This window comes from Apis laboriosa, unplaced genomic scaffold (assembly GCF_014066325.1).
Source record: "Apis laboriosa isolate Shangri-la unplaced genomic scaffold, ASM1406632v1 scaffold262_cov140, whole genome shotgun sequence".
NCBI lineage: Eukaryota > Metazoa > Arthropoda > Insecta > Hymenoptera > Apidae > Apis > Apis laboriosa.
Genome location: NW_025222562.1, coordinates 304,503 through 376,591, shown reverse-complemented (window position 1 = coordinate 376,591; position 72,089 = coordinate 304,503). Strand labels below are relative to the sequence as shown.

At 20.5% G+C, this 72,089-nt stretch overlaps 2 protein-coding genes across 4 annotated transcripts; one reads left to right on the top strand and one right to left on the bottom strand.

The window, feature by feature from the left end:
* Window positions 1–32,047: 32,047 nt before the first annotated feature.
* LOC122713663 (outer dense fiber protein 3B-like) lies at window positions 32,048–55,746 on the bottom strand. The gene is made up of 4 exons (XM_043934334.1): window positions 55,698–55,746; window positions 53,337–53,549; window positions 35,630–35,834; window positions 32,048–32,306 (listed from the first exon to the last, which is right to left on the bottom strand). The coding sequence occupies exons 1-4, from the start codon at window positions 55,744–55,746 to the stop codon at window positions 32,048–32,050; spliced, it is 726 nt and encodes a 241-aa protein (XP_043790269.1).
* On the top strand, window positions 44,671–47,864 carry LOC122713661 (nibrin). 3 transcript variants are annotated; one of them, XM_043934332.1, is made up of 9 exons: window positions 44,671–44,896; window positions 44,983–45,116; window positions 45,210–45,367; window positions 45,436–45,595; window positions 45,672–45,927; window positions 46,036–46,173; window positions 46,248–47,437; window positions 47,522–47,605; window positions 47,679–47,864. In XM_043934332.1, the coding sequence occupies exons 1-9, from the start codon at window positions 44,872–44,874 to the stop codon at window positions 47,757–47,759; spliced, it is 2,226 nt and encodes a 741-aa protein (XP_043790267.1). In that variant the 5' UTR covers window positions 44,671–44,871; the 3' UTR covers window positions 47,760–47,864. The 3 variants fall into 3 exon arrangements, with proteins under 3 accessions (XP_043790267.1, XP_043790266.1, XP_043790268.1); XM_043934331.1 differs by having other exon boundaries at window positions 45,660–45,927; XM_043934333.1 differs by lacking the exons at window positions 44,671–44,896; window positions 44,983–45,116 and having other exon boundaries at window positions 45,221–45,345; window positions 45,660–45,927.
* Window positions 55,747–72,089: the final 16,343 nt, after the last annotated feature.

Here is a 72,089-nt window from a genome sequence, read left to right as displayed (position 1 = left end):
AATATATATAATGATATAATGATATAAATATACAATATCTTGATAGAACATGGATATACGACTATAATAATCATATCTAGTATAAAACCAAAATAAATTATATACAATTTACAATAATGATTACTATCATAAATGTAATAGTATAAGATCGGCATAATTCTATTATCACTATTATCATCAATATATTGTTTTTATGCATACAATTTCTAAATAAATACTGATACTTTCTTTAGAAATCTCTACATTTCTACCAAATAATGATTTCAATGCAAAAAATGATTCTGATTAATATTTATTATTAATAATTTTAATTATTTTCTATTTTTGATATTATAGAAAAAATGAATTCAAATTTATTTTTATTTTTTAATAGAATTTATTGTACTTTACAAAAATGAACATATTTATTCAATTTGATATAATAAAATAATATTAAAAATTAAATCAGAAAAATAAAATCAAAAATATTTTTTGTGCTATAAAAATATTCGAATATACTTTAAAAACTTATAATAAAATAATTTAAATAACAATTTTTTTAGAAAAAATAAATATTAGTTTAAATATTTTCTTGATTCTATAATATTTTAAGTAATATAAAATATTAAAAATTATATTTTGTTTATAATATACTCTATATTTTATTCGAATTTATTTTAAACGAATTTACTTTTTTTTAAATACTTTTTTTAGATATTGTTAATATTTTAGATATTTTTATTCGATGATTTAATTAGTTGCATAAAGATGTTCATTCATTGCATAAGTTTTATTAATTTAATTTGATAATTTAAATTTGATATTTGATTAAACTTGTAATTAAAAAATGCACTATTTTCACATTCATTTTATGATTCAAATAGTCCATGTGTAAATCAGCATTTTTTATTTTTGACATATAATAATAAATTTTTTATTTTATTGTCCATGTATTCTAGTGTAAAAATTAGTAATAAATTACCGATAAATTAAAATAAATTATTAGTAATATACTCTTATAATATTATATGTAGATGCCTAAAAAATAAAAAATGTGCTGATTTTTTTGTTTTTCTTTTTTTTTTGAGCATTACAAAATATATTGAAAGAAAACGCATTTTTACAAATATTTTCATTTATTTATGAAATGCATTTTACAAATATATTAATACGATATATATAAAGTGTACTTTCGTTATGATTTTATTAACAAAATATACTGATCAATCGCAGAGCGCGTAATCGAGCTACGACAATAATATTGGCTATGTCGCTAATCGAGCACGAACAAATCCAAAGAATATATTTTGAAGAAAATGTGTTGAATATAACAAATATATTTTTATCGATAAAAAATTATATTGAATTATATCATGAACAATGAATAAACTAATTAATTATTATTATGATAAAAATGTCATATAAAAAAATCAATATAAAATTTTTCTAACAAATGAATCAATATTACATATTTGAAATAAAAAAAAATCATACATTATAATTTATATTAAATTAAAAAATTCAGTAAATAGATAAAATCAGTCACTTACTAAAAATTCAATTCAATAAGCTTTGAAATATACTACTGGGTCATATTTTTTCTTAACATTAGACGAACTAATTTTTAACAAATTTTTAACAAATTTATACATATTACTAAATAGACTATAAATAATAAATAAACAATATAAAACAGCACTGAAAAAAAACAAAATAACACTATATCATTAATTAATATCTATTATATAGATTAATATAGATAATATATATATTAATTATATATAAATATATAATATATTATATAAATTAATATAATATATTAATAGATTAATATGTCTATTATTCACTTCATCATCAGTGGTCAACTGATTCAATAATTCCAGAACAGAATTTTGAATTATCTCTATATTAAAAATTAGGGTTCTTAAACGATTGATTTTTTTTATAATAAATAAAATTCTATGTATCCATTTTTTTGATGTAATTTTGCTGCTTTTGCATTGAAAAATGTAATGTATTGTTATATAACACTAAAACAAAATGACATTTATTATTATAAATAAATATTTTTTTAAATCAATTGATAATTAATCATATTATTTTATAATGAAATTCACTTCAGATGTGACTAATTGTGAATGTTATGTATGTGTTATGTTAATGTTAACAATATAAGATCTTCTACCATCGACATTATTAATGGACAATCAATCTCTGTTGAAGTATCCGTGTTATATGCAAAAAACCATGATCTCCAAAAAATTAATAAATATATTTTTTGAACAATGAAACTTTCATTGTCAATGATCGATATAATGGCCTTTGCAATTTTTCTCCAGAATTCAAAAAGTTTGCAGCTCTTTCTTTCAACAAGAATAAAAAATGAAGATCCTAAACGATAAAAATTGAAATCTCAGTTATATAGCAAAAAATTTCGGACATTGGCTACTATTGTTGAATATATTTTTATAATAAATATTTTTGTTTGTGCAAATTTTCTATGATAATTCTTTATAATATGTAAATCAAAAGAATATATGAGAATAATATATTTTCCTATTTAAAATTTACATTATTCATTCATGATATAGATAGTCCATTAACTAAATCAAAATTTCTAATGTTCGCATTTTTATTTTTTCAAAATTTATTTATGTTTATATTTTTATGCTTCTTTATCTTTATGTTTTTTACATTTTTAAATTTTTTGATTTTAAATAACCACGAAATTCTGATTTTTTAAGCAACAATGATCTTATGAAGCCTTTTCTTTTACTTTTTTCTTTCTTTTTTTTACTATTTTAAAATTTTTTAATTATAATTTTTTAATTTTTAATTTTTATAATTATAAATTTTTAAATTTTAGAATTAACATTAAATATAGTGAATATGAATTAAGAATTCATCTGTTAATTTTTTTAACATATATTATCTATCATAATCACTGAATAAGACCCATAGAATTTCTCGCGTATATCACTTAAGGATTTAGACGTTTGGTTAAGATAGAATCAAAGCCTTGACGTATTTAAAAATCATCACCTTGAAATACTTTCTCTAGATATATATGTCTTATCAATATATGTATGATTGATATATGTATATTGATATGTATATATGATATATGTATTATCAATGTGAAATCAATCATTATTCTTGCATCCTTTTAAAAATGTTAAGTAACTAATCTATTTCATATTTCTGTTAATTCTTTCGAAAATTCTGTATATCTTTTTTCTTTTGAAAAAACGAATTAATATTCAACATTTATCATCTTCTTTCAAAAAAAATCTCAGAGAATTTAATTCTTATCTACTAAGTAAAATTCTAAAAATTCTAAGTACTAATACTAAGTAGATAAAAGTCCCATATTGATCTGCCTCAATACGTTAACTACGTTACTCTAAAACATCGAAAACAAAGTATATACTCGGGTAAATAAGATGTTTAATTGAGAGACTATATTCATATATAAAAAATTTAAAACGATACAATAAATAAATAAATTTTCTCATATTTTTCTTTTTGTACTGTTCAGATTTCATTTATTCATACTACTATTTTTACACTTATTTCTATTTCTATTCTATACTTATATTATTATATATTATTGTTATGTATATATAATATTCATCAGAACCAATCAAATGTGTAACGTGATATTCGAAGCAACAATTATTTTTTCAACTTATAGTTTAACAATTCATAATATAATAATGTAATGTTTCTTAATTTTATTTTTTTTATTTTATTTTTTTTTCTGAAATATTTTTAACATATGAAATTCTTTTAATTAAAATGGAATTAAATATAATATAATTTGGTTGACATTTACTTATTTAATAGATATTTTAAATTATATACAATTTATAATATAATATAATTTTTCTAATACTAAATTTGTAAGCTTGTTCGTCGAATATAGGCTCGTTTATCCATATTGATCAATGAAAATAAATTATTCATATTGCATATTGTTTATCGAATATAGATTTATTTATTCACATTCTATCGAATAGTATATTTTTCCTCAAATAAAATATATATTGTGCGATATTATTTTAGAATATGGCTAAATAATTAAGAATTTATTTTTCTAATATAATTTTTCTAAATTTATCTTCTTAATTCTAAAGTTTTAATGAAATAATTTATATTTTGTAATGAAATAAAATTTTTCAATATATAGTACATAATAAATATTAATATACATATATATATTAATATCATATAATAAATATGATGCAAAATTAAAAATGATACTATGTTTGGTCTTATTTTAATTGAAAAAATTTCATCATATATTATTAAAAAAATTTTTATATATGTATATAAAAAAATAAATAGAATTATCATTTTTCTTTTAATACAATTATAAATTATTATATTATTATATTAATACTAATTTTTAATTTTATGGATTATTTCTAATGTTTTTTATCTTTTTTTCTTATTATTTATCCATAAATAGAAATAAAAAAGAATCGTTTGGCTTAAGTAATTATATTATATTTTCTTTATTCATTATTTCATCATTCTTTATTCAATTTATCTAAATTCATTCTTTCGAGGTAAAAAAATCAATGTGAGAAACATTATATTATGGATACATAATATATTCATTTTATTTGGGAACACAAATATTTTGAAAATTGAATAATGTAAAAAAAAGTTTGAAGACAATTTCGAAGAAAATATTATACCGATGTTTATTTTAAAATATTTATATAATATTTATTCTAATTTATATAATATTTATTCTAAAAATACAATTATATTTTAGAAATTATATTTTCTTATTGCTTATTTTTTTTTATAACAAATATCAAAACATTTTTAAATCATTACTTATTATGCATTATTTATATTTATGTATTTTTTGCATTATTATGATATTAATCTTAAACTTGATAAATTGCATTAGCGTTATACAATGTATCACGGAAAGATTGTAAAAATGTATGTATATATATATATATACATACTTAGTACTTATATACCAGGATTATTATATAACTAGCTCTTTTTGATCAAATAATCTTTTCGTAGTGTATAATGCTAGTGTTAACAATATATCAAATTTGAAATTTAATATTTCGATATAATTATACAAAAATATAAATAATTATATTTGCAACAGTAATATTATAATGATGATAGTAGATGTAAGATGGTTGCTTGTAGAATGGCCTTCGATAGATGTCATAACAAGTATATATTTTTTAAAAATGAATGAACTGTATAAATAGTTACATGTACGTAAATAGATATACGTATAAAAGAGCAGGATCTCTCACAATGTCACAGCAGGTAATCGCGTCCGACGGTCAGAGTACGATATATTTATAAACTATCCAATTATCATATCCGATAATTAAACTATTCACCTTGAATCTTTACTTACAAGTGAAATTATGTTCTCAGAAAAAAATCTTTTCCCAATTAAATTAGGACAAAATAAGTTTCCTAATGGGGCACGCCAATAACCAATAATCAATGCTCGGCTCCCAGCATTCAAATTAAAAGAAAATTCCTTGCTTGGTGATCTATATACAAAGATTTCAAGATAAGCAGGAACAGATACAGCGTATCTTTCTTATAGATCTCTTCGAACTAGAATAGTGCTAATTGTCACCAAATCAATTATATCTGGAATATGTTACGCCTAGGATCGATTCAGCCAGACTGGATTATGTCAAAATACAAGAGTCGACTAAACTTTCATGAACGATAATCTTTTCAGATAACATTATCTTTTGTTTAGGCTTAATAGAGGTCTCCAAGCGATAATAACAGAAAAGGATTTATTATGAATTTCTAGGAATTTTAAGAATATATAATATGTAATATATATATTATTAATTATAAGAATATGGAATAAAAAAATAATTCCCATTTAAAAATATAATTGTAATCTTTACAGAACTTTTTAAGATTATTTTTAAATAAAATAAATATAGACATAATATTTTATATCATTTGTTTTTGAAATATTCATGTATTACAAATAAAATGAATATATTCTATGTATTAAAGATTATTATGAGCCATGAAAATCATTCCAGAGATTATTAATTCGATGAAATATTTTAATCTAGTAAGCATTATTAATGTCGATATCAACAGAATTTTATATTTGTAAAAAAGTGTTATATGTTATTATATACTGAACATATTTTTGATGAAAAAAATATTGATCTATTTTTCCACTACATTTTCGTTTAATTATACAGCTTTATATTATATTATTATATTATATTATTATATTATATATATATATATTATTTATATAATATTTATCTATTTATTACCATTTAATAATTTTTTCAATTTCAAAATAAATTTTAATGCTGTTAATAATTAATGGAATTTCTGCAAAAACGCAAGATATGGAATTTGTCACTAATATACTAAATGTTTTGTCCGTTCTATATTTTTTTATTAATTTATTTAAATTTTGTGATATATTTTAATATAAGTGAGAAAAATATGTTTTTATTTTTGTGAAAAGACGGATAGAAAGATGGATTTAATTGCATTCATAATTGTAATATTTTTAAAATTATTTTTGAAAAATAAATCGTGGTTTTAATAATATGTCTAATTTAGAAATTAAATGACTAATATTTTCAAACAATAATTTATAAATATATTTTTATGAAGACAATAATATATATAATAAAAGAATAATATCAATTTGCTTATGAATATTTTATTTTGCTTATTCAATATGAATTATATAGTAATACGATATATTTTGTTATCTGAAGTTGCCATTAGAGTTAGTAAATGTATCTTATAAATGATCCGCAATTCTTGCTAATCCGTCTATTCTAACAGATGGAGAAGAGGAAACAGACAATTAAATATCGGAGACAGGTATCGGCAAATAGTCAGTAAATCTTTTCTATCCTCCTAGATCAAGTGGAATAAATGCTAGAAACTGCGGAGGCAAATTAATTGGAGATGAAATTTTCAGATTATATAGCAAGAGAGACTTACGTTAATATTATAGCCTTTCAAGAATACTTCTAATAAAATGATTTTGATGATCATTCGGATTGTAGGTAATAATCAGAGATTTTAATACTATTGATAGTATTTCGTGATCTATGATAATCGTGATATTATAATAATTATAACATTCGTGATATTCCTCACAGATGAACTTCATAGATTATCATAGAATATCAAGCATATACACATTTTTTAAATATATGTAAAATATATTTAAATATATTTATTTAAATTTATTTAAATATATATAAAATAATAATTTTAATTTTTTATTCCCAGTTTTGGGAAATGTTCTGTTTAAATTTTTATTTTAGGAAAATGATACTTCTATTGATGTTTTTTATTAATTGGAGATAATATTCCTTGTAAAATAGATTATTAGTCTGTTGCCAGCGCCTTCTGACGGAATTTTTTAAGATTTTCAATCTTTCAGCTCTTTATCGGATAGTACAAATCGGTTTAGTATCATAACAAATTTAGTGAATCTATAGAAGGCATTTCTCAATGTTAGTTGGAGATGTACAATAGCCGAATTTATTTCATTAAACGAATTAAAAATTAATTTGGTTTAATTTAAAAATTTCCTGTGATTTTCCTGTACTCATTCCAATCAATATAAGGTAGGAAGTGGTTAAATGCTAAGAATAATATGCTAGGAAAAAGCAAAACGGACCTGTGATCTGAATTTAAATTCTGGGAGAAATTACATTCGAAGTTTTAATAGATATTGGTCAGGAAAAAATCAATAGTTGAAAGACGCTTGTTGGGTATAAAGTGAGTGTGAGATGAAAGAAAAACGATTAGTTGAAGTTTGTTGAAGTCATTCAAGATTTTACCATTTCTATTAGAATAGAAGTTGTTCAGAATGTTTAGCATTCAAATCAGTTCCAATAAGATAAGGATCGGAAAAATTATTGATAATTTCAAGATCAGACTGAAATCTCTGATTGCTGCAAAAACAATACGCAGAAATTACGTTAATATTAAATTGTAAGATTTTTATTACAGTATTTCCAAAGAATTATTTACAGTTCGGGAAAGAAACAAATATCGATGATTATTATATATAAATATGGCAAACTTCATATTTATCATCTGGTCTATTACAATACCTCACAATATTATAATCTTTAATAATAATAATGATATTTGACGATAGCTAAGTTTCTTGGATGGTTGCCATTGCAACATTATTGCTTTTTATGAATCTCCAATTCGAGCAATTTATTGTAGTTCCAGTTAACTTAGGATTGAAAATGATGTCTATAAGAATAAAAGCTGCTTCCATCCTATTACTTCTATTTTGTCAAAGATATTAGTACGAGAAATCAATTTCGGACAAAGTGACTTTGCAAAAAAAATTGCCTTTTTTGCAAAATTTATAATCTGAAAAAATCATTGGTTTCATTAAAGATATTATTATGACCAAAAATATGCAGGTTTAGTAAGAGCAATTGCTCTTAAAAGCTGGAATAGGATTAAAAAAATTAACTCTAGTCCTCGAAGTATATTATTATATGATTTACCATCTATAAGCTAAATCTATTTAATGGTATAGGAGTATTATTAACACAAGTCATCATTACATTAGTAGGTCGGCCTCTTAGATTTCTGTTATTCCTCTGATCCAGGTAAATCTGAAGTTTAGAACAACTTGAATAATAGGCCGTATGCTCGCTGTCACAATTAACACATTTACAGATTTTATGCAATCATTAGACATGTAGTTTTCACATTTGACATATCTAAATAACTTGAAACAGTTTCCAGATACATGATTGTATGCTTAGCAGTGAAAACATTGCATGTAATTTTTATTCTTATAGTATTTTTCTCAGTAGATCAAAATATAGCAAGAAACTAATTTTTCTCATTTGCATAAAAGTTGTATTAACAAAAAAATTAATATAGTAGATGGAATTATTTCTGCTAGAAGCTTCTGAGCATTAAACAATTTACTGAATTAAGTTTATGAGATTTTAATTCTTCAACAATTACGTTAAGTTTTATCAAGGCAATTCCTTCAACATCAAGAAAAGTTGCTTTTCACTTATAAAAATATGAAATTGAACTCCAGTTTGGCTGAATGTCTTTTTAGTTTCTGAACATCACACTAAAATATACAACATCACTAAAATATATTTTTATTTGTTCCTAAATGTTTAGGATTAGGAAATTTTTTCCAATGGTTTTTTTAATTTTTTTGTAAAATTAAAAATATCCTTAGGTCTGATCCTGATGATAAGAAGTAGTTTGAATTGTTTATTAGGATTAGAGTTATTTTCAATTATCCTTATTACCATTATTGATATTATTATTAGAATCACTAACTTCTTTCACCTGAGTGGTTTTGATTAAAATTTAATTTTAATAATAGTAAGTTTAGTAAATTTAACAAAATCTTAAATCTTAATTAAAGTTAAAAATGTAAAAAAGTAAAACGATTTTTGATTGGGACATTTGGTATAAAATCAGTATTTTGCGATACTCGAAGTCTCAAAATAATTAGTTTTTGATTTTTATTTTTTATTCATTATGTTAGTATTATCTTTTATACTACAGTTGCTATCTTGATCCATAGGGAACAATAACTCAGATAGATAATCGTACATTCTCAAAATTCGATTCCTCCCATTCGGTTCAGTAAATATTTGTTAGTTTCTCACATACAATAGCACTAGCTAATAAAACAAAAACTTTCATAAAACAAAAACATTCCGATTCAAAACCAAACGTAATCTCTATGGAACACAAACAATCTGTGATGAGAGATTTTCAATGAGAATGAGATCACCTACTATAACATTGTGAGAGATTTACTTTTATATAGACACGCGTACCGTATTTATAACACTAAACAATCTACTCATCGTGAAGAAAATATATCAACAATCACAAAAAGTAGCTTCTTCACATACACATATACATCTCAGTCGAAAAAGCATTCGACATATGCATACATGTATTTGATAATCTACATCCATCATTATAATACAATTACTGCGGATGCGAATATCAATGATTTGAATCCATAAAAAATAATAGGATGTATTAGTTCGTACTATTCATTTCATTTTTATATTTATTATAATATATGATTACTTTCAATTGTTTTATTTTTTTTTACAGTATCAGAATTTATATAATAAATATTAATATCAAAGTTATATATCAATTTTGTGACATTGCATGATGCAAATCTCAATTTTGTATTAAGTATAGTTATTTGGTATCTTTTCATGCTAATATAAAAGTTTTATTTTTTCTTCAATTAATACTATTTAATTTAGGAAAATACTTTTTCCTCTAATTACTAACTTTGATTTTTTTATTTATAATAATATGATAATTTTATAATAGTATATAATTTTATAATATATATAGTTATAATATATAAAATTTATAATAATATGATAATTTTTTTTCTGGAATTATCATCTCAGTGAGAAAGTATTTTTTTGTACAATTCCATTGATAATATAAAATATATAAACTTGCCAATATAAATATTCTTTAGCCTTGAATAAATATATAAATATATATAAATAAATTTTGATATAATAAAATTATTGAATTGAAACTTTAGATGAATCAATTATCATCGGATATATATTTTTTATAATATCGAATAAAGGACACTGCTTTTAGACACAAACCCAACTATTTTTAGAATTCGAAAGAACATACATATATAAATTTTATTTTCTGATTTTTTCGATAAAAAAGAATAACAGATAAGAATAAAAAAAAATAAAAGAATAAAGAAAAATTTCTTCAATTCATTAACATATAAGAGTGTGCAAAATTCACGTAAGATTTGAATTTTGCACCATTTGTGCAATAAAGTGTTACTAACGAAAAAAAATCCAGTTTTTTGTGCCTAAATTGCAAGATATGGATATGGACGACATGTGGTTTCAATAAGACATGCCAAGAAACAATTTAATTACTACATGAAACATTTCCTGCAATTGCTTTCGTGTAATTTTCCATTTTGGTGATCAGAATTGGCCGCTCTGATCGTACGATTTAACGCCGTTGAACTTTTTTTTTTTGGTTTTTTGAAGTCTAATTTATGCCGACAAGTTCACGATCACCTACGCCTTGAAGGAGGAAATTAAATGCTCTATCAACGAAATTCAGTCTCATTTATACAAAATGGTTATGGAAAATTTCAACAAAAGAGTGCATATATGCCAGCAAAACCGTGGAGGCCATTTATTCCATACGTAATCATAGTATAAGTTTATATTATATATGAATCAATAAAAAATATACAATTTTTAATTATAAATTTGTGTTTTCTATTAAAATTATTTCTTGTGTGAATTTTGAGATACCTTTATATTTTCATTAAAAATAAAATATTCCGTTATTTAAATTCTAAATTTTAAATTTAAATAATTCAAATTATTATTTATTTTTCTTGTTTTTATATTTCAATGTTGAAATTGTTTCCAAATAAATAAATCAAAAAATTTTTTCAAATTTTTTCTTTTTAAAAATTTTGGCAGAAAATAAAATTTTCCTTGAGAAAATAGTTCGTGACCAAATAATTATAAATTTGATAATTTCCATATTTATTATTTTCGTCCAAAATGATCTTATTTTATTGTCTTGTAATATCTTTTCAATAATTCCAAAATGTAATCTTCAAATCAATTCAAAATCTATTATTCTTTTCGAAATTTTTGCAGCATATGTATTTGTCTTATCAATAATTTTTTCAGTTGGCCAATGAATAAAAAATAAATAAATTGAAATAATAAATAAATATAATACACATATTGATCAAATATTTCTTTATCCAATAAAGTATTTATGAATGTAATCATTTCGATATTTTTCGATTATTATCATTTGAGATATATCTGGTATTACATTTGTAATTTGATTATTGTTAAAATTCCTGTTAATTCATTCTATTTATTACTGAAAAATTTTATGATACATTTATTGAAAAAATCTATTTCAAAATCTATATCGGAATTTATTTATATTTTAATCTTTCAATACTATGTATAATATAATTTGTTTTGATTTATAAATATAATTTTGTAAGCAGAAAATCATATTCTTAATTATTTCAATGATTTTTTTTAATCAAAAAAAGATACATATATTTGTTTATTTAAATAAAAAAAATTAATATTATAAAATATAATACGTATTTAAAACGTATTTAAAAATATATGATGATACTAATTATTTTCTTATCATAATTTTCATCTTATATCGAAATAGAGAAGCAGTTTGTTCCATTTGATTCTTTCCTTTTTCTTTTCTTCTTTTTCTCTATTTTTTTGGTTCTCTTTTTTTTATTTCTATTAATGAATTTCTTTTTTTTTTCACAATTTGACATCTTCCATTTTCATTATTGACTTTCTAAATTTCCATAAATTTTTTATATTATTAATATATCATATAATGTAATATAAAAGCAGTCTTTTAAATCATAATTAATGTGAAATTCAATTTCATAATAAATTAATGAATCATTTTTTGAAATAATGAAATATTTAATGAAATATTTTTATTAAACTGAATGACTTTGAATATTGCACAAATGTGATGCCGGAATTAATGCTATTATTCGAAAGATCATCTATTACCAGACCATAGGACTGTATAATTGTTTATATTATGAGCTTTGAAGTGAACGAATGATAATTTATTTTAATTGTTTGTGGCTAACTGTAATAATTCTAATTGTATTTTGACGCGAACTGTATCATTGCTGAATTCTATCTGATCCGTATTCTATTTCTATTCTAACTGATCTAAAAAACTGTGGGTTTTAGTTTTTTCCTCATCCTTACTTTTTGTGAAAATATACACTAAGAGGGGATTAGAGAGACCAATCGTCGAGTTGGAGGACGCGAAAGATTAGTCCTTGGATTTCATCGCAGCGTGTAGAGGTTAGGACTTTTGCGCTCACTTTCATGGTGATCCGTTGCAAGGCGTGCAAGTATGACTTGTAAAGTTGTTGTTATATCTCTGTTTAAATTAAGAATCTAGAGAACATTAGGGAACTATATATAGGTAATAAATTATTATTAAACTATTAAAAATAATCGAACTGTTGAAAATAAAATCCAGACTATCTGATTGCTTCACAAGATTTGGATTTGTTTTTAACCATAAATAACCATAAATTTTATATCATTAAAATATTTTATAATAATTTTATAATATATAATAATTTTAATAATTAAAAATTATAATATATAATTTTATTATATAAAATAATTTTATTTATTAATAATTTTATTATAAAATATTATATAATTCCTTGATTTATAAATTGAATTATTGACATAAGAGAAAAGAAGATTAACAATTTCTATATTATTGTTTTCTATTAATATAATAAATATAATTATAACATTGAAAAATATAATAAAATTATTACTTATAATACTTATAATTTAATAGGTTCTCAAGAAAAAGATTTTAATGAGGAAAAGTTGATCATATTATTAATCAATGTTCATTAAACTAATTAAATTTGTTTTAATAACTGTGATTGGCCATGTGATCAGCATTTCGATGAATTCTCGAGTTCTTCTGTAAGACTAAGCGATTTATAATTCAGGCAATCCTATAATAATTTTCTATAAATAGTTTCCTTAAAATAATATATCTTTTCTTTGATTTGACAAAATTGTGATTTGACAAAATTGTGATTTGACATTTTTCTAACTATATATATATTATATTATACTAACATATCTATATATTACTTTTAATTAAATTTGATAGTTTATTCAACGAATTTTAATTTATTCTAAAATATTTTTATTCAACTGATTGTAGCAATTAATTAGATTATAGCAAGTTCTTGATATTTTTTATTTATATTTTTATATTTTTTATTTATCACATTTTTTTTTAATATTTTTGTTTAGAAGGAATATATATATTCCTTCTATATATATAGGGTGTTCATAAAAATGGGAGATATTTTTGGAGATTGAATTTTAGATATCAAATGAAAAAAGTTTATATACACATATATCTAATAAGGTTTAATTCACGAATTATAAATATTTTAAGTTTGTATTAGATAGAATGAGACGGCGAAAGAACGAAAGAATTCTGGGCAGGAGTACCATATTGCAATGTCGCTTGTATTGCAAAACCTCTCAATGAAAGTAAATATAGTGATATTTTTTTATATATAATTATTATTATATATATATATTATTTTAGGCAATAAATAAATATAATGTAATATATAATGTATGTATTAACTTCTTATTTAACAAAAACTTACCTCGAATAAGTTTTAAATTTCAAAATATTAACACATAAACTTTATTTAAATCCATAGGTAAATCATTTTACTTTTATTGAGAGGCTCCGCTATGTAAGCGATATTGTAATACGATAACTAATAATACGATAATACGATACTGCCATGCATCCAATTGAGAATTCTCTCTCTTTCGCTATTTTATCTATTTATCTATCGTCTAATACGAACTTAAAATACTTATAACTCGTTAATTAAGTCTTATTATATATATATAATCTTTTTAATTATTTTGATATCTAGAATCCATCCTCCAAAGATATCACATTTTTATGAACATCCTCTATATATTATATTATATATAATTATACTACATATATATAGATAGTGTATAATGAGTAGCAAAAATATAAACATTCAATGCTTTATTTGAAAAATGTGATAATAAGTTTAATTATTTTATAAAGATTGAATTAAAATAAGTAGAAATTAATATTAATTATCAATCTAGTACATATAATATAACATCTTTTTTTTATACATACTATAATATAATATACTTCTTTATATATACTAATAATGTGCAAAATATTTTAAAAAATAATAATAAAAATAAGTTTGATGTAAAATTTATAATTATATATGTCTCATTAGAAGTGTAAAGAACGGATAGTAAAAAAAGAAACAACAATTAATAATCATTATTTGTCAATGATTATAGAAAATAATATGTTTTTATTATAAAATTCATCATATTTCCTTCAATTATTATGGAATCTTTTAATTATATATAATAAATTTTAATTATATAATAAATCTTTTAATTATATAAATCTATTATATAATATATTATATAAATCTTCTAATTATATTAAAGTACTAAATTCAACATAAAGCAAACAAAGAAAAGAGAAAAAAGATCATGATTCTTTATATGATAAAGATATGAAATTGCAAGTATTGTAAATTACATAATAGTAATAATAATAAAATCAGAAAAACAATAAGCACACATATAAGTGTGCTTTAACTTCAAAAGAACGGAATAGACTGTAAATTATTTTAATAATAAAGGAATATATGAAATTTTGTGATATATTCGTACGAAATATATAAAAAGCGAAAATAGCGATCTAGAAACAACAATATAATAATATACAGACTTTTTCAGAAATCCCAGAATAGTCAAATATTTCAAAAACAAAGCATTTTTGAAAAAAATATTTCACATAAAGTTTGAAAGATTTTACAAATTTTATTGAATGATATTCGTTTAATTTTACAAATTAAAGTTATATCTACATCAGTATTATTTTTAAATAAAAATTTTGCAGTTTTAAATTTGATGGCGAGATTTTTCAAAAAACTTGATTAATGATCTATTTCTAGTAAAAATTTTAAATTATTATTTTAAATTATTTAGCGATTATTAAATATGATTATGAACTTGATTATTTAATAATTTTTTAATCATACATAAAAATTGTTAAGTTTTATATTTTATCGAGACATTAATATCTTATCTATAATGGATAATTTTATCGAATAAGAGTTACTTTATCTATAATATAATTTTAAAAATCCTATAATTTTTTAAAAATCCTATAATTTTCAAATTTTTTAAGATAAACTATATTTTTAGAGTATTTTTTCAAAAAATAATTTAATTTCAAATCAAGCAATCTTGCTGCCATTTCAATATAATACTCTTTCACCAATTCATCTTTCTGATAAAGTGATTTAAAATATACATATTCGTATACAAAGCTACTCGAAATAAGCAAAAATTCTATTTTATTAAAACCACAAATTTTTAAATTTTTTGCCGAATAATTCTTGAGTCATTGAATAATGAAAGTTTCTAAATATTTTTCAACATTCAAATTTTCATCAATTAAAAATCTATTAAATAGTTTCAAATTATTTCTGTTCAATTATTTAATTTTTGAGAATACTGTATATTTTAATTGTTTCTTATCTATAAGAGATTTTTATCATTCCGATATCTACAATTGTGATGATTAAAATTTCTGTTTAATTAAAATGTGACTTTATTTAAGAAAACTATATATATGAAAAACTTATTATCATCTTTATTCTCATTTTTTCGTAAAAGATAAAAAATGAAATGAAAGAAAAAAATCACTTTCTGTATAGGAATTAAATTATAATTAAATTATAAGGTAATGCTATTCAAATTTTGCAACATTTCTATTATGTTCGAACATCTGATTTCAAATTCTGTTTTAACAGATTATACTTGAAAAATATTTGATTTATTTAAATAATGTAACAAGATATCATTTTAGAAAGATATCAAAAACATGATTATGAAACAGTAAATATAAGTAAATATAAAATATACTAAATTCTTTTACCCGCATTAAGTGAAATTATTTACGAATTTTTGAAAAATAAAATGTTTAAGATATATTAATATGAATGAAATACGGAAAGTGAAAATTAAATAAAATTTACGCTGTATAATACGCTAAATAAAATAAAAACTTCAAAAGTAATGAATTCTGTAAGAAATTTTTTAGGACTATGCATTTATTATAACAAATTTATCAAGAATTTCTTATTTATTAAAAAGTTTTTACATTATCTGACCAAAAAGAAATAAAATTTTTCTTGAAGATAGATCATGCAATTTTATAGTAGTTCATGAATCTGACAAGACAAATCCGATGAATAAAATGACTGTAATAGTACGACTTTCAAATTCAGCATTAAGGAGGAAAAATAAGTGTCTTGTCAGAGCAATCTTGTCAGTCCTGGATGGATGGCTCGACTTATCTTCCGAATGATACAGATGCTGATCGCTCATGATTCTTTCGCCTCTTTCTTATATTGCATCGGAAGAAAGGTCACAGAGAAGTCATTGCGCGGCTCGAGACATAGTGAACAAGTGTCAAATGTTCACGTGTGAGAAGCGCCGTGTCTTGATCGGGCAGATAAGAACGGATTTTTCTCCGTCATTTCGTCCATGATGGCTGGGAGAGATAATTGGCGCATGGTGGCCTTCTGCGACGCAGTTGTATCGCGGAAGGGGAGCGAGAGATCCACTGCCCCGCTTCGCATTCAACATTGCAAAGCTGTGGATCGGTATTTATGACCAAATGGCTCTTATGTGCGGCAGATAATCTCGACTGCAATAACAGGCGATCGCAATATCGATGCAGTAAGGTCTAACGGTGAAACCGTTGCATGGGATCGGGCGAAAGACAACAGCTCTACTTTCTTGGTCCTGAATGGCTATAGCGCGGCTTGGTCATACCGTCATTGACTAAGCGAGTCACCTCCCCACAGGGGTAGATCCAATTTGCCCCCAATGGCTTAATGATTGGGAGGCAGGGTTTTTTTTAAGTCTGAAGACGATAAAATATCTATATTGCTCGCTTTCTTTCGCGGGGATATAGTTGGATGTGCCAAACAATACTACAGCTATAACCAGCAAGTCGGATATAGGATATAACCCTGGGGTATAACCGAGAGCAATACCATTGCCCTTGGCGATGCATAGCCAATATCATATGTCCCACTTCGCGGCAAAAGAATAGGAGGAGACTCTGTCCCGATTTAGAACTGGAGCGTTACTTGGAGATCGCAGTGCAGGCGGGTCGGTCCTTACCAGTTCTTGAGTACACAGCCCAGAATCAGACATTATACCAGGCATGCTGGTGAAGGCAACTCTCTAGGAGAAGGTAACGACACCGATGTGGCCCTAATGTAACTATGAAGCGCAATAATTCAAAGAGGACGCTATCTGCATCTGAGGGACGTACCTAATTAAAAGCAACGCACAGGAAACAGGGAAAGTGTTCGCTAAGAGTTCCCAGTACTTCTGGAAGCGCCAGAAGATCATCGTGGAAGTTTTAGCTGGTAAAAATCTAAATTATTAAAAATTAAAAAAATTAAAAAAGAAAAGATCAACTTCTAAGTAGAGATGTTCTCTTAACCTGTCGTAGTTATTCATAAATGAAGAGCCGCCATTCTCAATATTATCATGTAGGTGTCCTGCAAACTTTTAGAAATGAAGGCGACTACTTACATCTTTTTTATTACCTTTAACAGGGCACCATGTCAGGAATAGGTCTTAAGAGGATGTTGTCCTCTTCCGAGAAGGCTCGATCTCTGAAGGAAGGTAATTGAGGATGGCGAATTCGTTCGCGCACTTCGATTTCTCTCTTGATCTCCTCTACGACCTGCTTCGTTCTAGTCAGAGCAACATATTCCCCAGTAGTAAAAAGTCTGCCTCTCTTTCTCGGTCGAAATTTGATGGACTTTATCGAGGATAGCGAAGCTATCAGCTTCAGTGTCGCTAATGTTGATCGAACAACTGCTATGATGTGATTGCAATTAATGTGTCCGTCTTCGCGTGGCACTGGCTGTTCCTTTGTGCTACCAAATATCGCTTTCTCCAACAACACAACTACAAGGCCTCAGTTAGCTGAATCGGAATTCTCTCATGTAAGATGGGACCAAATTCCAACATCTCCAAAGCCTTTGCTCTTTTCCGTAAAGTCTAGATTTTTTAATTGTGGACAATTCATAGTTCATCTCATGAGAAGATCAGAAATGAGATCCATCTAGTTAACCTTAGTCGGATAAAGCTATTACTACCTTTCAACGGAAGAAAAGAATGCCAGATATCTCTAGATTGGCTGTTAGTGGCCGATGCATCCACCGACCCATGTTCCAGTATCCTCAATTGGCACTAGAAGAAGAGTGTCTTCTTTCCCGTGCGCCATAGCTTGGGGTTAGATATATAATAGAAATTATCATCCTCGCGATCCGGTTGATTAAGACAAGATCTACGTGGCTGTGAAACATGACTACAGACTTATAGTATGCTAGAGTACATCAAGTTAAACTTGTACTGTATTCAAACGACGACTGCAGTCTCTGGAAGGTAATGGTCTCCATCTATAACATCATTATAGATTTGTAAATCTAGAGTATGAGTCTACATATTTCGTTTCGCAAGGGAAAACGAAATATAGAAAAAAAATTCATTTGGAATTCTATTCGAGTATACACAATTCAATATATTATTAATATTAATAAAAAACATTCCGCTTCGTTATGATCGTTTCTGTTTTGAGAGGTTAATATGTCAGGTCTAAGTCAACACGAAAAATGATCTATGGTTGTGGCAGTGCTAGCGTCATCAAAAGTAAAATCTCTAAGATGAATTATATTCGAAGTAATAATAAAACGTATTAGATATCTTAATCAAAATTAATCATCTTAGTCAAAATTTCCAACGCCAAAAGGAGTCATAATATGAGGGTTTCAATTGGTAAGAATTCGATATTATCTCAGTTTCTTTTCTCTTTCCAAAATATTAAAGTATTCATGAGAATTTCCTCCGTGTTAAAAAAAAAGATTAGATTATATAATATTACATATACATGATATATATGATATATAATATCATAATATTATAATAAACATTAAATATATATTTCTATTTAGAAAGTTACGGAAATTCAACAAAAATAATATTAAAAAAAAATTATTAAATATATTATAAATATAAAAATCCCAGAAAATTTCTTAATTGAGAAACATTTTTCGGAATTCCTCATTTTTAAATGGTTTTAATCTTGTTATCTGTTTTTACTCCAGTTTCTATGATTATATGTTCCAAATATCTTATTTCTTCTATAAAAGATATATTTTTTCAATCTTAAATAAATAGATTTACTTTTTTTCTAAATGCAGATGGGAGAATACCTTTTTTAAATTTATTATTTTCTCTTTAAATGTTTTTCCATAGATAATTACATCATCCAAATATACCAGACAGATTTTATAAATGAGATATGCCATAGTATTCATTAAATGTTTAAATTTGGCAAGGCCGTAATCTGAATGGCATTTAAACTTTCATAATCCAGTTTCTACGCGAAAAGCAGTTTTCTCCTTATCTTTTTCATCCGTCAAAATTTACCAATAATCACAATAACTAATTAGATCATCTGTAGAAAACCAAGTGGAACCAGATAAAGTATTAAAGATTTCTTCTATCTTTGGCAATAAATAAGTCTCTTTTAATAATTTCATTTAATCATCTATAATTAACACAAAATTTGTGCTATTGTCTTTTTTTTAATAAGGATAATCAGGAAAGACAAAAGACTAATCGATTTTTTATTATTGCTTGTTTTAATATTTTAATAAATCATCCACTTCTTCGTAACAATTAAAGTCTTGTTTGTTTAATAAACTGATGTTTTTTAATATTAATTTTATGCTTTATTATAAAACAATGTTTTATTTTTCAATTCTTCTGAATTTTTTACAAATACATCACAGAATTCAATAAGTAATTTTAATTCCCATTTCCAGAACTCTGGTAAATATAATTCTTAAACATACTCCGATTTTTTAATCTCTTCATTGGCCAATGCCGTAATAAATTAATATATGACCGACTTGTTCTACGTTTTTCCAAAATTTTATTCCAAATTTTTCAGCAACTAATGCTAAGATTTCAACTTTCCTTTTCATTAATAATAATTTTGAAATAGAATATAATTCAAATTTGATTAATTTTAATGTATCATTTTATTGTATAATTATCATATAATTTTAATATATCATTAATTAATTTGATTAATTTTATGTATCAAAATAGAATTCAATTATTAAACTTAATTTTGAATAATTGAAAAAACAATTCGTAGAAAGAAAAATTAATATGCTCCACGCTGAATCCTTTAAGGCCGTAGCTTTAATTGCTCATTTCACATATTTGCCCGAACCACCGCTTTGAATTGTATAATTTTATATATTTTGTATAATTTCCTTGAAAAGAGTTAAAAATTACTTATTTATAAAAGAAATATACTTAATATATTTAATTTCTTAAAAAATATTATATAATATTAAAAAGAAAAATTTTAAAATAATTGAAATTTTATTAAAATTAATAACAATGTGAATATCGATCTTTTAAGAGATAATGTCAAGACATTGAAGATGGTATAAGATGATGTTGCGAGGACAGTGTTGTTTTTTATAGAAGACTTAAAAGGGTCCTTGAAATTATATATTTGTTAGAAATACTTCGATTGCAGTGCGAATGTGATTTTGAAGCTTGAAACAACATTTTCCAATCATGCCAATCTCAACGGCAATTAGTATCATCTTGCTGAATTGTTACAAGCACTCGCGATTAGTTTCGCTAGATTTTGTAGATCAAATGATCCTTCAGCTAAGTTGGAAATTTTTTTTCAAGTTGAGGGTATCATTCAATCAAAAGGCTGACCCACAGTATTATTAGTTTGTGTGCTACTAAAAATTCGCGATCTCGCGAAATGAGCATTAAGATGGTCTTTAGAGGGCAGTTTTTAGAATTAAAAGAATTCAGAACTTCTAAAACTTAGAACTTTTTCAACGTCAGAATTTTTTTAATCTCCGAATCTCTCAAATCAAATAAAATCTTTCAAATCTCATATTGAGTTTATATATATAAAGATGCGATTCATATATATTTATGTTATATATTTATGTTTGAATTGGGAGTCACTGGATATTGTTTCAATTCTTTTTCATCTTTCCTAATTCTCCTTTTTAAATTGCCATATGACGTGAGTTCTAGTGAGCATAGTGAGCTCAATGTAGTAGAACAAAAGCATCGATATGATCCATACCTATATAACAGTTTTTCTATTTCCTTTATTAAATATATTTTTTCTTATTGTATCTTCTTTATTTTAATCAAATTATTTCACAACCTAATAGATTTTCCTAATACATTATGAATTTAGTATCTGTCATTATCATGTGTAATTTGAAACTGAAAGAAGTGTACTATTATGAAGTTTTATGATTTAGTGTGAAAGTATATTTTGTGCTTGTTAAAATTAAAATTAAAAATAAAATAAAAATGATTGAAACAAAACTGTATTACTGTAAAACTGTATTCATTTTAATAAACAAAACTATTAATTGTGGAAACAATAAAATTACATGATGGAATAATAAACTGAAAATATATATCGATGGATCGATTTTCAAATTTGAAAGTATAGCAGATGTATTATGGATTCAAAATGATGTTGAAGTTCAAGCATTTTTAATGAGAGATCGTTTTAAATTTGTTTAATTAAGATATTTATCGAACTATTTTATTGCTGCATAAATGCGGACAAGATTACATACTATATACGAAAAAAGTGATCAATCGGTACAAGTATTTTTGGACCAATTCATAAATACAAAACCTGAAAAAATCCATCGCAGATCACATTTCGAAAATAGTTTCGCTGGCAAAGATTTAAAGATATGAATATGAAACAAAAAGATCTTATTATCATCGTAAAAATTTAATCAAGTTTAAAAATAAAATATAATGATGTTCGCATAGCTTGTTGTATGAAGACAGATGATTATTATTATTATTATTATTATTAGCAGTAGTAGTAGTAGCAGCAATAGTAGCAGTAGTAGCAGTAGTAGCAGTAGTAGCAGTAGTAGCAGTAGTAGCAGTAGTAGCAGTAGCAGCAGTAGTAGCAGTAGCAGCAGTAGTAGCAGTAGTAGCAGTAGTAGCAGTAGTAGTAGTAGTAATAGGAGTACTAGTACATCAGAAGAATCACGAGAAATATCACGGCGAACATGATTTTTTCGATGAAATCCTTTCATATAGTAGGCTTTTTTCGCCTCTTCACAAGATATTACAAGAAGAAGAAGAACAACAACAATAACAACAACAATAACACGCCATTTTTGCAGAAAATTCGAATATGACTATATATATTCATGATTATACATTGAAAAAAGCATATGAAAAAGGATAATCCTTGATAACTCAAAAAAATGGAAAAGAAAACAAAAATATTAAACATTCAACTGAACTATTTAACGATTATTAGATAATGTTCTATGAATGAAAGATAAAGATACATGATTTGCCAATTTAGATGCGACGGAATATATATTTTTTAAAAAAGAATAGTTCAAAAATATAAAAATGTATATAGAAAATACATACACGGTTCGAACGGGAGATGGCAATACATTGTATATTAAAGACAAAGGAGACATTAATGTTGAACTAATAAATACTGACAGAACGCATCACACAATCAGTAGAATACTATATCTACTACAATCAAAGGAGAATTTGTTGTTAATTGAATGTTCTTTTAAAAAAGAAATGAGAATTATTTTTGAAGATAATAGACAAAATGCAAATATATGTATATTTCTACAAACAATGTTCTATTTCTAAAAACAATAAATTGTTAAGGAAAATAAACTTAATAACAAATTATTATATAATTAAATTTTACATCAATATTTATGATAGAAACAAATGAGTGTTATACCAGAACAATGGCAGTAAAAAATTAGGATATGTAAATTTTAAAACATTGCAACATATGGTAAATTTGAATGTATAAGATTTCAAAATCGATGATGTAATAAAAGATAATATTTTTTGTGAAGGATATATACACATGCAAAACAGTATCGAATATTTTTTCTGAAAAGACAATCTGCAAGAGTCAAGTATATAGAGAAGTATACAGAAAAATATTTTATGCCGATCTATTATGCAGTAAAATGAGTCAACTATTTCTTCAAGGATCATATTATTTCTATTTTTATTTTATCTTGAATTTTCGTATTATCTTGAAGGACGATTACTCAAAGTATTATTATGTTTATTTCTTGAAAGAGAAAATAGAAATTTTCGATTATTTAAAATAGTTTTATGCTAATATATAAATACATAATATAAAATGAGAACTGATTGTAATAAAAAATTTTGTAATAAAGCTGTCAAAAATTATTTTCGAATTAATTTTGAAAAATATTAAACATGAGATAACAATATCGCAAATACTAGAACAAAATAAATTTATTGAGAAACAGGATAGAGCAATTATTGAATCAATAAGGTTTATGTTGCATGCAAAGAAGTTACCATTATATTTATAGGCTGAAACGATTTAATTATGTAAAAAATCGAACAGAAACCTTAGAAGAATCAATGCCTATGAAAAATAAATAAAATAATAATAAAAGTTATTTGTAGCACACTTACGAATTTCGGAATTATATTCGGAATATATCGAAAGATCAAAGGAGTAAATGAAAGATAAATTTAGAAAAATATTTGATGATAGATTATAGCGAAAGAAACAAGATTATTCAATCCTGTTTCGAAGAAATGCTATATTCGTAAAGATGTTATTTTCAAACGTAAATACAAATCTAGAAATAATTGAGTTTATTGATAATAAGACAAATAAAACAAATGTGAAAACGGATAGTAAAATCGATAAAGATGAATCGATTGAAGAAAACGAAAAATCCGATTTAACGAGATGTTTATATGCTTCGTGGGAGATATTCAATATCAATAGAAGTCCATTTTGAAATAGCTGAAACATTTCTTACTGCTTGTCAATTACTGACAATTCAAAAATCCTTCAAAACAGAAAATTCAAGTAAATGGATAGAAGCAATCAATGAATTTGAATCTCTTGAAAAAAAAAATAATAAAACATGATTCTAATTTCAAGACCAAGCAATGTTAATATTATATTATTATTTCAAATCGCTGAATTTTCAGAAGAAAATATAAAACAAATGGAATAATTTTTAAATACAAGACCAAATTTGTTAAGAAGCTATGCACAGAAAAATAGATTGATTATAAAGAAACGTTCTTTTCAATTATGAAATATAATACTGTTAGATTGGTGTTATCTGTCGCTGGTGTTATCTGCTGAATCTGAAATTAAATTCAACATGAAGATATTTTTATGAAGAATATTCATATTCTATTCTATGATTTAGAAGAGATTATTTACGTAAAGCAATCAACTAGCTTCGAATTAGATGATTATATATGTTTGTTATAAAATTTATATGGATTAAAACATCAAGACAATGGAATAAAAGAATCGGTGAATTTATATATGAGTATGGTTTGATACAATCTAAAAATGATGCCTGCATGTATTACTTGATTTCAGAAATTTTAATTATACATATAGTAGTATATTGATGATCTATAATCTCTTATAATAGTGATTTAAAAATAAAATCTCAATCAAGTGTTCAAAATTAAATATTCTGAATATTTTGTCGAAATGTAAATAGACAAAAATAAAGAATTGCGAATTCTGAAAGGCGTATGCACAAAGTATTAAAAGTAAATTTTAATCATATAAATTGTTTTCCAATTGCAGTATCTTTTGGTCCAAATGTAAAATTTACTAAGGTCATTGATATAAGTGAAAAAAATGTTCAATTATTTTTTTATAGCTATCGGTTTGTTAATGTTTTTAATGATTTTAATGATTTTAAACTACAAAATCTGATCTGATGTTCATTATAAGCGTATTAAGTCAATTTGCAGAAAAATCAAATAGAAATCATTAAAATGAAGTAAACGAATATTTAAATATTTAAAAAGAACGATAAATTATGGTTTAGTTTATATAATCAAATATCAAAAGATTCAATTTTTTTTTTTAATTGTATATTCTGATTGGGCAGACAATATAGATATCAGAAAGAAAACTATTGGATAGATTTGTCATTATCAACATGGTTGATATTATGATTGTCACATAAAAAATCAATAGTTGCTATCTCAGAAATTGAAGCAGAATTTAATAGCTTTGTATTCGGCAATAAAAGAAGTAATATGATTGAGACAAATTCTTGCAGAATTAAATTTTCAAAATTTAATAACGATTTATTGTGATAATCAACAATAAAAGAATATGTAGATAGATAGACATTTTATTTGCGAAAAATATAAAATAGGAAAAATAAATGTTAAATATATTAAAACTGATAAACAATTAGCCAATCCATTTACGAAAGTATTACGAAACAAAAATTTCAGAATCTCAGAATGATATTAAAAGGATATAGATATGATTTATCCGATATGAATTTATAATTTTATAAAGATATTCGTCGAATAAAAGTATTGAGTTTATATATATATATAATGCATGAACTATATATATATATATATATATATGTAATATAAACATAAATATATATATATATATGTAAAGATGTATTCATATCTTGTATATTCATGTGTAAATTGAATGTCATTAGATACAATTTTATTTTGTTTCCCTTTTTGAATCGCTATGTGACGCGAAAATATTAAATTTAGTGTAGTAGAATAAAGGCATTGGCACGTCCCATATCTATATAACATAATTTATTTCTATTTTCTTTATTAAATATATTCATTCGTATTTTTTCTTCTTATTATAATTATATTCTATATTTTAATCAAATAATTCTACAACTTATTCCCTAATACCTTTAGAATCTTTCGAACTTTGTTTCAAATAATATTAAATTTTGTAACTTCGAACGAATAGAACTTTATGAATTCAATAATAAACGTAATAGAACCTTGTGAATTCAATAATAAACATAAATTTTAACATATGAACTTTATTCTTGATTGTTTTAGGATAGAACTTTGTTTATAGCAACCTTGTGGTAAATCAATTTATTATTATATATCATAAGTGTAAAGAAAGAACTGGAACAGATGAGAATCGAAAAAATATGAATGAAAAATATATTTGTTAAGGATAGACTCAAAACTTGTAAAGCGATTAAATTGGCTTTTATTTTCAACAGTTTGAATATCTTCAACAGCCTAACAAAAATTTATGAGCGGGTATAATTTCCTAACGCTTTCCAGATTTTCAATTTAAACAGAGATATAGCAGCAACGATTACTTTACAAGTAACACTTGTGTGCCTTGCAACGAACCATCGTGGAAATGAGTGCAAAGGTCTCATGTGATTCCTATGTGACACGACTCCGCGAAAGCTCATCCTTCGAAATTGCTCTCAAACGCGACGATTGGTCCCTCTAAGCTTCTTTTGTGCATTTTTACGAAAAGTAAAGATGAGGAAAAACTAAGACCCGCAGTTTTCTAGATCAGTTAGAATAGAAATAAAAAACAGATCAGATAGCATTCAACAACAATAGTTCAGTTTATATCAAAATATAATTAAAATTATTACAGTTAACTGGATACAGTTAACATTTATTCACTCTAAGCTCATAATATAAACAATTATACAGTTCTATAGCAATAAGTGATTCTTTCAATATAATAGCATAGTTCATGCATTATATTTGTGCAATATTCAAAATCGTTCAGTTTCGATTTTAACACGTTAATTAAATATGTTTCTTTGGCTTTCAACTTAAAACTTATTTGCCTGATAAAGATAATACTGCTTCGAAACTGCTCATTTATTTTATAAATAAATAGAATCAATGATCGATATATAGATGATTCGTTTCATATTGTTTCTTATTTTGATTTGGAACTATTGAATCACATTTCGAATTAATAATTTATGATTCGGTTGGAATCACATGAATATTCATTCGAGCATTGAGTGTGAGAGTTAATTTCGGATAATTTTTTATTTTTGTTGATAGTTATTGATAATTGTTAGACTGTTTTTCTTATTGACAAGATTTCTACAAAAAGTTTTAAAGATTAGGAATTGAATATGTTGCTAAGAATAGTAATGATGCAGTGGCGAAAAAAGTTGAACATTGGTCAAATAAAAATAAAAGAAAATCGTTATCCTTAGATAATAGATAATATCCACGTGATAAAGTAAAGATTTATAAGCAATAAAATTATATATTTCGAAAAAACATATTCTTTATAAAAGAAATCTTAATAAAAAAATTTTTTATAGAAGAAATATGATATAATATTACTTATACTTGTACCTGTAAAAAATAGTGATTCATCATGAAAAAATTTTACTATTAAGATTTACTATTAATTGACAATTTTATGATTTTATTATTTGCTTCGGATACATCTAAGGAATCGTGCGAGTAGCATGATCTATTAACGATACCCGCAAATAATGAAATCTTTGCAAGTCCGATAAAGATTCATTATTTTGAATTAATCAAATAAACGTATCTCTAAAACTAATTCAATCCTTAGAGAATCCGTCAAAAATTGGCAAATTTATTTGGGGCAAAATTGCCAGAGACTATTGCTGGATATAGGAGAGGGGAATAACCGATTCTAATGAAGGGACACTTTTTTCTCTTTTTTGTGCGTGTGCATCTTCTATAAAATCTTCTACTGTGGATATTATATTGAAATAGATGTTTTTAAATTCGATAAGATGAGCTACGTGTGATAATTCTAATTCGGTCCCTTCAATAATTTCTTCTATGCTTTTTTGAATATATATTTACATATTTGTCGTATAAAGAACCACACATATCATTTTCTAATTTCGGTAAGCGTAACTGACTGTCTAGATTCTTCAAAAAATTTCTTAAACCTCGTCAATGAGATCTTGATCAAATGACGTTCATTGATTAATGACTTTAATTGAATTTTAATCTCTGCTAACGTAAGGACAAGAATTTACTTACTGGAATTAGATAGTAGATTAGATCGATGATGCTGAAGTTGATTGCAGTTAGAATGCTGCTGTGGCATTGTCTAATATTGTATGTCGCTAGATCGGGAGCTCGATACAATTTTTCATCGTTTTTGATGACTACGTTGACCTTCTTTTCAGGTCGAATCAGGAACATACTAGCAATTCTCTATTGATGAGATGAATCCTTTCTTGATAACAAAGATTCTTAATTGCTATTCACCACTGTTCACTGACTACTGAATCGAATTCACTTTAAATATTCACTCTTTAACTCTCGACCAACTGTATCCGGCTCGAAGGATCAAATGTTAAAGTCGAAAGAATGAACGACTTTGGATATTGCACAAATGCAGTATCTAAACTGATGCTACTGTTCGAAGAACTATCTACTACCATAGAACTGTATATTTCATTTCGATTATGAGCTCTGAATAAACAAATAATAGCATTTTAACTTTTTATGGTTAATGTAACGATTCTAACTGTATTTTGATGTACAGTGTATCATCGTTAAATTCTATCTGTTTAGTTTTCTATTTCTATTCTAACTCAACTGCAAGATTGTCACGAGTCTTTTTCTTTTCTTTTCCAATTCTTGTTTTTCGCGAAACCAATGATTGTATTGGAGGGCGGTTTCGAAGGATAGGCCTTTACAGGATCGCGTCGCGTGGGAGTCAGGATCTTTGCGTTCGCTTTCACGATGGTTTATTGCATGGCGTACAAATGTAGCTTGTGAAATGACCATTATTGTGGCTTATATACTGTATCTTTGTTAAAAATTTGTAAAAATGTTAGAAAAACCATGCCCGCTCATAAATTATTATCAGGTACTTGGAAGTACTTGAATTGTTGAAAATAAAAACCAGGTTATCATTGAGATATTTAATAGAGATAATTGTATTGTAATTAAAATTACTCAGAAATATTATTATTATTAAAAGCAACTTATCCAAGATATAATTATATTATTGATTTAATATTATTTAATTATTTAATACTATAATTTCATATTATTAATTATAATTTTTATCAAGGGATATTTATAAATTCCCCTCACATAATAGAAAGATTGGAATCGATCAGCTTATCATTAATTCAATAAATTCAACATGCATAAATCATTTAAAGAATATATTTATTAATATTTCTAATATATTAATTTATTTATAATATATATTAATTAATTTAATATATATATATAATATTATTATATATTATATAAATATATATTATATTATATTATATATTATATTATATTATTATTATATTATTACATATATATTATATTATATATTATTATATATAAATTAATTAATGTATATTAATTAATTTATTTCTAATATATATTAGAAGTTGTAGCAAAGGAATATGTACAAAATAGATAAAATTATAAAAAAAAATCTCAATTTTTATATTTCATGAATAATGAATATTTTAAATAACGAATATATGGAATGTATTATAAGATATTATTACTATACTTTATTAGAATATCTTGATATAAATTTATATATACATCTATTATATCTTATAATATGAAACGCACATTTTTTTAAATAAATCAATCATAACTTATAAATAATAGTTAACTGATTCAAATTTAAAAAAATTGTTTATTATAATATTATAATATTCTCTGTATTCTAATGTAGATTAAAATAATATGACAATATCTTTTTATATTTGTATATATTTTATATACATATGCACATTTTATGAACATAAATAAAATTATTTTATTTTAAATTCACATTTTTTATATTTAAAATCAAAACAAGAAGGCTTAGATAAAGATAAAAATTGAATAATGTAATAACTAATTTTACAGTAATTAAAATTCTACAGAAAAAAAAGAGTATTCAACGCTCAAACATATTGAAAGGAAATTTAAAGATTTGAATTTTTTAAATAATTTTAAAATAAGACAGAATGCAAATTGAACTTTTGCATGAATTGTAATATACAATATGTTCGTTTTAACGTTTTTAAATATCTACATATAATTATTTTTATAAATATCAGAAATAAAAAAAAATGTTTCAAATAAAAATATGATAATGATGATAATTATTTGATCTTAATGTTAGACAATTAGATGTTAGCTGTGAATGTCACATTTAAATTCTTTATTTTTTATTATATATTTTTATAGTTAATATTAAGTCATATTTAGAATACTATTATATATATTTTTCATAAACCATTGTTAAATTATTAACTTTTAAAATTTACATATTAGTGGCATTAACATTTATATTGCGAAAATATTGTTGAGTCGCATCATAGTGTTTCTAAAAAAATTAATTTGAGTGCGTGGACACACATGCGCGCATATGCGTATATTTTAAAGTAATTTAAGTATGATTATTTTTTAACATATTCCTTATTATTAAGATTATTTCTATTTAAACATTTCAATCTATATTGAAGTTACTTTTTTATTTTCTTCAACATTGAAATGTTATTTTTACATATAAATTATTCCATTGAAAACACAATTGTTTTTTTTTTTTAAAGCTATATCATGGTATATAAAAAGACTGTGCAACGTTCTCGCATATAAATTGAAATGACAATGATAATATTGATAGTATGTAATAAACTTAAAAAATAGCTTAACAGCGCTTTATGAAAAAATATATATAGATAATGTTTTGAATACGCAATATTACAAGAATATGAAATAATAAAATATAATGTTCTATATAAAAATTTAATTGTAATCTTCACAGAATTCTTCAATTATTTCGATATTATAGAATTTTAATTTGAAATATTGTTTCGTATTTCTAATATTTCTTAGAAATAATTATATATAGATAAATATATATTAAAACAGATATTATATTTTTAATTCTAATAAAATCAAACATAAAGTACAAAATGAAAGAGATGTGAAAGAGATCATAATGTTTCATTTTACTATAATCGAACTATAATAAAAATGATTACTTTCTCAACTGCAATCGCAGTGATTTTGCAATTAATTTCATTTTTTTCATCTGTACGAACTAAAGAATTTCTATGTACATCAATCATAATCAATTAAATTTTTTGATAAGATTAAATTATTTCATTTCTGATATTAATTATTGCAATAAATCAAACATCAAAGAGTTATTACATAAAAAATCTTAATATTATTATTAAATAATTTAACGGAAAAAAAGAATAATTTAATATTTAAAGTAATTATTAATATTAATAATGTAAGAGGGTTTATTTAAAAATATAAATCAACTATTTTAACAATACAAAAAAAATATATTTTAAATATAAAAAACATTACAAAATTATATATAAAATTTTCATTGAAATATAATAATTTATAAAATTAATAGTTCATTAATCTTCATCTATATCAGTGATAGGCAAACCAGCACATTCACTGTGTCTTATTCCAAAAGAATACATAGGTTGTCGTCTTCCAGTATTATATAAAGGATAATATCGTGGACCTGGACTTAATTCTAGTTCTGCTAAATGAGTCCTCCATTTTAAGCTAAATGCTGGAGCACTACGTTTTACAAGATCAGTTCGAATATTTCTATAAGCTGCTGGACCAGGACCAACATCTTCTTCTTTAATTCTATGAATTCCAGCTCTAGTGAAATACATAAAACATATTTTGATTATTATTTTTATTACTATTTATTCTTATTATATTATAACAGTCAATATATTTATTAATATATCAACCATTATATACAAAATTATAATATATATATAAGAGTTATAAGAAATATAATACAAATATGTATATTCATTATTTATTATTTATCAAAAATTTTTAGAAATAAAGTTTTATTACTTAAAATTATTGAAGATAATATATATTATATAATATAAAATTATGATAATTCTAAAATTATAATTATTATTATTAAATCTTAATCGTAAAAATAATTATAAAATCTTAGCTAACTTATAAATCAAAGTTAGCATAATTGATAGAAATGTAAAATTATGAATGTATGAGAACAAAAAAAGTAGGAAAATGAATTTATGCTAATAGTAATAGAAAGAATAAATGTACTAGCAGATAAATAAAAAAAATAATTTCAGAAATAAAAAAAATTTCTTTTTAAATTCAAACACTGTGATTCTTTAATATAAACAGTATTTTTGTTTACATATATATAGAATGTTTATAAAAATGTAAAACATTTTTGGAAAATAGATTCTATACATGAAAAAAGTTCATATACATATATAAGATACATTAAAAAAATTATAAAAAATTTCACATTACATATCACATTGGATAAAATAATGATAGAATAAAAACACTGAGCGTTTGCATAATTGAAATTCTGATAAAAAATATAACTCATTTTTTAGATATCCAAATTAATTATTGTGAAATTTTATTATAATAATATATATTGTTTGTGAGGAATAATGCTCACAAAATTTATGTTTATTTGAAGAAATTCTTCATTTGGAAATCTTTTTTCATTATTATCAGTTCCCGATTCCCATTAAGCCTAAACAAATAATGTTGCCTGATGATGCCATTTTTGAGAAGAATTTAGTTGATTATATATTTTTGAGATAGCCTGATTAAAGCACAACTTCCGCAGACGCGCAGATTCCAAATTCAAAATATATCTTGTGACATATTTTAGACAACTCAACATCATCTTATATTCGGAGAAATCTATAATAAACATATGCTGATCAATCCCTAATTATCATCATATCTTGGTACAACGCTGACTATAGTTTGAAGAATTTTTCTCTAACTTGAATATATCACAAATCAAGATGCTGATTGTGATTATTGGTTATTATCATGTCTCACCGAGAAACTATGATTCTCTCACTTAAAATTGATTTCTGAGGGTATAAGTTTTCATTAAAAAGTAAGACAACAGAGTCTATTTAATATCTTGTTATAAATATATCGTACTATGTCGTGATATTACAATTATATATTTTTGAGATAACCTGAGATATCGAATATGATAAATAGTTAATTTTCTTGTAACTATGCATCGCTTTGACTTGTAACTATCATGCTGGACACGATCATTTATCATAACATTGTGAGAAATTCAACTCTTGTACAGATATGCAAGCAAGTCAAAAATGGAAATAATTCGAAAATTTAAATATTTATATTTAGAATAATTCTTTACTGTTTAATGTTCTATAAGTTTAATTAAAATTAATAATTCAAAATTTGAATCTATTATTGTTACTGAATTATTTTAAAATAATGTATCACATGCAAACATATATATTCAAAGAAAAATTCAATTTTATTTATGATAAAAGCATTTATAGTATTAGTATTTTTAAAAATTAATCCGATATTATAAAGATTTTTTATACATACAAATCATTATCAGAAATAATATTTCTCTAAAATTCTGGTTAAATTTTACATGATATGTAATTGATGCAATATAAAAAAGAACATCGATAACTTAAAAATTGATTGATTTTTTTAAAACTTTTTTAAAACTTTGCATGTTTTTAATCCTTAATATTTTCCTTAATATCTTAAGGAAAATATTGGTTAATTTTAATCTGTCACAATTCGCTTCTTCAAGATGAAAATATTTTGTAAATGAAAATAAGAATTATCTTATTTTTAAAAATTTTTAACCTGATTATTTAGTTAATAGAAAGAGCGAATTCAAAAGAATCATCAAAAGCAATTAGTTCGTTTAGTTTTATCATCTAATAATTTATAATAAAAAATAAATTTTAATGAAATTGGACATTAAATGAGGATAAAAAATTAATTCTAGGTAGAAAAAATCAACGAGCAATAATTAAAGACCATCTTTACCGTTATCGTTTATCATAGGGAAATAAATGAATTAAGGAAATGATGTTAAAATAAACATAGCATATAAAACATAATGTTTCTAAAGCATAACAAAATGGAGAAGGCAAAAATGTCTGATAAAATAACTATATTGAATCATGCAACATTTTCGAAATTCGATAACGATATTTCGCAATTTTAAAAAAAAAGAACTTTCAATTTATAATATATTTATATATATTTAAAACTATATAATATATATATAATAAAATAAAAATATAATAGTTCTTTATATAACAATTCATATAGCAATTATTATTAAATCAATAAAAAATTTTATTATTTATAAAAATATATTACATAAAAATATTTTCATTATTTTAAAAAGTTTTAATAATAAATTTTAATAATAAATTAATATTTTTATTTCAATTAAAAAAACTTTTTAATCAAAACTGTTTTCACGACCAATGTGTTACTGTAATTATTAATTTTTTAATTGTGTTAATTTAAATAAATAATAAAAACAAAATATTTGTCAAAATAGAATAATAAAATATAATAAAACAGAATTTATATGAACTTCACATGAACACCTTTCATCTCGAAAATTTTTATAATTCTTTGGTTATTGGAACTTTATTTGAGCTTTTACTATATAAACCATACCATACCATACCATATTACCATATAAATACTATTGAACATTATTTCATTTATATGAACGTAANTATTCATATAAATAAAGTTTTATTATAATTTATATTTTAAAATATTTAAAAATACAATAAATAATGCATATTACTGATAATATAATAATGAAATTTAAAATTATAAATTTGTTCTATTAATATATTAAAATTATTATATATAAATATTATATTTAATTTCTAAATCTCAATTTTAAAAATTTTTAGCAGATAGATAATTTTTAATATCTACAAAATATTTAATCATAAAGATTATATGCTATTATATGCTTATATACGATTATAAATATTATATATATATATATATATATATATATATATATATGATTATATACTTATATACAAGATATAAGTACAAGATACATTAAATTATCAAAATTTAATTCATAAAAGTTTTAATATCTAACATTTAATAAAATTTTTAATTTATATACGTACATAGAAAAGGCACCTTGAGCTACTTTGTCAGGAATTTTTGGTCCTATACAAGTTGGCAAGATATATGCATTTGGACCAGGTCCAATATCATCAAATTTTATTCTACTTCTAGATTTAATACTATAAGCAGGAGCTCTAATTTTGTGATTCATTGGTGGACATAGTTCTGGATAATGTGCTCCTGGTCCTGGTCCGAGATCTCTTACTAAGTAAATAAATATAATAATATAAATAATATCATTTATGAATTTATATTTTTTTATATTGATATATATTATCATTTTAATTATATTATGATAGTCTTTGATCTTGAAAAATTTGACGAGCAAGATTCATTCAAAAGTTATAAAGTATTAAAATTTCTATACATTTATAAGAGATATCCTTAATAGATTTATGTACTATAATAAATATACATTTTTCATAAATATAAAATATTTGCAAAAAAAAAAGGATTCTTGAAAGAGGAGTTCTTCGAAAGTACTAATTTAACATAAACTTAATCTTACTTACTAAATAATCTCCAATTAAAATAGATTAAATTAAATTAAATTGAATCTATAGAGTTATTCTCTCTACTAATTTTAATGCAGTTTAATCGCGAGTATTCCGATATCAGGATATCAGCTCTCGTACATAAGAATGAATTTAAAAGCTTTAACCATATAGGTTGCAAACAGATTTTAATCCTTTCGTTACTACGGGCGACTATAGTCGCTTTCCATAAAATGCCATTGATACATGAGCAACTATAGTCGCTCTGCATAAGATACCGCGTATTATACATATAACGAGCAATTGGAGTTATTGTACATCGAGTATCTTTTTCTGGAAATGTAACATATTTTGTTTCTTTTATAATTTGTTTCTCATGAAATTTCAGATCAATAAAATAAAATCACCAAAAAAATGCCGTAAACGTGACTGATGATCTTTCTCTACTGTGCACATTTTTGGCTCGTTCAGCAGGAGTGTCGCGACAGAGAAATTGCCCGTAGCGGAAAGATTAAAATTGGATATTGTCGACTTGACGACACAGTGGTGAAGATTTCGAGAAAAGATAGTAAGTACTGATCTCTATAAATTTAATTTATGTAAATAATAAATTATGCGCGAAAATACTTAATATGTATTTCAATATTCTCTCAATATAGACCATTTTAATCTTTAAAATTTTGATATTACTCTGCTTCTCTTTCTAGGAAGGAAAGATATCCATGAGAATAATTTTCTCCGCGTAAAAAAGAAAGATTATGTTAAATTAGAAACTTAGATTAAATTAACATTTTTACAAGTTTTAATTTTAAATGTTTAAATTATATTGATCATAAGTTATCATTGTAAGTATAAATATATCATAAAAAAAATATAAACAAAGCATGAGTAATATTAGCATTCTATCGTGTTTTTGTATTATATAAAATATAAATTTTAATACATTATGACTTTCGAATTGTCAAATTTTTCAAGATCGGAAATATTCGGAACAATAAATTTAATAATAAATAGAATGAAGTATGTAAAACAAATCATCTGAATATCTTGATTATTATTGTTATAAGTTTGATTTAGCACATTTTTTTTAAATAATAACAGCAGAAGTATTCAGATGATCTATTTTAAATCATCTTGTATATCTTTGCCTTATCTTGTATATCAAAAATAAAGTCATAAATCTACATTTAAAAAATTACTATATTTTATAATAGGTATTTACGTAAAAATGTTTCATTGTACACAAAGTATTTACAAAAATACAAAACACTTTTGGAAAGTGAATTTTAAATAAAATAATGAAAAAAGTTCTTATAGATATAAAAAACTTACAAGAAAAATTAGATTTGCAAAAAAAGTTAGGAAACTCAGAAATTAAAATTAAATTATAAAATAAATTAAAAAAATTATGAAATTCGCATATAAGTAAAATAAATCATCTATAATACAACCCTATTTTTTGGAGGGAGGTTAATATTAGATTTTAAAGTATGAAATTATCTTAAAAAAAATTAAGAATTTTCTATTCGAAAAATTTCAGAAATAGTGAAATATATATTTTGAAAAAAAATTTAAACAAAATTTGCATCATTTTATTGTATTTACTAAACAACGTAAAAAATTTTTTTGAAAAATCTATGTCTAATCTATTTCTCAAAAAAATGTTTTTATTATATTTCTAGAAACTTCTTTTCATATCTATAAATAACTTGTATGTTAAAATTTTTTTTTAAATAAATAAAATATTATTTTATAATTATTTTTTAAAATTATTTTATAATTATTTTTTAAAATTTTCATTTTAATAATTTTCTTTAATAAATTGATTTCATGATCCAATTTATTTTTAATTTACGCATATAAATTATTTATATTAAATTTAAGTATATTTAATAACAATTTTTATGAATAAAATAAATATTTAAATATATATATATATATATATATATAATATATACCTTGTTATTTTATATTTTTATAAAATATGTAATTAATAAATGATAAAAATATGATAACTATAATAATAATATTTCTCATAGAAATGTTTGAAATACAAATATTTTTTACCATGTACATAATATAAAAGATAATATTTTACAAATATTACATTTTGGTACTGTCTTTTTACTTTTAAAATAACAGAAATCTACATGATTTTAAAATTCACCGAAATGTATCTCGAGATATGCTTTTAAATCAAGCATATTGAAAAAGATTTTTGAATCTGGAAAAAGAAAACTGATTATGTGTTAATGATATATAAATTATATACAATTTCATTATGTGAATGTGAATATTGATATTTTTATCTCGGAGAATTACGTTATCTGAAATATCCAAATTCTTGGAAACTCATTTAAAGATTAAATCATGTCTATTACTTTTCTTTAGAAAAATTGAAAATCTTATTTTTTTTATTTTTTGTTTTGTCTTGAAATCAATTGATTTAATTGATGCAGATAGTGTTGCGATTACGAATTGAATAGTAGCATATTTTTACTGTCAATTACAAAGATAAATCAAAGATTCATCTTTGATTTAAACTTTCTTTAAATATCTTTTATTTTATTATTAATTATTCTTGAGATATTTCACGAAAAAAAAAATTCTAAATTTTTTTGAAAAGATAATTTTACTTCTTAAAACCAACCAACGAATGTTGACATTAAAGAAAAATAAAATTCTATTAGAAACATTTTTTTTATTTCATCATTTTTTTAATTTCCGAATTGGCTAAATAGTTGCCTAGATAGAAATGAGAGTAAAATGAAATTTAGTTCAGAATATATAATAATATCGTATTGCAGTATCATTTATATAATTCTGTAATGAAAAATAAATATATTAATATTTTTAAATTTTAGATATACAAATGACTATTTTCTGATTTTCGATGTAACATAATATAATATATCATATAATATAAGTATAATATACTTATGTTGTTTAAAAAAAAAATTTATTATTTTTAATTATGCAAATTGAAATCTATATTTATTATTTAATAAAGATTTATTTTGAACAATTTACAATAAATTCCATAATATTTGGCATTACACGATAATTATAAAACATTTCATTTAAAATTATATGTTTTTTTTCTATAGACAAACTTACTTTTTTAAATTATTCTTACAATTATTTTGTAAAAATAATATTTGAATCAATTTCTATTATTATATTTTATAAATTTCTATCATTATTGAATAATAATAAAGTAAGTCAATAAATAAAGAATCAATTGACAAATTCTTATTTCATTTGGATTCAATTTCTAATTCGAAGAAAAACAATAATAAATAATTAAACCAGAATATATATTAATTATACACATCAATATCACATGAATTAGTATCACATATTCACAAAAAATGCGTATATATTACAATTTTTCTTTTTATACATATATATTTAGAATATATATTATAAATTCATTAATTTTTGTTTTTTATATTTTTATTTACAATATATATTATCAATGAACGAATCAAAACCAGAACAAAATATTATTATTTCGACAGTAAGAAAGATTATTCAATTAAATTTTGGTATTTTAATATATAAAAATATAAAATTCAATTTTTTAAAATATTACTATCTCATTTTTTTATTCTATTTATTTTTTTTTTCTAATACACTAAATTTGTTATTTATTTATTTGTAACGCTATTTTAATAATATATCATAAAGTCGAATTTAGAATTTGATAAAATAACATATTCAAATACATAAAATATATAGAATTCAAATAAAATTAATTAAATTTTAAAATAAGGTTTTAATTAAATTATCTTTAAACATCTTATTAAGCAATCATCAAATGTAAAAAATTAAATAATAAATAATAATTAAAATAATTTTATTTAAAATTTTATTTAAAAAAATTAATGAATAAAGAAATTAATAAAAAAAAAAATTAATAAAGAATAAAGAATAAATCAATACGCAGTAGTAATGTGGTAAAAAAAATATAATCCTTTTACGGATTTTTAGTGAATATAAAATATAATATTAATATAATCAAAATGTAGATATTGAATTTCAATTATTATTTTTTTTTTCAATAATTTTATTGATTTTATTTTTTTTGTTCAATAATCTTATATCAGAATAAAAAATGTTGAATATAAATGAGAGACAAAAATTTTTCAATTAATATTAATTTGTGAAATTCAAATTGATTTAAATATTACATTTTACATATGTGAAATAATTAAAAGAAGCAAGTTTGTGTGTACTAAAACGCAAATTTAACTTTTCTAATGCAAAATCTTATAATTTATTTCAAGAAAGTAAATATTGTTTAATTTACATTGAAATTTAGAAATAATCATTCATATATGAATATCATATAAAAAGATATTAATACATTTATTTTTCGAAAAACTCTACTATATCGTAATCATAATACTGTTGCATACCAACTCTCATTCCATCATTGTCTTCTGTTTAATTCAAACTTAAAATATTTATAATTTTTTAATTAAGTTTTAAGAATATATATGTATATATACTTTATATATATATTTATATGCTATATATAACTTTTTTTATCGTTTTGATATTTAAAATCTCTCCAAATATACTCTCTCCAATTAATATTATTATTGTTAATTAATTTTTATTTCAAGTCAATTTTATCACATGTGAATCTTTGCTTAGAGCTTTAAGTATATAGTATATATGTATGTATGTATGTTAAATTATATATATATAATATATCTATGTTATTCTAAAATCGAATTTATACCATATAATAAAATATTTTATATAGTAAATGAAATAATTTATTATATAATTTATTATATAATAGATAAAAATCATATGAAATGATTTTCTTTTATTCTTATTTTTTTTGTCATAAGATGAATTTTAGAAAATTAAATTAATAATCTTATAATTTTTCATATAATTTCACTAATAATTTTTTTATATAGTTATTCAATAATGTTTTAGATAATAATAATATTGATTGATATTAATGTGAAAAAAATATAAAAAAATATGCAATTTTATTTAAAAACACAAAGTCAACTTTTATGTAATATTATTTAATCATGTTCAATCATAAAAAAAAGAATATGAAATTATGTCTTTTTTTATAATGTTTTTTCTAATATGAATTATGTCTTTTCTTATATAATTTTTGTATAAAATATACTTTTTTATACAAACAAAAAAAATAATAATAATTTAATTTAAATAATTTATGAATTATTTGAAATGATCATATTAATATTCTCAGAAATATAAAATATAATAATGTCTTTATTTTGAATGCCTTCATTTTTCTCATTTATCATTATTATATTTTAAAATTTTTTTCTACAGCATTTAACTTTTAACATTTTAAATAATTTTTCTACAGCATTTAACATACAAAGAATTTTAGGATATTTATTATATTTTTTTTTTATTTATTTTCTATATTTCTTATAATTTCTTTCAAAAAAAATAAAAAGCAAATAATAAGTATTAATTTTAGTTATTATTTTGCTTTCAGTTTTACAATGTATTTTAAAATTGTTTTAGTCTTTATAATTTTTCTTTATTTTAGTGAAATAATTTTATTATGTTATGTTAGATAATTATTTAAAAAAAATCATTAAATATTATCATACACGTATAAAAATATTAATCAAAGTTCACTTTTCAATCTCGAAATATATTCAAATATACAAAATGTTAAAAAAAAAAAGAATTTTTCTTAATATATTTTTTTAATATATCTTCTTAAAGGAAAAATTATTATTATTCATCATTCATCAAGGGGCAAAAAATGACCAATAACATAGGTTCTATAATCGATATAAAATTTGTTATCATTTTGATTTTATATCATGATCTTTTATCATTTTATATATATGATCCAATATATGATATCGTTAATAATTTCATAATTCTATTTACATTAGATGTAAATAAATAAATTAGATGTAAATAGATGTAAATAGAGAAATTGATTTATATATTAACTCAAAATTATTATTAATATTAATTAATTTTGTAGATATAAACAAAATTAAATGATAATAAATTAATTAATATATATTTAATATTTATTTAATATCGAATATAGAAAACGTTATTCTTGAACATAGATCATTTGCTTATTATTTAATGATGTTTGCTTATTATTTAAATGTGAAAATAGCAAATATATATTTCGTATATTTTATTAATAATATTTATTTTTGCATTTATAATTTATTAATAATTTGTTAATAATAATTTTGTATTAACTTAAACTAAAATATTATTTCTAAATAATCTTTTTATTTATATTCAAAGAAAAAATTTACGACATTCAATCTTCGTGAATGATAAAAAAAATTTTATATTAATTCATTTCACAATGTCCAATAATTGTATATGATACAATTGTAAATGATAAAACTCGATTTTATATTAAAAGCACTATATTGATTGATATTTTTTATTTTTTTTGACGAGTTTTATAAACCTTTAAACTTAAGTTTTGTATTTTTCTTTTATATTGTATAAAGTTATACTATTATAATAGTATTATAATAGCGGTTACAATTTAACACAAAATTTAATAACCTAATATTCATATATCACGATTTTGACATGAATTCATATGAAATTATTTGTTTATCTTATAAATAAGTACACTACTTATATAATAACTATATTTTATATAATATATAATACTTATATAATAACTATATTAAGTATATATAAAAGTATATATAAAAAATGTTGTGTTATTTGTTATTTAACAATTTTCTCCTTAATAATAAATCATATCAAATAGTTATTTGAACATAATATACTGTTATGTAATGCAATTTTATTATAAAAGATATTATAAAAGATAAAATAATAAAACAAAAGATAAAGTTATAATAATTTGTTCTGTAACAAAATTTATTAAATTATAATGTTTTGTTATATTTAAAATATATTAAATATTATAGATATTTAATTTATAAAATTAAAAAATCATTGTATAATATGATTTCTAATTTGTTTTTAAAAATATTTATATTAGTATTATATAGTAAATAATGTAATTTTTTAGAAACATAAAAAAAAATATAATATGACAATTCTTTTGAAATATAACTATATGATATGCAATAAATATATAGTTCTAACATTATGCATATATAAGCAGAATTCAATTTATTGAAATAAAGATTTTTTATTAATATCTCGAAAACTAAAGAATATTTATAATTTATTCTTTGATATTATATTATATTAGATTATATTATATTACATTATATATATATAAAAATTATATTATATATATAATATATAATTTATATACAATATATAAATTAAAATATATTAAAATATAACATATAAATTATATTTTTTGTTACTATTATATTAACATTTATATAAATTAACAATATCTATTATTTTATTATTAATAACAGAAATTATTAATTAATATGATAATATGATAAATTTTACTATTTTTACATTTTATGTTGATTAAAATAAACAAAATTAGACAAAAATATCATTATATTTTACATCAAAAATTAATAAAACATTAATTTTTAAATAATAGATATTTTAAAAATTAATTTAAAATCAATAATCAAATTAGTTATTAAAAAACAAATAATTTTTATACATTTTTTTATACTATAAAAAATTTTCAAAATATTGAAAAAAAAATATTTTTTATCCTCAATTTTGAAGATTATTTTTAATCTCTAGTATGAATGATTGTTAATAAAAAAAATATGAATCAAATATTTTTGGAAAAATTATATCTTTTATTTCATTAAAATTTTAATAAAATCGATTGTTAAAACTTGAGAAAATTTCTTGTAAAAACAAAATCTTTCTAAAAATCTTCATTTCTTTTTATCTAATATTAAACTATAATTATAATTTAACTATAATTATAATTTAAATTAAACTACTTATAATTCGAAAAATAAGCTTCAACTGATATTTTTAAATTACTTTTATATTATTTTTAAATTATTTTTATATTAATTTTAAAATCGATTTTTAAAATCTTCCATGAATATTAATATTTTGCATTTAATAAAAATAATCAACAAAAATATATGTAAAGAATAAATATTTATAAATAAATATTTGCATAAATATTGAATTTACAATGAATTTATTATTTTTTAATAATGAAATACATACAATTTTCTTATTGCTTAATAATTGTTTTATTATATTTCAAAAATTAATATAATGATATATGTCAAAAATAATTTCAATTAAAATTCTAATATTGAAATTTTAATCTTAAACTTCCGTTTTAAAATTAGCTATTAATAATTAAACCTTCACTATAATTGATGGTTAATAATCAATTAATCAATCAAATAATTACGAGTTTTTGACAATTAATATCAATTGAATAAATCAATTGTGTTTTTTTTTTTTAATAATTGAATCATCTAATCTAACTATTAATTGATCAATGCACAATTCTGCCCTCTAGTATTCACAAACTATGTAATACAAATATGCATTGATTGCTAAATCTACATATTATTTTATTTTATGTTTATATTTTATAAGAAAAAAGAAACATTTTTTGTTGTTTTATACGGATAAAAATTACTATAACATAAAAAAGCAAAAGAAAAGCTAACCGTATTAAACATTTATTTTGGTTTATAACATGGTTTTATAATTAAGTTTTTTCCAATTGATAATAGTTAACGAAAAAAGTGTATAATAACTAAGAAACATATATTTGTAACTTTAAAAATTCATAAAATTATCAGATTTATATAATGTGGTATTTGATAGATCCAGATGGTATTATGTTTTAATTACAATAATAAGTCAAATATAAATTACAATATTATTTAACAAATTTTATGCTATGGATATTTATATTATAGGAGATTATATCTATTTAAAAGTAGATAGAGAAATTATATTTGGTAGAAAGAAAGGTGATATAATCTTGAAAAATGATGAATCAATCAGCAGATTACATGCTTCCATTCGCATCAAGGTTAAAGAAGTTATAAGGGTATTTTTAAAAAAATATATTATTTATATAATTGCAAAAAATATAAACATTATTTACTAAAAACAAATTATTTTAATAAAAATATTTTTCCAGGAAGATAAAATAACATCTACATGTATAATAACAGATTTACAATCAAAGTATGGTACATTTATCTTCCGTGAATATGAAATGATAGAAGTAACTCAAGATGGATATAATCTACAACACAAAGATAAAATAAGATTTGGTTTGCAAGATAATTTATTTACGTAAAGCTTCAGTTTTTATTTTTTTTCCTTTAAAAGCTTCACAAGTCTTATGGAAGAAATTTATATAGGGTGGTATATATACCTTTAATAACATTGGTGTCTACCTTAAATCAAGATGATAGGAAAAAACTTGAACGTTTGATGGATGAAATTGATGGTGCTGTTTTATATGATTGGTTAAGCATATGTACACATTTAACAGTATCAAAAGCTAAATTAACTGAAAAGGTTTTCTTTGAAAAATTCTACCATTTAATTATTTTATTTACAAATTAAATTTATATTAATTTAGATAACAAAACAGGTTACTTGTGCTATGGCTTATGCAATACCAATAATAACTATGGATTATTGGGATGCAGTTAAAATTGCAATAGATAATGGTCAAGATCTTCCAGAAATTGAAAATTTCGTTCCACCAATTGGTGAATCATTAATTAATAAACAAAAATTATCTCTTTTCCCAGATATAAACAGAACAAAATTATTTAAAGACTTAATATTCATACATTTCAGTACAATTCAATTTAAAATATATAAAAAAATTATAAAGATGGCAGGTAAGTAGCAAATTAAAATTAAAATATATAATTTATTTTAACAAAACATTAATATATTTTAAATATAATATAATATATCATTATTAATAAGAAATATATATATCTTAGGTGGCACATCACATTTATACTCAAAAAAAAATTGGTCAGTAGAAAAACTTTGTGCGCCAAATATTGTTGTATTACAATATTCTGATAATGAATCAACACAATTAACACAAAATGTTTCATCTGAATATGATTTAATATGTAAATTATTATTATATTTTGCAATGTATAATAAAATAATTCTTAATTTATAATTAATTAATTTCTTTCTTCAGATAATGCATTACGAGCAGATAAACGTAAAATGGTATCAGAAGCTGAAATACCTTTAGCTATATTACACTGTTCCCTACAAAAATATTGCAATCCAGCATATAAATTTGGAAAACTCTTAAAAAGATTAAAACCAAAATGTGACTCATCTAAAATTCTAAATCTTGATACACAAGATGTAGTATCTAATGTGAAAATATTACCAAAAATAATTTCTAATGTTTCAATAAACACAGATTTATCTATTGAAAAATCTAAACGTACAATAAAAATTATTCCTGATTCGTGTAATGATTTGAAAAGTCAAGAATTATTAAATGTAGATTTTAATAAACAATCTGTTAAAGAAAATGTAAAATGTAATAAATCACAATACATAAAAGAAACAAATACTTCTGATGATAATAAAATATTCATGAAAACAGATTTAAATGTCCAAGATCATAAATGTATAACAAGAATTATTTCCGAATCATCAGATGATTTTAATAGTCAAGAATCATTAAATGAGGATTTTAACAATACATCTATAAGAGAGTTAAAATGTAATGAATTACAATGTATAGAAGAAATAAAAAATAGTTTTAGTGACATACCAACAATAAATAAAAATATAAAAATAATGCAATCTAAACAAAATATAGTTAATATTCCTGAAACAAATCGAAATATTATTTCCGAATCATCATCTTTTTTAAATATATTATCAAAAAGTACACAACATTTTATGCAGAGTGAAAATTTACAAATAAAAAAAAATGAAAATATACAAAAATTTGAAAAATTCAAAGATTCAGTAATCAATAAAAAAATAAAATTAAATGAAGTAAATTCTGAAAGAGAAAACTTTTTAAGAAATTCTGAATTAAAAGAAATTAAATCAAATATAAATAATTATCAAAATTTTACCCAAACTCTTACAGATAATAAATCAGATGATATATTCGAAATAAATAATTCAAAAGATGAAAATATGGAAATACAAGTTGTAAACTTGCCATGCAAAAATTATTTTCATACAGATATAAATGATAAAAATTGCAAAATAATACAAACATTAGAAAAAAATCGAAAAAGATCTAAGAAAATATGTAAAATATTTAATGAATATGATATTGATGAAGAATTCACTGTATCTATTAGAAAAAAATTATGTGTAGAAAATGCAAATATAGAATTAATTACATTCAATGTAAGTTTTTCAGATGAATATAAATGTAATTTTTATGAACTTAGGTTTCATTATAAATATGCAATTTTTATTTTAAAATTTTAGGAAGAACAAAAGAATTCTAACACTTTAACAAAATTTCATTCATCATTTCTTCGAAATCATTTCCATGGTAAAACATTTAAAAAGGTAAAGTATAAAACATTTAAATAACTTTATAGAAGTGATTTTAAAGACATTAATATAGCTTTTATTTATTTAGGTTTATAACTTAATACCTAAGAAAAGGATAACTTTAGATGATATGTACGTATGGAATAAATGTGATATTACAAATATTTAATAAGATATTTCAAAATATTAGAAATTGAAAAAGAAATTACAAATAATATTATTTTTAATATTATGCATAATATAATTTTTAATTTTTAGTTCAAGTTAATTTATATTTCTTTATTAAAATAGTTTTGTGAACAACAAATTTTTGTATTAAATAATATTTTTTTATATCTATATTTCATACATACATTTATTTAATTAAATATTCTCTATATTTTATAGTTTATTTTATATTTCAACAAATATATAAAAAATGATTATATATTAAAAAATGATTTTGAAGAAAATTTAAATAAAATTTGAAAATTAATAATAATAATAATATATATACACAGAATTAATGTATAATAATATAAAATATAGTATAATTAACATAAAGTATTTGTCTATCTAAAAAAGAATACTTTTATTTTTACAGTGAATAATACCATTATATTATTTTTTTAGGTAATTTATTTTTAGATGCTATTTTATATATTAATTATTGTATTACATTTTTTTATAGGATATTAATTATTAAATATTAATTTTATAGGATAAATTATAAAGTAATAAAATTTATAAGATTTTATAAAAATTAGTGTCAAATTTCAGAAACATGTAATGTTCATTAAAACAAAAAAATATAGATCCAAGAACTATTAGTTTCAAAATTATTAAATTTTTGTTATTTTAAATTTATAATAATAGCACAAAAACATCTGAAACTAATTCAAAGAAATATCAATTGTATTAATACTATGTAAATAAAATAAATAAATATTAATAAATATTAATAACGCTTCATTCGTAATTCTAAAATAATGAACATGCGCTTCATTTTGTAAATCACATGGTAATATTAGAGAAACAAAACATTTATATTGAGGAATGAATCATACATATCTAAATTATAATATATTCATCAACATTTAAAAGAAATATTTATTATTAATTTCAAATTTTATTGTTAATTTCAATCCATATTAAGAGAGATATATTAAATAATTAATAAAATTTATTATAAAATTTTATTTTAAACAATTAAGAACAAAATCTTATATAATAATGAAAGTTTATTTATCAATGAATGAATGTGCGAAATCACAGAGATTCTAATGTTTCTGTTAATTCAAAGTTCAAAAGATTCAAAATAACAGTTTCTTTAGTCCAAATTATTCAATGAGTTCAAATGTTCTGATTTTTCCTCAAATTTTATAAATGCTTGTGTTTTCTGAAATCTCCACATTCATTTAAGAAAATATTCGGTATATATAAGGATAGATAAGTAGTCGATGACACGGGCGACCAGTCTCCTGAAACACTAATCTAAAAAAAATTGCTAAAATTAGATTGGAAGATTGTTAATTATTTTAATTTCAATCATTCTAATATTAGATATTTTCTGTTCTAATTTTTTTTTTTTATTTTACATTCTATGGATCCGAAAAATAAATTGTTCGATAAATATATATTACTGTAATAATGATTAATTCATCCTTTATACATTTTGAATGCATGATATATTTATTTTATTATATATATATTTATTTTATATATTATATATATATATATTTATTTATTTATTTTCAAAAACAATATAGTAATAATATAAGTAATAGTTCCATACTAATACATATATATCATGAATATATACATATAGATAGAATTCAATATATATAATATTAAAAAATTTTTATTAATTTTTATTAATATCTTGAAAATTAATTAATATCCAAAGCAAAAAATTTTACATTTAAAGTCTGCATTCTCTCTGCTTTATATAATTTCGGAAAACCTGATAAAATTTAAAATAAAGTTTTGAAAAGTAAAAATATTAACTTTAAGAATGAAAAGTAAAAAAAAATAATTATTAACTAAGAATTAAATTAAGAATGAAAAATAATTGCATGATTAATTTTTTAACAGTTTCTAACATTTATTTTTAAGAATGATTATTAGGAAAGCAAAAAAGATTACTATATTTTAAATTTAATAAAATTAAAAAAACTACTATATTTTGAATTTCTATATATAACATCATAAATAATACTGAAATTTTAATTATAGTTTTGTATAGTTTATACAAAATTTTACAAAATATTTACAAAACAAAAGTAAAAAAAATTAAGACTGAAAATTCTGGATATCATAATTATCTTTGTTAATTATTTTTCATTATTATCAAACGATATATATGCATTTTATGTACATTTGCATTTCTTCATATACAAAATGTTACAGTTAAATCAAACATTTAAATTATTTTCACTATTAGATTAAGAAAACAAAAATTTGAGACGTAGATATATGATTTTAGAATGTATAATGATATTATTTACTTATTTAATGACATAATTATATAAAAGTTCATTATCATTGTGAATGTTATTTTAAGATTATGTTAGTTTTTTGGATATTAATTTTTTTTTATTTTTTAATATAATGTTAATTAACATCAAGTTTAACCATTCTTATAATAATTATGCAAAATAATATATAGTATATCGATTTTTATAATCCTATATATTATTAAATTCAAAATATATATTCTAAAATAATATTTCTTAATTCATAATTTAACAGCTATTCAGTTTTAATTTCTAAATTATATTAATAAATTATATTAATAAAATTAATATCAATATCGAATCTATCGATATTTATTAATAAATTTCAATTCAATATCGATACAAAATTTTAAATACTTATATCATTTTTCTAATATTTTATTATTTTCGTTGTGGTTACATATACTAACGAAAAAATGTTATAAAATTTTAAAGTAAAATTTAAAATTTTAATTATAAAAATATATTATGTATATTACATTTGATTTTTTGAAGTAATATTATAATTACAGTAAAATACCAAAATAATTTGAAGTAAATTAAATAATATTTGAAGTTAAGAAAAATTTTAGAATATACAATTTTAGAAATATACAAAAAAAGATCTCAAAAGTATTATTTTTTTAATATTTTTATATCAATATTTCACTTTTGACTCAAATACATATTGAAGTCACTTTTGCATAACATTTATATACATATATAACATATATTTCAATAATTTTCAGTTTTAATAATGTTATTTATTTTTTTTATTTTGTTTTGTTATTTATTTTATAATTTTGTTTAATCTTATTAAATTATATCCGTAAATAATGAACTTTAATTGATTGAATTTTTATTTATATATTATATTTACATCAAAATTCCTTATTTGGATTGATTAACAATTATCAATCTTCATTAAATAGCGAAGAATTACAATAATAATTTTAATAAGTTTAAAAATCAATAATGTAAAACATTTGATGAATTTTTTAATTTCAGTTCTTTTAAATATATTTCTATTTCATTTGTTAATTATTATATATTATTTAGGAAACTAATATTAGTGACATAAATTTTGCATTTTTTAATAATTGTTTAAACTCTTTTTCGTATAATACATCAGATATATATTCAGATTTGATATTTTTTTTATTGACATATAATTGTAGAAAATGTTTAGCATTTTCATCATGAATTTTATTAATTTATAATATATCGCGAATTCATATCTTTACTACAAATATCTTTACTAAAATTATTTAAATTAAAAATTATTTTTAAATAATTTTAATTTTTCATATTATTTATTATTATTATTATTATAACAAATTTATTTAATTTTTATTGGTTTTTATAATGCAATAAATTTTATATAATCTTTATTTATATAAATCTTTTATTAATAACTTTTTTTATCTTTTGCAGCTATTACAATTTTAAAATTAATTCATTAATTTTATTTCATGTTATTGATAATTTTAAATCTTTGTTATCTATTTGATTATAATATTTTTTTATTTTCATTCGCTTAGATATATGTAAATTTTGTATTATAATTCTATTTTTTAAAATTCTATTTTGTATTATACAATCAAATATTGCATTTGCATTTTCAAACATTTATATTAATATAGTAATTTAATATAGTAATTTAATATAGTAATTTATATTAGTATAATATAATATTTTCATAATTATTTTTGCTTTTTCTACAATTTTCACTTCCTTTTTATTTAAAAAAATTGCATATATTGATAACTGAAATATATGGCATATAATATATAATGATCTAATAATACTAAAATTCATTTTTAATTTAAAATTTTGAAATATTTAATATCATTTAATATCATTTTCTTTTTTTATATATGTTATATATTATCTCAATAAATATTAATTTTGCAATTATGTTTTTAGCAGTACTTTAACAGTTTTCTTTTCCTTGTTTTTTATTTATTAATCATATTGTTTTCAACACTTCATTGTTAACTGTAATATATATTTATTTTTTTTGTAATATGAAATTTATTGTATTCATTATAATATTTTTCGAGTATTCAACAATATATGTATATTTATGAAATAATTCAACAATATCTAATATAAAAATTAAAAATATAATTTTTCAAATTTTAAAAATTAAATATTTATCATATATTAAAAGAAAGAATGTCCCATATATGTTGCAATGTTAATTTCAAAATATATAATTAATTTTCTTATTTTAATATTTTGCTTGATATATTTATCTTTTTTCTATAATGATTTTGTAAAAAAATGTGTATATAATAATGCAGCTTCAATAAATAGTAATATCAATTATGAAAAATAAATAAAAATAAATAAATTTTATAACCTTCAAAAAACGATATAAATCTAAGAAAAAAGAATTATAATCGGCTAACAATTATTATATTATTATATTATTATCTGTTTTAATCAAATTATATAATAACATATACTATTATATAATAACATATACATATAACTATTTTTAATAGTTTTAACCAATCATTTTCGAAATTGATTCAAGCCCCGATTCTTCGATATAAAATATAACTTTATTGATTATAGTAATAGAAAAAATATAATATAACTTTATTGATTTGTAATAGAAAGAATATAATAAATAAATAATAAAACAAAACAAATTTGATAATACCATTTATACAATAGTACAACATACAGTGTATTAATATAATATGTAAAAACAGGTATGTTCATATCTACAGAACTATTAAATATCGAGACAAAATAGCTGCCAGTAATATAACTAATAAATATTAGAATATTACTCTTCTCCGATTCTGTTATATTACTATCTACTGATTTGTTTCAATATTTAATAATACTGTTAACATTAAAGAATTTTCTTCCGACATGTATAATAGAGACTTAGAATATATAACATCTGTGTATAATACTTATTATGTATATACATATGTATGTATATTATGAAATCTTAATTTAAATTTAATTAATATATATATATAAAAAAAATATTAGAATAATTATTAGCTATCTTTGATAATATATATTTAAAATCATTAAAATGTCGATATCTTTTTTTTACAATTAACAAATTATTATATAATATTTAATTATGAAATATGAATCCAGCATAAAATATTTTGCTATTTAATAAATATATTTCATAACATTTATTTATTATAATGTATGTATATAAACATATTATATACATATTTAATAAATATATAAAAATGTATTATATATTATATAAATATATTTAAAAATGTACTTACTTTTAAATGGTTCTCGACCAGCTATTGTATATGCTGGTGAACTATCTATTCCATAATTTGTTAATTTTGATATATTATACTGAGGTCCAGGTCCAATACTTGGTATTTGAATTTCTGTCCGAGGTCTTATAGTATATGCAGGACCTCTTGGTCGAGATAAACAATGACCTTCATATCCAACTAAAGTCTGTAATTTATATATAGGAGCAGGACCTACACACGTGTATAAATTTTTAATTATAAATAATAATTATATAATTAAATTATATGTATATATTTTAATTAAATTGAATAAACAAAAATATTATTAATTTATAATTATTATTTCAATTGATAATAATAATTATAATTGAAAATTATTCGCATTATTTTAATAATATTTTGTAACATTTAAAATATTAGATTAAATTATAAATTATTTTCGTTTTTTTTTTACATTTCTTTTTTTATTTTAAAATTTACTATATTAGCTTATTATATATTTTAACTTATATAATTTTATTATAATCTAATATTCATATATAAATAATATATATAGTTAATATGTATAGTTCATATAGTTTTTAAATATATCTACATAATTATTTGATAATTATAAGATTATCTTTTTTATTTTTTATTTAATAAAAAAATTTAAATAAATGTACAAAATTTTAAAAGACACATATGATGAATGTAAATCTATCTAGATTTTAAATAAAACTATATTTTTAATAGTTAATAGTTACAATATATATTTTTCAAAATACAATATTTATATTTATTTAAATTCCTTAAAAAATTGTTCAATATTCAGGAATTATTATATGCTTATTTTCTCTATTCAAATTAAAGAAGAATATATCAAAGAATAATCGTAAACATCAATATAATAGTTTATTAGATATCTAAATAATATTTTTATTTCAAAGATTTTATTGATAATTTATTAATAGAATCTTTTTTAATTCTAACCTTCATATTATTTATTTATATTAGACATTAATTAAAAATAATAGATTAATCTTCTGATTAAATTTTATTTTTAAGAAACTCGACATAGAAAAAATATTAAATCTAATGACTTGTATGACAAAAATATCCTAATTTTTTCTCTAATAACAAATGAAACATATTAAGCATTTACTGAAGATAAAAATCTCAAGATTATAATCATTATCAATATTCATTATCTATAATATGTTGAATAAAATATTTTATAATTTTATTTTATAAATTTTTAAATATATTGATAAAATAAAATCATCATGATAACAATCGAATCAATTTTTTAACTTTTAAAAAAAGTTTTATAGACATTCAATAAAAGAAGAATTTAAATAATTTAAATGAAATATATATTTCGAAAGAAAAATATATTATATTTACAATATAATACAAGTTGGAAAATTTGTGAAATTTAAAAATAGATACTTTTTGAAAAAAGAAAGAAAAAAAAATATTTCAAATTTAAAAGTTTCAAATTTCAAGAGAATTTTAAAAATTTCGAGATCTCATAAAGTTTCGAATTTGAGTTCTGTGAATCAGTAGAAATCAAATTTTGATCTATCTCAATTTCTATTTTTTTTTTAATATATTATACATATATATATAATTATAGTTTTATAACTATTTATAACTATTTATAATCGATATGTGTGTTTGTTCATCAATTTTTATGTTTTTTTACTTCTATGCTTAAAATCGATCTTCCAAAGATTTTCTATTCTTAATATTTTGAATATATTATAATCAATTATAGAAAAGAGAAATTTCGCAATGTATAAAATATACAATTACTAATTATAAAATATATATGCAATTGCTAAATTAAGATTTTATTAAAGTATTAATAAATCAATAAAAAAATAACAAAATATTTAAAATAGTTATAATATATATAAAAAAAAATTAAATAATAAAATGAATTCATCAAAAATTCATAGAATTATAGAATAGAATAAAATAATAGAATAAAAAATAAATTCAAGGAATCGATATACTTCATTTTTCATAACTACAAATCATCATTTTATTTTTCTGTCTTATAATTTAATCATCTTATAATTAATCATGATCTAAATACAAAATATAACAAAAATCAACATTAACTATTATAACTGCACATCTATTAACTTATTATATATTTTAAAACTATGTTAAATTAATCATTCATTCAAATAATATAAATAAATCTCATATAAAATTAATATATATAATCATTAATAAATATAAAATCATGAATTATTAAATATAATTATGGAAGATATAATTAAGCTTAAATATTACAAATTTTATTTTATTGATATGAACATGATTATTTTATGATAATATTTTATAATATATAAATATAAATATTTATATTTCGTATAAAAATCTTACCTTTTATCATACAACTTAACAACTTTGGTTCATTTTCTTTATTGTCCATTTTTATAATGAAGAAAAAATATAATAATAACAAATACAAAAAATAATACAAAAATACGACATAACATAAAAAATAAAAACTATTAATAATCTGAAATTTGAATGAAAGAAATATAAAAGCCATATTCAGAGTAATTAAATTCTTCATTCATTAATTATTATATCATTTCTTACAATAAATTTGATAAAATTAAAATTAAAAATAATATATAATATATAATGATATTTTTTTGAACTAACATTTTTTTTACTTTAATTTAATATATTAATATATTAATATAATTTAGTATATACTTCTTCATGGAAAAAAATTTGTATCGATCATAGAATTACAAAATATATGATTCTATTTAAAAAAGTTAAATTACTTTAATAACTTTTATATATCTTTTAAAAATTTTCTTAAAAAAAATATTTTTTTAGATGATATTTATTTCATCATTCAAATTTAATATTTTTTAATATTCAAGAAATATTATATAAATAAATATATATTATAATTATGTATAATCATTTTAATCATGTAAAATAGAATTATTTATTTATTTTTTTATAAATTATTTGTAATATATGAATTTATTTAAAAGATTAATTTATTTTAAAAATTCTTTCTATTCAAAAATTAATTGGAAAATTCTTTCTATTCAAAAATTTGATTAGTGAATTTTTATATATTACTTTAAATTTTAACAAATTTAACAATTATTATTTTTATAATTTTTATTTTTTTTTTTTACAATTTAAATTTTTTTTTATCATATGTTATATAAAATTATTATTTTATAAATTATATGTAATATACAATTTATAATTATATATAATGTATAATTACATAAATGAAGTGTATTAAGTTTACGATATAAAAATACAAAATATGTTAAGAAGTATAAAGTTCAGCAAAGAAAATGATATACATATTCTCTTCATGAGATACATGTATAATGTCTCAAAAGAAAAAACAAAATGTGGGAAAGCTTAACTGAAAATACCTGAAATAATTTCAAATAATTTTTTCTCTTACAAAAATTCTTATTCGGCTTTGTTTGAATAATTAACAAAAAGTATTAACATTTTATATATAATTACTTATATCATTATTAGTTTTAATTTTTAATTTTTTATTCATGATTTATGATTTTTATATTTTATAAAATCATTATTCGTCAGTAAAAATGGAATTTTTATTAAATATATTGTCAATTTTTTATTCTTGGTTTATAAATTTCACAATTAAGAATGTTAAAATTTTTCGTTTAAATGAATTATTATTAATAATTTTATATTAATATTAATCCTATTAAATTATTCTGAAAATCGTATTATTCATTTAGAAATGTCATATAATTGTTTATTATAATTGTATATTTTGAAATATTGAAATACTTTATTTTTAATATAATTTCTCTACCAAATTGAAAAATTTATAGCAATATTGGATCTTTTATAGAGTAAGAACAATCATGAAATGTTTCAATTAGTTCAAAATTACTAAACAATAGAATGTAAGTTTCGAAAATAGAACACTTGGGTCAAAATCTGATAACAACTAAAACGTTTTTTTCAGATTTCCGATGCCAAGATTAGAAAAATTTGTACTAAGTAAATCTGAGACAAGATTCATTATTAATTCTGCATCAAAATTATATTAATATATTCAAATTTAATATTTTGAAAAATTGAAAAAATTAAATGAATTATTTCTTTATTTCATTTTTATCATTATTATTATTATTTTAAAATTTAATCAATTTCATACTTATATGTTAAAATATATATATCTATTTTTAAAGCGAGTCATAACTGGAGATGAAAAGTGAATCGTTTAAGACAATAAACGAAAAGATCGTTAAACGAAAATGATCATGGAGAAATAGAGATGAATCGGCACTTCGAAAGCCAACATTCATAAAAAAAAAGCTCTCTGTTTGGTGGGATTTCAAGGATTTGTTTTTTTTAGCTTTTATCTGAAATTGCATAATTCGAAAGTATATTGCAATCAATTGGACAAATTAAACAATTACATCAAACAAAAGAGATCTGAATTAATTAACAGAAAAGGTATAATGTTTTATCACGATAACGCTAGACTTCATTGAATTTAATAACTCGCCAGAAATCGTTAGAGCTTAGATAGAAAATACTACTGCATCCATCATATTGCCAGATCTGGTACCCTCGGATTTTATCATCTATTTCGATCTTTACAAAATTTTTTAGATGGTAAAATGTTTTTTTTTCAAATTTCAAGTGAGGATATCAAAAACCACTTGGATCAGTTTTTTGCAAATAAAGATCAGAAGTTCTACGAGCATGGAATCATACTTCTATCTAAAAGATGGCAACATTGACCACAATTGTCAATATGTAATTAAATAAAATACATATATGCTATTAAAAAAGTGTCTTTCATTATCATGAAAAGAAATGAAATTACTTTCCGAACATTCCAATATTTCTTTAAAAAAGGTATTAGAGACCTTAGATAGAAAATGAAATAATTTATAGAAATTATAAATTCTTTTAATATAAATTTGTATAATATTATATATATATAAATTTGTAATATATTAAATTAAAGTAAAGTAAAACAATTTCAGTCAGAATATTTACTTGCGTTTTTCTATAAAGTATATCAATTTACATCCATTTCTAGCTTGATTTTGTATTTAAAAAATAACATACATATATATCCATGATGCAATCGAAGGATTCAAATCAAATTATTAAAAATTCTTACACAGAAAATTCTTACACAAAAAAAAAAAATTTTTAGTCATTGAATTGACCTATTAAATTACAAATGATCAGCTGATTGTGATCGCGAAATGAATTTGAAATGAATTTATATTACTCATTGAATAACGAATAAATTCGATTTATTCTTACATGAATAGCAACTAGTTTATTCGTTATACGTGAAATGAATATCTTATGTATTATATAAGATATAAGAATTCAATATTTTTCGATAAAAAAATATTTATTATATTCAATATTTTCTCCAACACATATTATTTTTACATAGATTTATTTGTTCGAGTTCGTACATAGCACGTACATTACGGTTACTAGTTACTTTGACTAATTTGCGCAATCTATGATTAATCAATATTTTTTGTCAATTAATATTTAACAAAACCAAAACAAAAGTTTTTACAAAGGAAAATATTGAAATTATTTTAAGAATCTTCAATTACTGACGTAAATATACGTAATTCTCATTTTTGGAACAGTCTGTAAGGTTGAAGAATAAATCTGAATTTTAATAAACTTAATATTCCGTGTTAATCCGAAATTCTAATTTTTCGACTAACAATCAAAATCCAGTAGATATACCTATTTCAAATTCATTTTTGTAATTTCGTATAACATAATAAAAAACAGTGATTCAACTAATGCAGAATATGTATGCCCAAATCATCTGTGAACAACAATAGGTCAACAAATTTATCAAAAAAAAATCCAATTCATAAAAATTCAGTGCCCAAAGAAATCAGTAAATATCCGTTCAAATAAACTACAATAATTAGCAATTTGGAAGTAACTACGAGTTACTACGAATATTGTAAGTTTAATAATTAAATTTAATAATCCGTAAACAGTTACGAGTTTCTATAACACAAGTTAGGTTATACTAGATTGCTCAATGTGATTATTTTTATCTTTATTTTGCTTATCTGATGATGAAATAATATATATAACAATTGACAGATTTATTTTGCAAAATGAGCAATTAATAATAATCTGAGTAATGATTTTCTGATTAATTATATTAAATTGCAAATGATAAAAACTGATTGAAAATCGAAATATAAATAAATATATTCGATAAATATATATATAATATATCCACATATATCCACGATATATGTATATATCCGTAGAGAAAAAGAAAATATAATTACGAATTCATCTTTTATTTTTTACTTTTCTTTAAATAAAAAATTATTATTTATCTTTAACTTTTTTTAAAGTTATCTTAAAATAATTCATGAATTTAATAAAAGAAAAAAAAATAGGTTTTCTTGGATTAATTTCTTGAATTTCGCATTTAAATGACTAACATTATAAATATATTCATTATAATACATAATATTGTGCTTGCAAAAAAAAAAATATATATATAAATTAGAAAATTAAATGTGTTTTATTTGTTAAAACTTCTAGAACATTTATAAAGAGTTATATTATATATATATTATTATATTATATTATATATATATATTATATTTATCGATGCATATGGAGTTGATTTCAATTTTACGTTTATAAAATCTTGTGAAACCATCACTGTTTGTCTATTTGTTTTATACATATATCATGTCATGAAGCCAAATCAGTAAGAGATAAAACTTTTTTATTCAGATTCTGATGACGAGGACGATTATAATATTTTGCTTTTTGAAAATTTTGAATAATTTCAAAAAATATCATGTAATTGTTATTAAATATTGTTAATAATGTTTATAATAGTAAACAAATGCATACAATAATAATAAAAATTCATTTTTAAAAATGAAACGGCTTTTTCGATAACATTAAGCATCAAAGCTCAAATTTAAATTTAAGTGATTTTAAAAATTTAAAAAAATTTATATTTAATGCGAGAATAATTTTTATAACAAAAATATGAATAATGTCATATTTTGAATTCAAGTTAATATCATTGACTTTAATACGAATAACGAACGATTATAAGTAAATATATAAGTATATATGTAAATAAAAGTTATGATAAAAGTTTAATTTTGATTATTCAATGTCAAATTAAAAATAACTATTTTATTAATACAAAATATCAGTTATTTGTAAATTAAATAATTTATATTAAACGCGTAAACACGTATATGAAAATTTCCATGATTGAATTTGTGATCCAACATGGCGAATCAGTGTTTTAAAATCATATTTTAATAGTATTGTTATTAGATCATATTATATAGATTCATATCAATTATTTCATCATACAAATCGTCATGAACGAATATTTATCTTGAAAAGTGAATATATTTTAAACTGATTTTATGATTTCAATACATGAATTTCAATACATGTTTCAAGTCATGAATTTTAATCACGAAATCACAAACTATATATATTATTTGATTTGCACAAATGATATTCAAAAAACATCGTATAATCGATTCTAGCTTCGTTAGAAAAATTTCAAGACAATAGTTGGACAATATGTTGCAATAAGCACTACTTTATACAGTTATAGTATATAGTATACAGTTTACAATCTCTCTTTATTTTGACATAAGTGATTGTCAATATTAAATGCGATGTTTTTTTTTTATCTGTAATAAACTTTTATCCAGATAGCGAATATTTAATTATCTTATCGACACTAGCATTTTTCGCACTGATTCAATTGCTGTGACGTTAAATCAACTCGTTTTATTTAAAAACGAAATAAATCAACTTACTACTGATAACAAATCAGAATAATAATTTTGTTTAAGAGAAATATTGTATATTATATATTGTATAAGAAATTTTTTATATTCATTATAAAAATCATTATATAATAACATTTCAATATAGAAAGGCTATCAAAATATAAATTCCTTTTTTTAATTTTCCTCGAATATGTGATTATCGAAAAATCGATCCATATACAGATAAATGCATATAAGAAGTTCAAAATTGAAAGATATTTAAATATATCACATAATTTAATCTTTTCTAAAATATAATTTATCGAGATTCAAAAGAATCGATAAATAATAGAATTTTATGTACTTTTCCTATGATGGACATCTACAATATGTTTCGTAAAAGAAATATATTTCTCTAGATTAAATGATAAAAACTTTTTATTCTTAAATATAGAATCCCTTAAAATACAAGTGAAATACGAGTTCTAATTGGACAAACTGAAATATGATAAATATAATAAACGAATTTTGATAATTTAAATTATAATTCAAATGTATAAAATCACAAATTTGTAACATAATAATGATGGAAAATTCTTTTCTTAATTGTTTCGAACAATTTTTCACACATGATAATAAGTAATGCGATAAAAATCTAATAATTGTTTTTTCTTAATTTCTTAGTTTCTCAATTTCTTGATTTTTCAAATTCAAAACTATGCGATTGAATTTCTCTTATATCTCGCAGCCTAATTAATTATTTGACTGTTTCCGAAATATGTCGCCCAAATAGCGCAATAAACGCACAACAACTCGTACACGCAATGAATATAATAACTTATACAATCACTAATAATGATATATCAACGTATATATTGAAATATATTTTTATTCTTTCAATGCAATATCAAATACAAATTATCCAGATATATTCCAAATTAATATAGAGAACAGTGCGCATTCTTTATAAGTGTGATTCTTAAATAGAAACCATTTGTTTTGCAAATATCAAACATAGTTGATTCTTTCTTCATCAATTTGAATCTTTAATCTTTCTTATGATATAAAATAATCTATTATAATAATAAGAAATCTAAGAAAAACAAAAAACATTAATATATTTTACAATGACATATATCACATGTATAAAGTGGCTAGTGATATAATCAATGATTCATCAAAAAAATAAATTGAAAATAAAGAATAAAATTTTTTCATACGAAACTTTGTTTTCGAACTTTAAATGCGCCGAATATTGTATTTGATTATGTCTTATTTAACACATGTCACTTTATTCTCTTTATTCAGATTTATATTTATTATAATAAATAATCAAGAATCCAATAATAAAATAGAATATTAATTTACAATAAATTTTATTGTTGCAGAATTTGTGAAAAAAAAATTTTTTTTATATTCTCAATACATTTTTTGATTAAAATTATTTTCCGATTCTATTAATTACCAATCATATTGTATAATGATATATATTTACTTATATACAATACAATATACAAATTTACTTATATACAATTATAAATATATTTTTCTTTCATAATTGTTGATTTGTATTGAAATCAATTTGAAAAAATTTCTTATGCAGCTAAAATAATTTTTTTATAGTTTATAAATACATCATTAAGTTTCTCAAATTATATTTTATCAAGTTGATCTGATGTCATGGACAGTTGATGTCATAATGCGAAAAATGTTTGAATAATTTGAATAAAACGATTATAATTTGAATATTTGTTAGAGAAGAATTAACTAAAGATATATATTATATATAATATAAATTAAAAGAAATATGTATTATCGTCGCATTTAATATTGATAATTGTTTTGTTTCAATGTACCGTTTAAAGTTTGGTGATTATTGTAATTCATCAACAGATACAATATCCTTAAAATAATACTGTCATGTTTCTAAATCTCTTCCAAAAATCAGAATCATGCATGATATTCTTTGAATACTATTTACATAAATTGAATAATATATATAATTCGTAATTCCATATATTAAAATTTTTCACTGAAATTACAAATTCGGTTTAAAATAGATTCATTCAGATAAATGTTTGTTCATAATATTTGTAACGCATAAAAATACGATTTTGAAATACTAATTAAAAGACATTCTCAAATTCGATATATAATATTCAATATATAAACTTTCATATACATATATTTACACATTTAAATTATATTTATAAATAATTGATATTTTGCATTAACAAATAATTATTCTTGTTTTTAATATTCAATATATTCAATAATTAAAATTTAATTTTTCATCATAAAGTTTTATCTATTCGCGATATTCGTTCATTTTTTACATCAAAGCTGACTAATGATGCTAATCATTTGAAAGTATTTCTGATATAATTTATATTTGTGTTATAAAAATTATTACATAAAACTTTTTTATACACACAAATTTTCTTTATCTTTAGAAAACATTTGATATAAAATTTGCACTAAATATTTTACATAGAAGTAGATTTTTAAAAATCACAGTTGGCACTAATGTCAAATTTTCGATTTTTAAAAATATTATTATTGACCATATTTATTAATTATCTTAAATATTATGTAATTATTCTTTGAAATCTACCATTCAAAATTTTCAAAAATTGCAGAAAATTTATAATTATTCTCATTAAAATGATAGAACTGAATAAAAAAGTAAATAAAAAAGTTTTAATCATTCTTTTCAATTTAGTTTCATGATACATAGTTGTATAAGATAAATACACAAAAGCTTACAAGATAAGATACTAAATAAGAAATCAAGCTCGCATATCGAAATATTTCCTTATATAAATATTCTATAAATTATTCACATATTAAGGAGATTTCCACAAATTAAAAGTTTTATTTTCTTTAACATAAGATTATCCCACAAATTCCAGTTTATATACAATTACTTCTCTGATAGACATGGACTACTCTGCATCAAAAATTATATATAATAGGGATCTACGATTTTTTTCCAATGTTATATTCAATATCAATTAAAAAATAATTTACATTTAATTTACATTACATTAATATAATGTTAGAATAGGATTGCATAAGATAAACTTCATATCTTTTATTTTTTATTTTATAAATCTTAGATCTAAAAACACTTGCATCGATAATATTGTAATTTATTTTATTCATTATTCATTTTTTACATAAAGCGATCCAATAAAATGACTTGACTTGCTATATTTTGTCGAATGGAATATTTTTTTTTAAATAGAATTTTCTTTACACATTCACGCGAACGAAATGATTGTATCATATCGCTGATGCATATATTTAAAGAAGTAAATATATATAATAAATTTATATATAATATAAAATAATCATGTTGCATTCTAAAAAACTTTCTTATTGCTGATTAATTGTTCCTTCCATAATTAAACTGTAAGTTTTCTTTAATTCTTTCAACATGATTAGATTTTTATGTACTTATTTTCAAATTTAATTTTATCATAAATTTCATAAAATATAAATAGTTTTATTCTTTATGATTTATCAGATTATTTATTAGATTATATATGCAATTTATAAACAATCATAGGATAATAAATACATTATTTATTTAATTATATTAATTATATTAATATAATTATATTATATATTATATTAATATATAATAATAATATTAATAATGTATATTATAGATCCTGTTCCTAAATAAGTATTAATAAAAAAAATATTATCAAAAGTATATAATTTATATTAAATTAATATTACAATTTACATTAGATAAATCCAAAAATTTGTCTCATATAATAATAATATAATATAATAATATTATGTCTATAATATAAAACATGTTTAATACTATATTTCTTATAAAATAGACAATATATAATTTTTTTTCAATATAAATGTATTTTTTTAATTTGTTGTCATAATGTAAATAATTTTAAAATCAAAAATTGGTTTTATCATAATATTCTTTAAAAATAAAAAATAATCTACTGTAAAATTATTAAAATATATATTATCCTAATTGTGACGAAAAGAAGAAAAGAAAAAAAAAAGAAAAAATATTTACATATATTTTAATTCCATTTTTTCATTATAATAATCATTAAAAAATAAAAATCATTATAAAATAAATTAATCATTTGTAATAAAAAATGTAATGTCGTATTGAAAAATTAATATCATATTATCTGGTAATTTTTTTAATTCAAATTCAAAATGCTTAACTTAATTTCCGTCTCATATTATTCAATATCATTATATATTGGAAAGTTATTAAATTTTCTTAAAATAATAATTATTCAACATTTATCATTAAATAAATTAATAAATTATGCATCAAAATATATCATCAATCGATTATTCTATTATCCAGTAATCCTTGTAATAAATATCGAAAAAAGTCACAAATAGAAAAACATAATTATTATAAAATAATTCCAAATTAATGCTTCAAAATATATTTATTATTGAATATCATTATATTATTACATTATTATTCGTTTTGAGTAAATTAAAATTAAACGATTGAAATCTGATTGAAAAAAAAGAAAAAAATATCAATTTTTTTTCAATTTGAATTTCTAGAATTGATTTATTATTTACTTTTGTTTTCAACTTTAAAGCTGAGATAAATTATTAAATTCTGTCGTGAAATTCATTATAATTTTAATTATAAATAATGAAAATATAATGAAATTCATTATAATTAAAATTGAAAAAAAATTTATTAAAATCCATTAAAATTAAAAAGAATATATTCAGAATATTCATTATTTTTATATTCATATATTCATTATTATCTAAATCCATGATAATTGAATCATTAATTTGACATGAATTTGTGACAACTTTGATACATTACTGAAATGTTTCAACTAATATTTCAAAAATTCTAGTTTTAAATGTTTGATCAGGAAATATAATCACTATATTCATTATATATTCATATTTAATAAATAATGATATATTTATTATTTAAAAAAAGTTGATCCAAAAAATGTGTAGATTAAAGTGTGATGAAGTTACATTGAACATGACATATATACTCTATGATACTATTCTTTCGAAGATATACATAAATCATATTTTTTTCCTTTAAAATATTTTCAAGCAAATAATGATTCAGAAATTATTTTGTATATAATTATCTAATTTTTATTGCATTTTGTAATATTCAATATAGTATATGTATAATATATAGTATATGTATAGTATATGTATATGTATAGTATATGTATAGTATATGTATAATATAAGTATAATATAATATATAATATAAGTAAGATAAATGTTACTTCACAGTTAATTCATATATATAGAGAATAATACAGAATAATACAGAATAATACAGAATAATACATTCATATACAGAATAATTCATATATATAACATGCAAGACACTATTAGAAATTCAAAATAATTTTTATGAAATTTTTATATTAATTGTTTCATTATAATATTTACATGGCACTTAAATTAAAATAATATATTAATATTACAATCTGTTGTATTTACGTAGAAAATTGTTGCAAAATGAACTGTAAGTCAAAAACAAAATATATTTCTTTTTTTATTTTAATATGCTGAATTAGTTTTTAATTTATTGTACTTTCTACATATTTTAATACATCCTGCATAATAATGATATAAATATATAAATATAAATATAATATAATATAAATAAATAATATCCTTATTATTTATAATATTTCAAAATATAATATCTTAATGGTAAAATTAATAAAATTTTGATAGTTTTGATTTCGATTATTCATTATTTATTATAATATTTATATATATTATAATATTTCCTGTATCTAGTGAAGATCAAGAATATTTTCCTTTTAATTACATTTAGAAATTCATTCAATATAATTTTGTTAGAATCTCTTTTATTAAAATTATGTGCAATGTCTTTATCTGAAATTATACAATTAAGTATTTGCAAAATTTCTTCATTAACTTATTACTTACATTTATCACTATTTTAGATTATTATCTTATATTCTAGAAAAAATATTTTTTAATTTTCTATTATATAATAGTGATAATTTTAATAAATATATATTTATGTATATATTTATTATTAAAAATAATATATATAAGTATATTATACATATTTTTTATATTTAATAAATTTAATACGAAAAACTGTAAAATTCTATTATCTGGCAAAACAAAATATTAAATATTAATTAATCTAATTAAATTAAAACATTATTCATCAAAATATTCATAAAAATTAAAAATTCATCATATGTTAGAAACAAATGGATCTGTTTTTAAGAACAAATAATATGCGAACAAATTTACAATAATCATCGTATAATATACGATGAATGGAGAATATAGTTTTAGACTTATGTTCAAAATTCATTGGAATTTAATGAAACTTTCTAAATCTAATATAAAAAATGTTAGATCATGATCTAATTAGAATATCTATATTATATATTTAATTTTCAGTAATCTATAATCTATAACGATTGTTATTTTCATTTGAACAATTAGAGAACTAAGATTCGAACGTTTAATTAATTTAAGGTTAATCGAAGGTTAAATTACTTTATAATAATTAATTTATTAATTAAGTAATTAAATTTTTTCAATTTGCTTATCAAGCTTATTTTTATGAATCTATGGATAGAAATAATTTTTTGCTTGAATTAAAATTTTATCGATCATAGAAATAGTATAGAAATAGTATAATTCTTATTAATAAATTTCTAATTTTAAATGAGATATATCGTTATTATTTTATTATATAATGTAGAATATATAATGTATTTATTATATAATTTTCTACAAATTTCTATAATGATATAGTTCTCTCCTAAATTCAATTCGATCGAATTGAAAGTTGATCGTCTAGTATACATCAATTCTATTTATAGAATTTATTTTTTATTTTTGTAATAATATTATAGAATATTATAGATATGTAAATAAGTGGAAATTAATGAAATATTTCAGAGATTAGGATAATTTTTTTTACAGAAATGTTAATTATTATAACAAGTACAATATTATATTAGAATAAAATTATTTTTGTTTAATTATCGTGAAGTTATTATCCTTTCCTAAATTATATTATAGATTTACTAATTTTATTGAAATTATTACATTCATGGATTCATATAATTGACAAAATAACAAAAAATAATTGAACAATATTCGAAATATTAGAAATTGGATAATCAATATTAATACCATGAATACAAAAGAAATTGTTCTTCAAAAAAATAGTGTGGACATTAAATATTTAAAAATAATCTATGATCTTTTTATAACTTCTATTTTATCTATTGTTTGAATTGACATATCGATAATATCTATGATATATGAAAATATGATAATCAGTTATCATGCATGCTAGATGATTTAATTTGTGAAATGACTGTACTAAAAATTTCTATGAAAAATTAAAAATTTTAGAACTTCATCATCAACATTAAAATTTTAAAATATAAAATTGCTTGATTATTGAAAAATTTATGGAAATCTGAATGAATTAAATTTCATAGTAGCATCGTTCATTAAGATCAAAGAGAATTATTGAAAATTATTAAGCATTAAGAAAATTTAAAGATTGTATTATTAAACAAAAAATTCTATCAGCGTTTTTCCTTGATTTCGTGAATAATTGAAAATAGGATTTAGGAAATTATTGATTGAATTAGAATCTATATGTGTGTATTATTTTAATGAATAATAATTTAGAGTTCAAATATTGTATATATAGAAAACTAATAGTTTTCTATATTCTTCAATTAGATGGTTAAAATTTTTACATCTTGATTATTTGGTTTTTAGAATAGAAATGTTTCGATTTAATTGATTGAAATTTACATAAATAAATAGCTTTAATCTATTTTGATTTTTAACATTTATTTATTCTTTATTTGCAAATATTATATTTTAGGATGAAGTTATTATATTAAATATAAATAGCAAATATAAAAAAATCTTTTTTTCTGTTAAAGTTATAAAAAGGTCATTATTAATTTACAACAATTTATAATATTAATATTAATATAATTAATATTGATAATAATATAATAAAAATATTTAACATTCGAGGCATCTGGAAAAACAAATAATAGATAAAGCGATTCAAATAATTTGTTAATAAAAACTATTCGTCCAATCATAAGTTATCATTTGTAATAATTACTTAGAAATGACTTCCGATTTTAATGATTGAAATATATTGTGAATATCATTATTTTGAACAATTTTTTCCTATATATGTTATCATGGCTCGATTTAGTTCCTAAGATATTTACAAAAAATTTTTGATAATAAAGTATAAAATATAAACTAAATATTTTATTAAACTATAAATTCCACTTTAAAAATATCATTGCTTAAATTTGGATATTTAATACATATTCCAAATCATGCTTTATCAACAATTTGCAAAAATATAGATATAACATATGCAATAAAATCATAAAAATATAAATGATAAATTAATTGCATATGATAAATTAAATGATAAAATTATTAATAGTTAAGAAATATATTGAAAGAAATATTTATTGCCATTAAGCAATAAATCAATTAAACCTAACCTGACTATCTAATTTAACCTAATCTATAACTCATTAATTTTTTTCTTTATTGTTTAGATTACATAGGAATATAATCATCGTTAAATAATCATTAGTTCACATCAGAATGAATATTTATAATGTAAGTTTAAGAAAAATTTTTTATGAATATTTTGGAAATTAAAATCAAATGATAACATGAAAAGTTATTTAGAATAATGATTTTAATTTTAATTCATATTTCAAGGATATCGAAATTTAAAAAGGCTATATATACTCTTAAATAAATATTTCATTTATTTATATATTATAAATATTCACGAGGACAAAAAATTTTTTTAATAGAATTACGAAACAATATGCTTAAATATTTAATGAATTTAATGAATTATTCCATTAATTGATCAAATCGTTTCTTATAAATATAATAGCAGCTCTGAAATGTTAATTTATATAATTTATATATAATTTAATTGACTAAACAATTTAATTTCTTACTTTGCCGACAATTCTATTTTAATTTCTACTTCAGTTTTATAGATTATAAGTTGCAATATTAAAATTTTTCAAAAAGCAAATTTTTTATAAAAAATGAAGGTCCACGTACATATATATAGTATTTTACAAACATAAAATTACATTTTACAAATATCATATATTTATTTAAATCAAAAATTCGGATTTTAATAATAATTTATGCAAAGAATAATAGTTCATGAAATAATTTTTAATCAACAGATCTCTTTCGAATCAATCAAATTCTCTTTCGAATCAATCGAATTAATCAAAAATCTCTTTCGAAAAATAAAATCAATTTCTAGAATTTCAATATTTTTTTATTTTTTGAAAAATATTTTTTTGTTCTTTGATTTTGCTTAGAAATTTTTTTTAATACACAGTATGATAAAAATTAATGTTTCGATTTTATATTTATTATTTATAATATTATTATATTTATATTATAATATATTATTATACTATTATTATAAGTAAATATTATTATCTATATATATTTGTTTTTGTATTATCTATTTCATTGATTTCAATAATTTTGAAATATATTATAGAGAATTATAGAGAAATATGTTATAACCATCTCTTAATTTTCAAAATATTTACAAAAAAAGATTTTGCTATTATCATTATAAAATTTTGTCATTTCATGTAAATAGTATTTATTCATATTTTATAATTTTTATAATTTTTATGAAAATGAAACAAAAATGAAAAAAGTTTATTATATGATATGTAAGAAAAATGAAAAAAACAAGGAACAAATATTTTTTTCTTCATAAATTTAAAAAGAAATTTTCTTAAAATTATATTTTACATTATAAAAATCTAATATAAATATATTCAATGTAATTTTAATATATAAATATAATGTTATATAATATAATTTTAATATTTATATTTATATTTAATATTTATATTTAATAACATATAATTTAATATTAATTTTGATTAAAAATTTTCTATTATTTTTGATTATTTATATTTAGAAATGTAATTAAATTATTTAGATTTTTTTCTGTCATCTTTATTCAAATTGATACTATTTATAATATGCATTTGCTTTGCAACATTATATGCATAATTTCTGACTCTTCTTAATCATAAACTATTATTGATAACATATTAAATTTTTAGTAGCACTAAGATCAGAATTTAATATTTGCTATATAATAAATCAGTAACAAATATTTTGCCAAATGTCCAGAATTTTTTTTTTTAATTTTTTTTTCAAGTAATGTGATGAATAAACTATATATATATTTTTCAAGTAAATTTTTAAGTAAAATATTTTTAATTAGATTTATATTAAGAAAGTTGCTTGGCAATATCAATATAATAAAAAATAATAAGATATGGTATAATATAATAATATAATAAGATATTATATATTATATAAATTATTAATATATATTAATTATTATATATTTATTTAAATAAAATTTTCTCTTAAAGTTGTTCTATGTATATGCGAAATATATTTATAATTATTAAAATTTATTTAAATTTTATTCAAATCTTTAAATTTTATAATAAAAACACGAAAAATGTTAAAAATTGTAAATAATTCTAATTTTAGCCAGAAATTGTAATTTTATTTAATTACAGATTAATTTATTACAGATTATAACTTATATTCTTACAAGATTAAAATCACATTTTACATTAAATCAATTCAATAACTTTTACATAAATACTTATTATTATTATTTATAGCATTAATAGAAGATTAAATTGAGATATTGAAAAGACTTTGGAATAATATTCTTATCAATGCAGTATTCTTAATAAAAATATGATAAAGAATTTGAAATTGTCATTGTCATGGCCAATCCTGACTGCAATTTTATATCTCATTAAAAATCTGAACAAAAAAAAATCTTATAAAAAAAATTGATTACAAGTCAGAA

Coding starts and splice junctions, on each gene's coding strand:
- LOC122713661 (XM_043934331.1), top strand. CDS start 44,872: ATGTGGTATTTGATAGATCCAGATG. Junction 45,117..45,209: donor AGGTTAAAGAAGTTATAAGG/GTATTTTTAAAA, acceptor ATATTTTTCCAG/GAAGATAAAATAACATCTAC. Junction 47,606..47,678: donor ATGGTAAAACATTTAAAAAG/GTAAAGTATAAA, acceptor TTATTTATTTAG/GTTTATAACTTAATACCTAA.
- LOC122713663 (XM_043934334.1), bottom strand. CDS start 55,746: ATGGACAATAAAGAAAATGAACCAAAGTTGTTAAGTTGTATGATAAAA. Junction 53,550..55,697: donor GTTAAGTTGTATGATAAAAG/GTAAGATTTTTA, acceptor ACACGTGTGTAG/GTCCTGCTCCTATATATAAA. Junction 32,307..35,629: donor GCTCAAGGTGCCTTTTCTAT/GTACGTATATAA, acceptor GTATTTCACTAG/AGCTGGAATTCATAGAATTA.